This window comes from Moschus berezovskii, chromosome 3, assembly GCF_049115385.1.
Source record: "Moschus berezovskii isolate FMDL1 chromosome 3, NW_MosBer_1.0, whole genome shotgun sequence".
In the NCBI taxonomy this organism is placed as follows: Eukaryota; Metazoa; Chordata; class Mammalia; order Artiodactyla; family Moschidae; genus Moschus; species Moschus berezovskii.
Genome location: NC_142462.1, coordinates 129,475,385 through 129,547,473, shown reverse-complemented (window position 1 = coordinate 129,547,473; position 72,089 = coordinate 129,475,385). Strand labels below are relative to the sequence as shown.

The 72,089-nt window shown below is 44.1% G+C and overlaps 1 long non-coding RNA gene across 1 annotated transcript; it reads right to left on the bottom strand.

The window, feature by feature from the left end:
* Positions 1-32,583: 32,583 nt before the first annotated feature.
* Positions 32,584-38,726, bottom strand: LOC148778434 (uncharacterized). The gene is made up of 3 exons (XR_016036587.1): positions 38,606-38,726; positions 38,199-38,255; positions 32,584-32,704 (listed from the first exon to the last, which is right to left on the bottom strand). It is a non-coding gene; the product is annotated as an uncharacterized LOC148778434 (long non-coding RNA).
* Positions 38,727-72,089: the final 33,363 nt, after the last annotated feature.

Genomic DNA, 72,089 nt, shown 5'->3' with positions numbered 1-72,089 from the left:
TGATTTAGGTCATATCTGAATGGTCTAGTGGTTTTCCTTACTTTCTTCTATTTAAGTCTGATTTTGGCAATAAGGAGTTCATGATCTGAGCCACAGTCAGCTCCTGGTCTTGTTTTTGCTAACTGTATAGAGCTTCTCCATTTTTGACTGCAAAGAATATAATCAACCTGATTTCGGTGTTGATCATCTGGTGATGTCCATGTGCAGAGTCTTCTCTTGTGTTGTTGAAAGAGGGTGTTTGCTATGACCAGTGCGTTCTCTTGGCAAAACTCTATTAGCCTTTGCCCTGCAAGGCCAAATTTGCCTGTTACTCCAGGTGTTTCTTGACTTCCTACTTTTGCATTCCAGTCCCTTATAATGAAAAGGACATCTTTATTGGGTGTTAGTTCTTAAAACGTCTTGGAGGTCTTCATAGAACCGTTCAACTTCGGCTTCTTCAGCATTACTGGTTGCAGCATCAGTTCAGTTCAGTTCAGTTGCTCAGTCATGTCCGACTCTCCACGACCCCATGAATCACAGCACGCCAGGCCTCCCTGTCCATCACCAACTCCCGGAGTACACTCAAACTCATGTCCACATGTCCACAGAGTCGGTGATGCCATCCAGCCATCTCATTCTCCATCGTCCCCTTCTCCTCCCGCCCCCAACCTTTTCCAGCATCAGAGTCTTTTCCAGTGAGTCAACTCGTCGCATGAGGTGGCCAAAGTATTGCAGTTTCAGCTTTAGCATCAGTCCCTCCAATGAACATCCAGGATTGATCTCCGTTAGAATGGACTGGTTGGATCTCCTTGCAGTATAAGGGACTCTCAAGAGTCTTCTCCAACACCACAGTTCAAAAGCATCGATTATTGTAATATTGAATGGTTTGCCTTGGAAACGAACAGAAATCATTCTGTCGTTTTTAAGATTGCATCCAAGTACTGCATTTCGGATTCTTTTGTTGACCATGATGGCTATTCCATTTCTTCTAAGGTATTCCTGCCCACAGTAGTAGTTATAATGGTCATCTGAGTTAAATTCACCCATTCCAGTCCATTTTAATTCACTGATTCCTAGAATGTCGACGTTCACTCTGGTCATCTCCTGTTTGACCACTTCCAATTTGCCTTGATTCATGGACCTAACATTCCAGGTTCCTATGCAATATTGCTCTTTACAGCGTCGGACCTTGCTTCCATCACCAGTCACATCCACAACTGGGTATTTGTTTCACTTTGGCTCCATCCCTTCATTCTTTCTGGAGTTATTTCTCCACTGAGCTCCAGTAGCATACTGGGCACCTATCGACCTGGGGAATTCCTCATTCAGTACCCTATCATTTTGCCTTTTGATACTGTTCATGGGGTTCTAAGTATACTGAAGTGGTTTGCCATTCGCTTCTCCAGTGGACCACATTCTGTCAGACCTCTCCACTAAGACACGTCCATCTTGGGTGGCCCCACACGGCATGGCTTAGTTTCATTGAGTTAGACAGGGCTGTGGTCCATATGATCAGATCAACTAGTTTTATGGGATTATGATTTCAGTGCGTCTGCCCTCAAATGCCCCCTCGCAATACCTACCATCTTATTTGGGTTTCTTTTACCTTGGTGGAGTATCACTTCATAGCTGCTCTAGGAAAGCGCAGCCACTGTACCTTACCTTGGAAGAGGGGTATCTCCTCAAGGCCACCCCTCCTGTCCTTGAACGTGGAGTAGCTCCTCTGGGCCCTCCTGTGCCCAAGCAGCCACCGCCTCTTGGACGTGGGGTAGCGCCTCTCGGCCACGCTTCCACGCGTGGTCGGTTGCACCGGCCTCTCGCGTCTGCGCCACTGGAGCCGGCATCTCTCGCGTCTGACTATTGGTCTTGTGCTGGTATTTAGCCTTAGATGGAGTTTACCACCCGCATTGGGCTGCATTCCCAAGCAACCTGACTCTGGGAAGAGCCAGGCCCGGCTTGCCGGGGGCTGCTACCGGACTCACAACATCCATGGCCTGGGCCTCGATCAGGACTTGGGCCCCCCAGGAGCAGTGCCAGGGATGGGTCTTTCATACGCCACATGTCCCGCGCCCCACCGTGGGGTGGGGATTCGGGCCTGGGCTCTTCACTGTTCACTAGCCATTACTGAGGGAATCCTGGTTAATTTCTTTCCTCTGCTGACTAATATGCTTAAATTCAGCAGGTCTCCACGTCTGATCAGAAGTTTCATCTTGAAGGGCGCGCGCACATGCACGCGGGGTGAGGGCGCCCGCTAGGAGGGGTCCAGAGGACAGAGAGACCCGTGGCCGACCTCCCCGAGCCCCCTTCCCCACGCACACACAGCAACCCTACTGCCAACCCCGCCACCTACCCGTCGTCCCTTCAAGGGTTCGGCAGCGGCGGCGGCGGCAACAGCAGCGTAGGGTGGGTGGAGAGCCGCAGAGCGAGACGCTGAGTCGAGGCAGGAGAGGAGCAGGAGCCGGCTGCAGACAGAGCGGGGGGTGGGGAGGTTGGGGCACGCATGGGCGCCCTGACCCTGACCCTAACACCATGAACAGTACGAAAAGGCAAAATGATCGGGAACTGAATGAGGAACTCCCCAGGTTGGTGTGTTCCCAATATGCTACTGGAGTTCAGTGGAGAAATAAATCCATAAAGAATGATGGGATGGAGCCAAAGCAAAGATAATGCCCAGTTGAGGATGTGACTGGGGATAGAAGCAAGGTCCAATGCTGTAAAGAGCAATATTGCATAGGAACCTGGAATGTTTTTTTTTTTTTTAATCCAATTTTATTTATTTTTTTTTTCAAGTTGAACAGACTAAATTTCTTTAAACAAACTTACTTATACTCCAGAGTCCTTTAAAAACTTAATAGCATTTATACATTGAAGGTATTTGATTTTCTTGTAACTAGCACTTCAAATGCAACAAGCATTTGAAGCAACAAGCATTTGACCCAACAAGTAAAACTTTCTACAGTTCATAACTTTTATAAATAAAATAAATTAAATGTACAGTGAATAAGTTCTCTGAAATATTTCAATATTTCTGCAGGTTTAGTAACATCGTAAAATACATTTCAACTAAAATTCAGAAATCTAAAAACCTGTTAGGCATTTTTAGGCGTTTTAAGTTGGAAATGAAGACCAATGTTACATCGTAATATGCCAATTACACATAGTACTTCAAATAGCAAATACTACAGTTTGTCCCAAACTTTAAAAACTATTCATGAACTCAACACTGAACTATTGATGGCTATGAGAATTGTTTCCTAGCCTTTTTGAAAATTTCAACCCATTTACGTTTAAGGTAATTATTGATAAGTACGATCCCATAGCCATTGTCTTTATTGCTTTGGGTTCAAGTTTATATACTCTTTCTGTGTTTCCTGTCTATAGAAGATCCTTTAGCATTTGTTGGAGAGCTGGTTTGGTGATGCTGAATTCCCTCAGCTTTTGCTTGTCTGTAAAGCTTTTGATTTCTCCTTCATATTTGAATGAGATCCTTGCTGGGTATAGTAATCTGGGCTGTAGGGTATTTTCTTTCATCACTTTAAGTATGTCTTGCCACTCCCTTCTGGCCTGAAGAGTTTCTGTTGAAAAATCAGCTGTTATCCTTATGGGAATCCCCTTATGTGTTATTTGCTGCTTTTCCCTTGCTGCTTTTAATATTTGTTCTTTGTGTTTGATCTTTGTTAATTTGATTAATATGTGTCGTGGAGTATTTCGCCTTGGGTTTATCCTGTTGGGGACTCTCTGGGTTTCTTGGACATGGGTGATTATTTCTTTCCCCATTTTAGGGAAGTTTTCAACTATTATCTCCTCAAGTATTCTCTCATGGTCTTTCTTTTTGTCCTCTTCTTCTGGGACTCCTATGATTCGAATGTTGGAGCGTTTAACATTGTCCCAGAGGTCTCTAATATTGTCCTCATTTCTTTTAATTCATTTTTCTTTTTTCCTCTCTGTTTCATTTATTTCTACAATTCTATCTTCTAGTTTGCTTATCCTGTCTTCTGCCTCTGTTATTCTACTGTTTGTTCCCTCCAGAGTGTTTCTGATCTCATCTATTGCATTATTCATTGTATATTGACTCTTTTTTATTTCTTCTAAGTCCTTATTAAATCTTTCTTCCATCTTCTCAATCCTTTTCTCCAGGTTATTTATCTGTAACTCCATTTTGCTTTCAAGATTTTGAATCATTTTCACCATCAAAATTTGAAATTCTTTATCAGGTAAATTCCCTATATCTTCTTCTTTTGTTTGTGTTGGTGGGCAATTATCTTGTTCCTTTACTTGCTGGGTATTTCTCTGCCTCTTCATCTTGCTTATATTGCTTTGCTTGGGGTGGCCTTTCCCTCTTCTTGCAGTTTGTGGAGTTCTCTTTATTATGTAGTTTCTTCGCTGTGTGTGGGGTTGGACGGGTGACTTGTCCGGGTTCCCTGGTTAGGGAAGCATGTATCGGTGTTCTGGTGGGTGGAGCTGGATTTCTTCTCTCTCCTTTAGAAGACAATGGGCTGCTTTTCTGGGAGCCTGATGTCCTCTGCCAGTACTCAGAAGTTGTTTTGTGGACTTTACTCCGCATTCAAATGTTCTTTTGATGAATTTGTGGGGGAGAAAGTGGTCTTGCCATCTTATCCCTCCGCCATCTTGTTCCTTCCTCCCCAGAACACTGGATTCTTATATTCCACTTGGTCGTGGAGTATCTCTTCCCAGCCGCTCCAGCAAGGCACAGCTGCTGTACCTTACCTTGGATGAGGGGTATCTCCTCAAGGCCGCCCCTCCTGCTTTGAATGTGGATCAGCTTCTCTCGGCCCTCCGGTGCCCAAGCAGCCACCGCCTCCTGAACATGGTACAGCTCCTCTCGGCCACCGCCCTAACCCTGGGCGTGGGGTAGCTCATCTCAGCCACGATTCTGCATAGGAACCTGGAATGTTATGTCCATGAATCAAGGCAAATTGGAAGTGGTCAAACAGGAGATGGCAAGAGTGAACATAGACATTCTAGGAATCCGTGAACTAAAATGGACTGGAATGGGTGAATTTAACTCAGATGACCATTATATCTACTACTGTGGGCAGGAATCCCTTAGAAGAAATGGAGTAGCCATCATGGTCAACAAAAGAATCCGAAATGCAGTACTTGTATGCAATCTCAAAAACGACAGAATGATCTCTGTTCATTTCCAAGGCAAACCATTCACTATTACAGTAATCCAAGCCTATGCCACAACCAGTAATACTGAAGAAGCCAAAGTTGAATGGTTCTATGAAGACCTATAAGACCTTTTAGAACTAACACCCAAAAAAGATGTCCTTTTCATTATAGGGGACTGGAATGCAAAAGTATGAAATCAAGAAACACCTGGAGTAATGGGCAAATTTGACTTTGGTGCACGGAATGAAGTAGGGCAAAGGCTAATAAGTTTTGCCAAGAGAACGCACTGGTCATAGCAAACACCCTCTTCCAACAACACAAGAGAAGACTCTACACATGGACATCACCAGATGATCAACACCAAAATCAGATTGATTATATTCTTTGCAGCCAAAGATGGAGAAGCTCTATACAGTCAGCAAAAACAAGGCGAGAAGCTGACTGTGGCTCAGATCATGAACTCCTTATTGCCAAATTCAGACTTAAATTGAAGAAAATAGGGAAAACCACTAGACCATTCAGATATGACCTAAATCAATTCCTTTATGATTATACAGTGGAAATGAGAAATAGATTGAAGGGATTAGATCTGATAGATAGAGTGCCTGATGAACTCTGGACGGAGGTTCGTGACATTGTACAGGAGACAGGGATCAAGACCATCCCCATGGAAAGGAAATGCAAAAAAGCAAAATGGCTGTCTGGGGAGGCCTTACAAATAGCTGTGAAAAGAAGAGAAGTGAAAAGCAAAGGAGAAAAGGAAAGATATAAGCATCTGAATGCAGAGTTCCAAAGAATAGCAAGGAGAGATAAGAAAGCCTTCCTCAGCGATCAAAGCAAAGAAATAGAGGAAAAAAATAGAATGGGAAAGACAAGAGATCTCTTCAAGAAAATTAGAGATACCAAGGGAACATTTCATGCAAAGATGGGCTCGATAAAGGACAGAAAATCTATGGACCTAACGGAAGCAGAAGATATTAAGAAGAGGTGGCAAGAATACACAGAGAACTGTACAATAAAGATCTTCAGGATAATCACCTGAGAAAACCAAGAAAATTACGATGGTGTGATCACTCACCTAGAGCCAGACATCCTGGAATGTGAAGTCAAGTGGGCCTTAGAAAGCATCACTACCAACAAAGCTAGTGGAAGTGATGGAATTCCAGTTGAGCTATTTCAAATCCTGAAAGATGATGCTGTGAAAGTGCTGCACACAATATGGCAGCAAATTTGGAAAACTCAGCAGTGGCCACAGGACTGGAAAATGTCAGCTTTCATTCCAATCCCAAAGAATGGCAATGCCAAGGAATGCTCAAACTACTGCACAATTGCACTCATCTCACACGCTAGTAAAGTCATGCTCAAAATTCTCCAAGCCAGGCTTCAGCAATACATAAACCGTAACTTCCAGATGTTCAGGCTGGTTTTAGAAAAGGCAGGGGAACCAGAGATCAAATTACCAACATCCGCTGGATTATCGAAAAAGCAATACAGTTCCAGAAAAACCTCTATTTCTGCTTTATTGACTATGCCAAAGCCTTTGACTGTGTGGATCACAAGAAATTCTGGAAAATTCTGAAAGAGATGGGAATCCCAGACCACCTGACCTCCCTCTTGAGAAACCTGTATGCAGGTCAAAAGCAACAGTTAGAACTGGACATGGAACAACAGACTGGTTCCAAATAGGAAAATGAGTATATCAAGGCTGTATATTTTCACCCTGCTTATTTACCTCATATGCAGAGTACATCATGAGGAACACTGGGCTGGAAGAAGCATAAGCTGAAATCAAGGTTGCTGGGAGAAATATCAATAACCTCAGATATGCAGATGACACCACCCTTATGGCAGAAAGTGAAGAGGAACTCAAAAGCCTCTTGATGAAAGTGAAAGAGGAGAATGAAAAGTTGGCTTAAAGCTCAACATTCAGAAAACTAAGATCATGTCATCTGGTCCCATCACTTCATGGGAAATTGATGGAGAAACAGTGGAAACAGTGTCAGACTTTATTTTTGGGTTCCAAAATCACTGCGGATGCTGATCGCAGCCATGAAATTAAAAGACGCTTACTCCTTGGAAGAAAAGTTATGACCCATCTAGATAGCATATTAAAAAGCAGAGACATTACTTTGCCAACAAATGTCCGTCTAGTCAAGGCTATGGTTTTTCTAGTGGTCATGTATGGATGTAAGATTTGGACTGTGAATAAAACTGAGAACTGAAGAATTGATGCTTTTGAATTGTGGTGCTGGAGAAGACTCTTGAGAGTCCCTTGGACTGCAAGGAGATCCCACCAGTCCATTCTAAAGGAGATCAGTCCTTGGTGTTCATTGGAAGGACTGATGCTTAAGCTGAAACTCCAATACTTTGGCCACCTCATGCGACTAGTTGACTCACTGGAAAAGACTCTGATGCTCGGAGGGATTGGGGGCAGGAGGAAAAGGGGACGACAGAGAATGAGATGGCTGGATGGCATCACCGACTCGATGGACATGAGTTTGAGTGAACTCTGGGAGTTGGTGATGGACAGGGAGGCCTGGCATGCTGTGATTCATTGGGTTGCAAAGAGTCAGACATGACTGAGCGACTGAACTGAACTGATCTGAGCTCGCAGCCAGTGTTTAGCTCCTCAGACGCCAGACCTCCAGGCCTGGCCCCAGGGCCTCAATTCAGGAGTCAGGGCTAGGAGTCGGCCTGCACTCTGTGAGCCTTCCAAACACATTCCTAGGTGAACGAGGACCTGACCACTGGTGAGGAGGCTGCGGGAGTGCGTCTGAGGGAGCCCGATGCTGTGCCGGGGTCACCTGGCCGAGGGCACCTAGCACCTCCCATGGAACCCCGGTGAGGGGTGGTGGACCAGCACCTGGCATGCCCAATGCCAGAGTGGGGAGCAAAGCTAGCTCTGGCAGAAGGACGCAAGCAGCCACCGGAAGCCTTTGCAAGCAGTTGCTGGGCCACCCCGCGTTAGGGCTCCTGGGAGGAAAATCCCGCAGGAGCCAAGCACCGTGCAGACAGGCCTAGGCTCGCGAGCGCTCTCCTGCAGAGCAAACATAATGCAACAGCCGTGCAGAGGTTGCCTTGACGTTCCCTGGGAGTGTGGGAGCTCTGCCTGAGCACGGGACCCTAGGGGCCACTGAAACTGCAAAATAACCTCCCAGCCAGCACTCCCAGCCTGGGGTGACGCTCAGCACCCAGGTGGCTGGGGCCGCTTTCGTCCTAGTATGTGGCTCGTCAGGTACCAGACCGGCGAGGCCTGCTCCAAGGAACTGATTACCCGAGTCAGGGCGGGGTGTCAGCCTGAACTCTGCGAGACTTGCAAACAAATTCCTAGGTCAGCGCAGTCCTGACCATTGGTGAGGAGGCTGCAGGATTGCGTCTGAGGGGGGCAGGTGCCATGTCGGGAACCCTAACTCATCTAACCCTATCTGTAATCCTAACCCCTAATCCTAACCCTAAAATCCTAACCGTAACACGGTTCCCTTCCTCTCTAGGACCTGACGCCGCCTCTCACTGCTCCCTGTGATCTTTCCTCTCTAGGTCTGACGCTGCCTGTGGCTGGTCCTGACTTCTTTCCTCGCTCTGTGCCCTGAGAGGGCCCCCTTCAGGTCCTTTCCACAGACCCCGTGCGCTGCCACTCGTCCACTTATGACTCCCCACCCCAGGTCCGCTTCACCGCTCCCCTCAGGGTCCTCTCCGTGGACCGCCACCCCGCTGCCAGGTTCTCTCCGTGGTTCCCCCCCAGGTCCTGTCATCGGCCAGATCGGGTCCCCGGGTCCCCTCATCGGCCCGCCGCTGCTCCTCACGACATCCTGACCCGGGTTCACTACTCCCTGACGTCGGTCCTCACTATGGCACATCTCTGGACCTCACTACCGCCTGACTCTGGTCCTCGCCACGCCCTTACTCTGGACCTGACCACACTTTGATCCTGGTTCTATGTCCTGACACTTTTCCATGCAGTTCCTGACACTGCTTCTCACTTTGTGCTGACACTGGTCTCACTATATCCTGACATAGTTTACATCCAGATTTGGGCCCCACTGCGGCCCTGACTCGGCCTCACTTCGACGTGACTCTGATCCTCAGTCAACCCTGTCTCTGGTCCTCACTTGGGCCTGACTCTAAACAACTGTTAAAACATTCCATACAATACCTACACAAACAGAGTGAAGTTATTTCAAACACAAATACAGATCAGGTCAAAGCAATTCAGAAGCACACTCCAGATGAGATTTCCTGGAATGAACAACCACCAAAATGGGAACCAAGATTACCCTAAGTCTACAGAACCACAGAGTGCATGCCAGCGAGTTATCACACACTGTCTGAGTTCTTGCAACACCCCACGTGCTACTTTCCTGGTTTCCCAGATTAATTCCTTGGAGTAGGACATTTGGAACAGTCCAGGCAGGATGAAGAGAGGATCTTCCTCAAGGCAGAGTTGGCCTTGGCAGAGGCTAGGGCAATCCCTCTTCGCTGTCTGCTCCTGCCCTGGAGTTCCAGTTGCCAGATGGGATATGACTAGGTCTCGGCCTTTCCAGGCAAGAATGCCAGGTGATCTGCCCTCTCATGGCATTCTCCAACCCTCCACTCTCTTGAAAGAGGCTGGCATGGAGAAAATCTTGGAGCATCTGATCAAGTCAGAGGACCCACAGGGGCCATCCCCAAGTCAGCCCCACACTGAGCACAAAATCTGATCCCAAAACACCACCTCTGTACACCTGTGCTAACTTGAATCTCAGAGGTAGTTTTTCAGGTGAAGTAGAAAAGCATAGCTTTACTGCTTTGCTAGCAAAGATGGACACAGAAAACTCGTGCCCTCAAAAACTGCCCCAAAGCAGGAGGATTTGTTTAGGAGTTTTATACTATGGCCTTCCCTGGTAGCTCAGCTGGTAAATAATCTGCATGTAACGCAGGAGACCCTGGTTCAATTCTTGGGTTGGGAAGACTCCCTGGAGAAGGGATAGGCTACCCACTTTAGTATTCTTGGGCTTCCCTGGTGGCTCAGCTGGCACAGAATCCACCTGCACTGCGGGAGACCTGGGTTTGATCTCTGGGTTAGGAAGATCCCTGGAAAATGGAATGGCTACCCACTCCAGTATTCTGGTCTGGAGAATTCCATGGACTGTATAATCCATGGGATCAAAAAGAGTCAGACTGAGCGACTTTCACTTTATAGCAGTGGTTAAAGGGCAGAGTTGTTGTAAGGAATAGGGTGTGTACAGGGACTGAACTCCCTTCATCGGACCTCAGGTGGTCTCTTGGTGAGCTTCTCTGGAATGAAAAATGCTACAATTTTCCATTTTGCTGGAAAGGATGTTTATTTGGGTAAAAAATTTAGAGATATTTTTATGTGTATCCCTTTGGACAGAAACAGGACACTGACCCAAGAAAAAATACTCTTTCTTGAGTGTTCTTTCCTTCTCTCTGCATCCCCTCCCTTCCCTGATTACCACCTCTTCCAATCTGCCCTTTGGAGCTCAGGGTAGGTCATGGAGTCGGGAGTCTATTCCCAACAAAGAAACAGGGGACATGGGAAAGGCTTCTGGGCTCAGGAGCCTCACAGGGTTCTGCTCGATTTCAGTACCAGGCCCTGACCCTACACTAATTATGGCCCTGATCTGTCCATGATGGCCTGAGCTTTCCTAATCTGTCCTCTTAACTCTCTCCCTAACTAAGGCCCTGATGCTGGTTGCAATGAACACCCTGACGATATCCCTGGGACATCATGCGAAATGCCATTCTGGATGAAGCACAAGCTGGAATCAAGATTGCTGGGATAAATAACAATAACCTCAGATACACAACGACACCAGCCTTATGGCATAAAGCGAAGAAGAGCTAAAGAGCCTCTTGAAGAATGTGAAAGAGGAGAGTGAAAAAGTTGGCTTAAAACTCAACATTCAGAAAAATAAGATCATGGCATCCGGTACCATTACTTCATGGCAAATAGATGGGGAAACAATGGAAACAATGAGAGACTTTATTTTGGGGAGTTCCAAAATTACTGCACATGGTGACTGCAGCCATGAAATTCAAAGATGCTTGCTCCTTGGAAGAAAAGTTATGACCAAACTAGACAGCATATTAAAAAGAAGACACGTTACTTTGCTAGTGTCTTCTAGCAAAGGTCCATCTAGTCAAACCTATGGTTTTTCCAGTAGTCATGTATGGATGTGAGAGTTGGACTATAAATAAAACTGAGCGCTGAAAAATTGAGGCTTTTGAACTGTGGTGTTGGAGAAGACTCTTAAGAGTCCCTTGGACTGTAAGGAGATCCAACCAGTCCATCCTAAAGGAAATCAGTCCTGAATGGTCATTGGAAGGACAGATGCTGAAGCTCCAAACTTTGGCCACCTGTTGCAAAAAACTGACTCATTTGAAAAGACCCTGATGCTGGGAAAGATTGAAGGCAGGAGGAGAAGGGGATGATAGAGGATGAGATGGCTGGATGGCATCATTGACTCAATGGACATGAGTTTGAGCAAGCTCAGGGAGTTGGTGACAGACAGGGAAGCCTGGCCTGCTGCCGTCCATTGGGTCACAAAATGGTAAACATAACTGAACGACTGAACTGATCCGAAGCTCTTCCTAACTAAGGTCTTAATGATGATTCTACCTAAGGCCCAGACACTGTCATTAATAACCTAATTCTTGCCCTATATAACACCCTAATTGTGACCCTAACTCATAACCTGAGAATGGTCCTATTTCTCTGATCCTATTCCTTCGTAAGGTCAATAACCTCCTCCTCACAAAGGCCCTGACACTGTCAATAAAAATGACCTGACTTTTCCCCTAAGTAACACCCTGATTTTGTCACTAACTAATGCCCTGACACTAGTTCTACCTACAGCCCTGACAGGGGTTCTAACTATAGCCCTGACACTGGTTCTAACTACAGCCCTGACAATGGTCCTATTGAAAGCCCTGAGATATCCCTAAGGAACAACCTTACCTGAAGCCTTGACACTGTCCCTAGCTTAGGTCTTGGTCCCTTATAGTCTATGCTGTCATCAAATATCCCTCTGATTCTGTCCATAACCACAGCCCTGAATATGTCCCTAATAAAGTCTCTGAAGTGTCCTTACTGAACAGCCTTAACTGACTCTTGCTAAGGCCATCAAGTTATCTCTGAGATGCTGACACTGTCTCTAAGGCCCTGATGCTGGCTCTAACTAGTGGCCTGACGCGGACCCTTACTAAGTCCTTGCCCAGGAGTTGTCCCAGGCTGCTGGACAGCTTTTTGTTTTCCTCATCTCTTGCCAGCTGCCTGCCATTGGTCAATCTAAGATTATGTGATGCAGTGGTCCCACATAGGATGTGCCTGAGGAGGCTTACCTACTGGAGGATGGTCATGGCCATTCCACCTTCCAAGGGACAGTGGCTCAGGGTGGGAATCTCTCAGCCAGTGTCTGACGTCAGGTTCTGTGTCCCTATTTGTTGTAAAACCCTTGGAGTTACTTCAATAACATTTTTTAATGGATCTCCCCCTTGGCATATTTATAAGATAAATTTTACTGAATTAAAATTCAGGAACAACATTATTAGAATGAGCAGGATGACAAAGGATTCCCCCAGTGATCTATCACTTGGAGGGTTTTACAGTTCTCATGAGAAAACACTCACTCTCGTCACCCTTGAGGCATCAGCACGAGGTAGGAATCTTCTGCATTCTCTATTTATCCCTATGAATCTTTCAGAACCTGACCTTCAGGAGAAATCTCTGGGCTCTTCAGGAACTGTGAGTGGTGATGTCAGGTAACTCTGAGACTGAAAAGAGGAAAAAAGAAGGTGAGAGATGAGACTTCTTGATGGATAAGCAGGGGCGTCCACGTTCAAAGTCAACCTGCGAGTCTGAGTTAGTATCCAGTGAAAGCAAGGACCACCAGGACCTGGCCCCACGGCCTTGTCACCTGGTGTGGGGACTGGAGACACTTGACCTGCCCTGGCCACTTCCAGAGAGAGGAAGAAGGTGGGAGAACACCACGGGGGCCACAATGGAAAAGGTCACTGCTATGAAGTAAGATGCACTTTTCAAGAAAGTGAAGGATGATCCCTTGGTTCTCAAAGACTTGCAAAGACTCTGTGTTCTTCTGGAGACATGTTGAAGCCTCCAGTCTTTGAGGGCAGTGATGAGAAGGAGTGGGGCTCAAAACCATCCAGCACTCACTCCTTGAGGGTGCTGAGGATGACCAGTGTCCAGCCCAAGGGTGCTGTGGGGCCTGAAACGCCCTTATCACCTGGGATGGGAGGGGCCCCACGGGCACCCCACTGGGCCAGTGGGGTCTCGGCTTGTAGGCTACAGACTTATCAGGTACGTGATCTGCAAACATCTTGTGCCATTTTGGTGGTGGATCTTTTCCCTGACTGCTTTTGTGTACAACAACTTTTGTTTTGAAGAAGTCTGATTCATCTCTTTTGTCGTCTGTTGTTTGTGGTTTTGGTAGCAGATCTAAGAAATCATGGCCAAATCCAAAGTCCTGCGGTTTTTCTCGTATGTTTTCTTCCATGGGGTTTGTAATTTTGGTTCTTACATCTAGGCCTTTGATCCATTTTGAGTTGATTTTGTACAGTGAGGGAAGTAGGGGTCCAACTTTGTTCTTTTGCATGTGGGATCTGGTTGTCCCAGCACCTGTACTAATTGTTGGGGGAAAATATTTGCAAATGATGCCACCAAAAATGTCTGATTTCCAAAATACACAAACAGCACATGCATCTCAAAAAAAAAAAAAATAAAGAAAACATTTTTAAATGGGCAAGTCTAAATAGGCATTTCTCCAAAGAAGACATATAGATGATCACAGGCACATAAAAAGACACTTCACACTGCTAATCATTAAAGCAATGCAAATCAAAACCACAATGAGGTCATCAGAATGGCATTGATAAAATGTCTACAAATAATAAACGCTGGTGACGGGGTGGAGAAAACGAAATCTCCCACACTGTGCATGGGAACTGATGCAGCCACTGTGGAAAACAGTATGGAGGATCCTCAATAAACTAAAAAGTTGCCATATGAATTAGCAGTCCCACTCCTGGGCATATATCCAGACAAAGCTATAATTCGAAAAGATACATTCACCACTATGTTCACAGCAGCACTATTCACAACAGCAAAGATGTGAACCTACCTGTCCAACAACTGATGAATGGATAAAGACGTGTGTGTGTGGCTGTGGTGTGTGTGTGTGTGTGTATACACACACGCAGTCCATGGGGTCGCAAAGAGTCGGACACGACTGAGCGACTTCACTTCATTTCATATATATATATATAAGTATCTCCCATGCACACACAAGGTACACACATTATTCAACTTGTTTGTGCAACTACGTGAAAGTAATTAATATCACAAAACTGCAAACTTAAAATGAATTAAATGGCTAATGCCATGTTTTGTATCTTTAAGGACAATGAGAAAAAAAGTACAGTGGTCATAATTGTTACAACATAAATGAATATTAAAAACATCCTTAGTGATAAAAACGATACCATAAAAGGCCACCCAGATCCCACACTCATCTTGTCTGTTTAAATCCATCAAGGCTGTCCAAATAAGGGAGAAACTCAGTACTGGTTCCAGGAAAAGAAAACTGGATCAGGATGGAAAAAGGTATCTTCACACAATTGGGGCAGCAGGTGAAAATGGAAGTGGGCCTGTGTATTAAACTATGACACAAAGTCATGATTTCCTCGTCAGGGGCTAGATGTTGGTTCCTCAGGAGAGTGTCACTGTTTTGGGTAAAACACACTGAACATTTTGTGTGAATTTGCAAATATGAGTACTTTTTGCCATTATTAAAAGCTTTCTGTACATTTTAAAATTAGTGGAAAGTGAGTTACTTTTCAAAACAACCATGACAATACCATTCAAGAAATCAGGTAGACAGGCATCAGGCTTTGTTATAGAGGCCAAGACTTACTAGACCAAGTTCAACCAAAGTTGTGACACTTATTTCCCTTGTAGGAGTTCATATGGTATTAGTATTAAGAGGAATCATGGGAAGAGGGTGTTACTAAGTCGTGGATCCTGTGGATGATCTGGATTGCAAGAGAAACAATGAGATTTTAGCTTCACAATCTTTTACATTTTAAAAAATACGTTAAAAGATAAATTCAGCACACACACAAAAAATGGAATACACACAAATCAATTTTGTTTCTATACATGAATAACAAACTATCAAAAAGAGTAAGAAAACAATCTCATTCACAATTCAAGAAAAAAAGTAGGAATAAATTTAACTAAAGACATAAATGACCTATAATCAGAAAACTATAGGGCATTGTTAAAGAAATTGAAAACAGAACAGAAAAATATCCTATGCTCATGCATCAGGAAAAATATTTTTAAAATACTTTCTACTGTGCCCAAGAGCCTAGAAGCCCTTGCGCCACTTCCAAGGGAAGCCCACGCACTGTAACTAGGAGTAGCCCCACAACCACAACTAGAAAAAGCCCATGCACAACAAAGACCCAGTGCAGCTAAAAAATAAAAGTAAAACAAAAAATAACTTTAAAAAAAAAGCCTATCAACAAAAGAAAAAATAATGTAGACTTTATAAAAAATAAAAATTTCTACTCTATGGAAGACCTTATTCAGAAAACGAAAAGACAAAGCACACACTGTATGTATGCTCAGTTACTTCACTCACGTCTGACTCTTTGTGACCCTATGAACTGTAACCTGCCAGGCTCCTCTGTCTGTGGGATTCTCCAGGTAAGAATACTGGAGTGGGTTGTCACACCCTCCTCCAGGGGATCCTCCCAGCCAAGGGGTCAGACCCGCATCTCTTAGGTCTCCTGTATGTGCAAGTGGGTTCTTTACCACTAGTGCCATTTCCAAAACACATATCTGAAAAAGGATCTGACTCAAATTATACCAAACGACCTCTTTAAAATTTCGTAAAGATTGAAATACACACCTGGCCAAAGAACATAGAGAGTAAATAAGCATACAAGAGTACACTCAGATGCTGGTGGAATGCGTGTACAGTCAACTATGGAAGACAGTTTTGAAGACATTTTTCTCTAATCTAAACAGTCTCACCTCAGGATCCAAGAAGTGTATCTCTTGTATTTAGACAAGTGCTTTGTAAAACTGTGAAATAAAAACTAGCGTCAAGTAATGTACAAGAGCTCTATTCATGATAGCTACACACTTAAAGATATCAAGATGGACTGTCAAGATGCATTCATAAGTAACTCAGGACACAGACATGTCAAAGTACAGCACACCCAAAACATGCACCTCTGACAAAAGGGTAATTCTGGACGGATTAGTTTTCAGAAACAGCAGCACCAGGAGAATCCTGGAAAACCAAGGAGAAACGCCATTTTATGAAACAGATTTACATTTATTAAGGATATCTCCATCTGTAAGGTTAAGTCCCTCTCTGGGACAGGAACTGGATGATGATATCTCCAGATAGTCAATACTGAAATCAGATCAATTATATTCTTTGCAGCCAACGATGGAGAAGCTCTGTACAGTCAGCAAAAACAAGAATGGAAGCTGACTGGAGCCCAGATCATGAACACCTACCTGCAAAATTCAGACTTAAATTGAAGAACGTAGGGGAAATCACTAGACCATTCAGGTATGACCTACATCAAATCCCTTATGACTATCCAGTGGAAGTGACAAATAGATTTAAGGCATTAGATCTGATAGACAGAGTGCCTGAAGAACTATGAATGGAGGTTCGTGACATTGTACAGGAGGCAGTGATCAAGACCACCCCCAAGAAGAAGTGGAAAAAGGCAAAATGGTTGTCTGAGGAGGTCTAACAAATAGCTGAGGAAAGCAGAGAAGCTAAAGGCAAAGGAGAAAGGAAAGATATACCCACTGGAATGCAGAGTTCCAAAGAATAGAAAGGAAAGATAAGAAAGTCTTCCTCAGTGATCAGTGCAAAGAAATAGAGGAAAACAATAGAATGGGAAAGACTAGAGGCCTCTTCAAGAAAATAAGAGATACCAAGGGAACATTTCCTGCAAAGATGGGCACGATAAAGGACAGAAATGGTATGGACCTAACAGAAGCAGAAGATATTAAGAATACACAGAACTATACAAAAAATGATCTTCATGACCGAGATAACTACAATGGTGTGATCACTCACCTAGAGCCAGACATCCTGGAATACGAAGTCAAGGAGGCCTTAGGAAGCATAAGTACAAACAAAGCTACTGGAGGTGATGCAATTCCGATTGAGCTATTTCAAATCCTAAAAGATGATGCTGTGAAAGTGCTGCACACTATTCCAGCAAATTTGGAAAACTCAGCAATGGCCACGGGACTAGAAAATGTCAGTTTTCATTCCAATCCCAAAGAAGGGCAATGCCAAAAAATGTTCAAACTACCGTACAGTTGCACTCATCTCACACACTAGCAAAGTAATGCTCAAAATTTCTACTCCAGGCTTAAACAGTACGTGAATCATGAACATCCAGATGTTCAAGCTGGATTTAGATAAGAAGAGGAACCAGAGATCTAATTGCCAACATCTGCTGGATCATAGAAAAAACAACAGAATTCCAGAAAAAATCTACTTCTGCTTTATTGATTATGCCAAAGTCTTTGACTGTGTAGATCACAACAAACTGTGGAAAATTCTGAAACAGATGTAAATACCAGACCAACTGACCTGCCTCCTGTATGTATGGAGGTCAAGAAGCAACATTTAGAATCAGACAAGGAACAAGGGACTGGTTCCAAATTGGGAAAGGAGTATATCAAGACTGTATATTGCTACCCTGTTTATTTAACTTATATGCAGAGTACATTATGTGAAATGCTTGGCTGAATGAAAGACAAGCCGGAATCAAGATTGCTGGGAGAAATATCAATAACCTCAGATACACAGATGACACAACCTTTATGGCAGAAAGTGAAGAGGAACTGAAGAGCCTCTTGATGAAAGTGAAAGAGGAGAGTGAAAAAGTAGGCTTAAAACTCAGCATTCAGAAAACTAAGATCATGTTATCTGGTCCCATCACTTCATGGCAAATAGATGGGGAAACAATGGAAACAGTGAGAGACTTTATTTTCTTGGGCTTCAAAATTACTGCACATGGTGACTGCAGCCATGAAATTCAAAGAGTCTTGCTCCTTGGTAGAAAAGTTATGACCAACCTAGACAGCGTATTAAAAAGCAGAGACATTATTTTGCCAACAAAGGTCTGTCTAGTCAAAGCTATGGTTTTTCCAGTAGTTGCATTATATGGATGTGAGAGTTGGACTATAAAGAAAACTGAGCACTGAAGAACGGTAGCTTTGGAACTGTGGCATTGGAGAAGACTCTTGACAGTCCCTTGGACTGTAAGGAGATCCAACCAGTCCATCCTAAAGGAAATCAGTCCTGAGTATTCATTGGAAGGACTGATGCTGAACCTGAAACTCCAACACATTGGTCACCTGATGCAAAGAACTGGCTCATCTGAAAAAACCCTGATGCTGGGAAAGACTGAAGGCAGGAGAAGGGGACAACAGAGTATCAGATGGTTGGATGGCATCACTGACTCGATGGACATTAGTTTGAGCCAGCGCTGGAAGTTGGTGATGGACACGGAAGCCTGGTGTGCTGCAGTCCATGGGGTTGTAAACAGTTGGTCTCCACTGAGTGATTGAACTGAACTGAACTTGCACCATTTCAGGAAGTGACTCAGTTTTCCCTGGTATCTTTCAAGTATACACGAATGCATGGCATATATTAAACCTTCGATTGTTTTTCTCCAGTTCATCTCCCTTTCATTATGAGGATCTCAATGGAGAATATCGAAGGGTAGAGAGAAAACTATCTTTCCTCTCATATAACGAACACAATAGTCTTCAGAGATACAAAGGAATGAACCACCAACCCATTTATTAAAAAAGCATGAATCTAACACATTACTAAGTGAAGGAATCCAGTCTCAAGTGCTACACACTGTACAAACTTATAAGACATTCTAGAAAAGGCTAAACAGACATGATAAACAGTTTATGGAACATGTGATTGAAATATTTCATATGGTATTGTAATGATGAATACCTGCCACTATGCATTTGTCTAAACACATATATTTTTGTTTTTAGAACCCAACAAGTAAATTATTACCTATTCACATTTATTTATTTATGGTATGGGAGTGTCAAAGAGCGGAAGGCAGAATTTAACAAAGAATCTAACTGATTGAGAAATATATGAAAAACTTCAGGACTTCCCTGGTGGTCCAGTGATTAAGACTCCACATTGCTAATGCAGGAAAGGTGGGTTCAATTCATGGTCAGGGACCTAAAATCCCACATGCCATATAGCACAGCCAAGAGATTTTTTTTAAAAAGAAGAAAAAGAAAATAACCTACTCTTAGTGGTAGGACAAAATGAGCTGACCTAAGTTCACTGTGGCAAGGAATGGAATCGGCAGGCCAAAGGCAAAATGTACCATGCAAAAACAATGGACTCCATAAGTTCTTTCCTATGGGAGGTTATAGCTAACAGGACTGAAACTACTGTATCAGTCATCGAATGGAACAAGCACTGAATTTGATAAATGTCAAGTAGCGGAAGCCAGGTTTCTTACCACAGGAGTGGGAAGTTACAGGCAGACAAAAGGAGGTTACAATACCTGTGTCATAAGAGATCAGGTTGGAGACATAATTATAAACTATCTTTAGCCTATACAAAAACACATAGCTCCCTGTGAAAATCTTCATAACTGTGTGTATGCATAGTCTGGCATACATGCATATGTATTTTCATGCATTGTCTACTGAGAATAGTAAGTTCCCACATGCAAGTTTTTATTACCATTCTTGAATAAAAAGGAACAAGGACTCTTTAAATACGTGGCTGATACTAGGACTGAGACAGTAAATATGGAAAGCAAGATAATATTAAAATATGAGAAAGAAGTACCAAAAACCACCACAAAACCTGAATTACGTAAAATAAAAACAGGAGAGCATGGAAAAAGCTCTTAATAGCCAAAGCAAGAATAAACTAAGCAGTCTAATAACATAGTGCTGGATTATAACCCAAAGTTTAAAATAATTTTCACGTGTCCAAACTGGTTAAAAAAAAAGTCACATATGTTTTATGAGTAGTGTTGAATATAAATCTCCATGCAGAAAGAGTCTAAACAATTGATACAGACACTCGGCTGTCCATCAAGTATGTGAAGCTAACTTCCCTCTCCTCAAGTGTGGGTCCTGCATTGTGACTTCCTCCTTAATAAGGCACACAGGATGGACATGGGAAAAATCAACAATAAAGACAAATAACAAATGTTGGCAAAAATGTACAGAAATTGGAACTCAAACTTTACTTGTGGAGATGTAAAATGGTGCAATCAATGTGTGTAAAACTTCAGCATTTTCTCAAAACTATAGAAATGTAATTATCATATGTTTTGGAAGCTCCACTCCTAGACATACATACAAAGAATTTAAAACAGGTGTTCAAATATAAAATTATACAAATATTCATAGCAGCACAGTTCTCAACAGTCCAAGGTAAAAATACGAAAATGTCCACCAACAGGTGAATGAATAAGCAAAATAAAGTAGATCCATCCACAAGATGCATTACTCTGCCATATAAAGGCATATAGTAATATACGCCATATAGTAAAATAGAGCCACAGCGGCAGAAAACAGTAGGGGGCTTCTCAAAAACAAACACAGAGTTAACAGAGACTCCATCAATTTCAATCTAGGGAATACACTCAAAATATTTAAAACCAAGAACTGGAACAGATATTCGTATCCCATATTCACAGCAGCATTATTCACAGTAGCCAAAAGGTGGAAACAACACAAGCATTCAACAGATGAATGGATAAGCACAGTGTAGTATATACACAATGGAATATGATTCAACCTTTAAAAACAAGATAACTCTCACACATGCTCTAATGTGAATGAACCTTCAAGTCATAATGTGAAATGAAACAAGGCCGACACAAAAGGAAAAATGTCCCATGATTCCACTAGTACGAGATATCCATAGAAGACAAATTCCAAGTAGAATAAGGTAGCCAGGGATTCAGGGTGGTGAGTGTTTAATGGTTACAGTATCACTTCAGGAAAAGGAAAAGATTTTGGAGATAAATGGTGAGGATATTTTTACAATGTGAGTACAGTTAATGCTATAGAAGTTCATACTTAAAATGAATCAAATGATAAATATTATATGTTTGTAATCACAATTTAAAAATGATACAGGTTACAACATGGAAAAGCACTGAAAACATCCTCAGTGAAAGAAGCCACACAGAAAAAGCCATGCAGATCATAGTCATCTTGTCACTTTAAATCCATAAAAGTTTTTGACACTAGGGAAAGCCCCAGTGGTGGTCCCAGAAAAAGAAAAGTGCATTAGAATGGAGAAAGACATTTGCACAAAGTTTGGGCAGCTGATGCAAGTTGAAGTGGTCCTATGGATAGGATTGTGATGTGGACACCATGACTATCCCCTATTTGGGAGTTATGGGCTGGTTCCCTGGGAAAGTGACCCTGTTTTAGGTAAAATACATTGCATTTTTCAGTGTGAATATAGAAAACTTTGTACCACTATTTAAACTTGAAACTTTTGAAATTTTACTGAAAAGTAAATTACTTTTCAGTACAACCATATAAGTCACATGCCAAAAACTCAGAGATGGCATCAAACATTTCAATAGAGTCCAAGACTTAACCAGACCAAATTCAACTAAAGTAGTGATGCTAATTGCCTTGTAGTAGTCCACATGGTATTAAAAGTCACCATAGGAAGAGTAGCCACCATTCCTTGAGTGCTGTGGGTGGCCCTGATAGAACTGAAACTATGAGATGTCTGAATTCTAGTTTTCCATGTAACACTACACCAAAGCAACTGTTAGAACTATAAAGTGAATTCAGGGACTTCCCTGGCAGTCCAGTGGTGAAGATTCTGCACATCCACTGCAGGGGGTCCAGGTTTGATCCTTGGTCAGGGAACTAAGATCCAACATGCTGAGTTGCATGGCCAAAAAATAAATCAGTAAAACTGCAAGATCACGTGTGATTTTCCACAGTAATAATGAACTATCAGAAAGAGAAATTAAGAAAATAATTCCCTGTACAATTGCATCCCCCCAAAACTAGAAATTTAACCAAGGACTTGAAAGAGCTGCAAGCTAAAAACTGCAAGACACAGTGCTCAATTATACTGAACAGATATGAAAAGATATTCCATGCTCATGGGTGACAATACCATTAAGATCTCTAATCTAACCAAAGTAACACACATTCATGCAATCACTACCAACATCTCATTGACATTTTTCACAGAAACAAAAACAATGTTAAAATCCATGTGGAACCACAAAGGACCCAGAAGAGCCAAAGTGACCCTGAGAAAGGAGAACAGGCGGGCAGCATCTTCATCCCTGACTTCAATCTACATTACGCAACTAAACGCACCACAAGACGTGTGGGAACTGTATCAGAAACAGGCACAGATACCAGAGAGCCCAGAAATAAATCTGCAGGTTCATGGTAAACAATTTACAGGAAAGGAGCTAAGAACACACACCCAGGAAAGGACAGTCCCCTCAATAAGCCATGCTGGGGAAAATGGACACCACACACCAAGGAACAACACTGGACACCATTCTATACCACAGACAAAAACTGACTAAAAACCCACCAACTTTCCACATCAAGCCCTAACTGTCCTGGGTCCTCTGAAGACAGACACTCAGCAACAGCCACACACAGAAAATTTCTTCTCAATTTTCCTCCCCTCTTCCTTCAGTGGCACCACCTCCCTGCAGGTCCTGAGGAAACCAGACTCCTGTCAGACTCAACTGAACCCCACAAGTACCAAAGATGAAGCTCCAGCAGGTCCTGAGGAAACTAGGCTCCAGTCAACCTGAACTGAACCCCACATTGTCCCAAAGCCAAAGCACTAATGGGTCCTGAGGGCCAGACTCCCATCACCCTGGATTGAACCCCAAAATCTATCAAAGCTGAAAACCCAGAGGGTCCCAATGAGACCAGGCCCCCGTCAGCTTAAGCTGAACCCCACAACATCCCAAAGCCGAAGCCCCAGTGGGTCCTCAGTGGCCAGACTCCTGTCTCCCTGAACTGAACCCCATAATGTCCCAAAGCTGAAATCCCAGTGGGTTCTGAAAAGACCAGACTTCTGTCAGCCTGAACTGAACCCCACAAAGTCCCAAAGCTGAAACCCCAGTGGGTCCTGAGGAAACCAGACTCCCATCAGCCTGAACTAACCCCACAATGTCCCAAAGCCAAAGCCCTAATGGGTCCTGAGGGCCAGACTCCAATCACCCTGGATTGAAGCCCTAAATGTATCAAAGTTGAAACCTCAATGGGTCCTGAGGAGACCAGACTCCCGTCAGCTTGAACTGAACCTCACAAAGTCCTAAAGCTGAAACCCCAGTGGGTCCTGAGGAAACCAGACTCCCATTCAGCCTGAACTAACCCCACAAAGTCCCAAAGCCGAAACACCAGTGGGTCCTGAGGAGAACTACCTCCTGTCAGTTTGAAGTGAACCCCATAAATGCCCCAAAGCCAAAACCTGAGCAGGTCCTGAGGAGACCAGACTCCCGTCTTCCTGAACTGAATCCCACAAGGTCCCGAAGCTGAAGCCCCTATGGGTCCTGAGGAGACCAGACTCCCTTCAGCCTGAACTGAACCCCACAACGTCCCGCAGCTGAAGCCCCAAGGGTCCTGAGGTGACCAGACTCCCATCGGCAGCCACACGCAGCCAGGCGCTAGGTCAGAGCGGGAACTCCTCTTGGGGTGGGGGCGGGGCGGGGAGGCGGGCTCCGCGCTCCTGCCAGCCAATGAGAAACGCAGACCTAGCCTCCCTCACTCGCTCAGGCGCAGCCAAGCGGAGACTCCGCCCCTCAGGGCAGTTCCGCTAGGTCCATTAAACTATGGAAATGCAAACTGAAACATTGCCAATATCTAAAACTTCTCCAAAATAGTTAAGGAATAATTAACTTGAAACTGTATAGAATGAAATGTAGTCACCAAATTCACTCAAATTTATTCAGTTCAGTTCAGTTCAGTCGCTCAGTCGTGTCCGACTCTCCGCAACCCCATGAATCACAGCACGCCAGGCCTCCCCGTCCATCACCAACTTCCGGAGTTCATTCAAACTCATGTCCACAGAGTCGGTGATGCCATCCAGCCATCTCATTCTCCATCGTCCCCTTCTCCTCCCGCCCCCAACCTTTCCCAGCATCAGAGTATTTTCCAGTGAGTCAACTCCTCGCATGAGGTGGCCAAAGTATTGCAGTTTCAGCTTTAGCATCAGTCCCTCCAATGAACATCCAGGATTGATCTCCTTTAGAATGGACTGATTGGATCTCCTTGCAGTATAAGGGACTCTCAAGAGTCTTCTCCAGCACCACAGTTCAAAAGCATCGATTCTTCGGCGATCAGCCTTCTTCACAGTCCAACTCTCACATCCATACATGACCACGGGAAAAACCATTGCCTTGACTAGATGGACCTTGGTTGGCAAAGTAATGTCTCTGCTTTTTAATATACTATCTAGGTTGGTCATAACTTTCCTTCCAAGGAGTAAGCGTCTTTTAATTTCATGGCTGCAATCAGCATCTGCAGTGATTTTGGAGCCCAAAAAAACAAAGTCTGACACTGTTTCCACTGTTTTTCCATCTATCTCCCATGAAGTGATGGGGCCAGATGCCATGATCTTTGTTTTCTGAATGTTGAGCTTCAAACCAACCTTTTCACTCTCCTCTTTCACTTTCATCAAGAGGCTTTTGAGTTCCTCTTCACTTTCTGCCATAAGGGTAGTGTCATCTGCATATCTGAGGTTATTGATATTTCTCCCAGCAATCTTGATTCCAGCTTGTGCTTCTTCCACCAGCGTTCCTCATGATGTACTCTGCATAGAAGTTAAATAAGCAAGGTGACAATATACAACCTTGACGTACACCTTTTCCTATTTGGAACCAGTCTGTTGTTCCATGTCCAGTTCTGACTGTTGCTTTTGACCTGCATACAGGTTTCTCAAGAGGCAGGTCAGGTGGTCTGGGATTCCCATCTCTTTCAGAATGTTCCACAGTTTCTTATGATCCACACAGTCAAAGGCTTTGGCATAGTCGATGAAGCAGAAATAGATGTTTTTCTGGAACTCTCTTGCTTTCTCCATGATCCAGCGGATGTTGGCAATTTGATCTCTGGTGCCTCTGCCTTTTCTAAAACCTGCTTGAACATCTGGGAGTTCACGGTTTACATACTGCTGGAGCCTGGCTTGGAGAATTTTGAGCATGACTTTACTAGCGTGTGAGATGAGTGCAATTGTGCGGTCGTTTGAGCATTCTTTGGCATTGCCTTTCTTTGGGATTGGAATGAAGACTGACCTCTTCCAGTCCTGTGGCCACTGCTGAGTTTTCCAAATCTGCTGGCATATTGAGTGCAGCACTTTCACAGCATCATCTTTCAGGATTTGAAATAGCTCAACTGGAATTCCATCACTTCCACTAGCTTTGTTCGTAGTGATGCTTTCTAAGGCCCACTTGACTTCACATTCCAAGATGTCTGGCTCTAGGTCAGTGATCACGTTATCATGACTATCTTGGTCGTGAAGATCTTTTTTGTACAGTTCTTCGGTGTATTCCTGCCACCTCTTCTTAATATCTTCTGCTTCTGTTAGGTCCATACCATTTCTGTCCTTTATCGAGCCCATCTTTGCATGAAATGTTCCCTTGGAATCTCTAATTTTCTTGAAGAGGTCTCTTGTTTTTCCTATTCTGTTGTTTTCCTCTATTTCTTTGCATTGATCACTGAGGAAGGCTTTCTTATCTCTCCTTGCTATTCTTTGGAACTCTGCATTCAGATGCTTATATCTTTCCTTTTCTCCTTTGCTTTTCGCCTCTCTTCTTTTCACAGCTATTTGTAAGGCCTCCTCAGACTGCCATTTTGCTCTTTTGCATTTCTTTTCCATGGGGATGGTCTTGTCCCTGTCTCCTGTACAATGTCACGAACCTCCGTCCAGAGTTCATCAGGCACTCTATCTATCAGATCTAGTCCCTTAAATCTATTTCTCACTTCCACTGTATAATCATAAGGGATTTGATTGAGGTCATATCTGAATGGTCTAGTGGTTTTCCCTACTTTCTTCAATTTAAGTCTGAATTTCGCAATAAGGAGTTCATTATCTGAGCCACAGTCAGCTCCTGGTCTTGTTTTCGCTAACTGTATACAGCTTCTCCATCTTTTAACAGACATTTAAAATTTGAAATTATCAAAATTGTGGACATAAACAGAAAATCTCATGACTCTGGGTTTGGCCTGTATATCATGAGCTTTGAATTTTAACACAGAAGCTGTCAGTCCACAAAAGAAAAATATTGTGGACTTTATAGAAATAAAGATGTCCATTCTGAAAGACCTCATTCAGAAAATCAAAATGCAAGCAACAAACTGGGAGAAAAATATTTGCAAAATTCATATCTGATACAGGATTTGGACACAAAACAAAGACCTCTTGAACAACCCTATAAACAATAAGATCTGAACAAACACCCAGCCAAAAAAAGTTGTACAGAGAGTACAAGACACAAACACGTTCAACACCATACACCATTAGGGAATTACAAATTAAAGTCACGAGCTATCACACTACACACATTGGGCTGCTAAACTCTAAATATATGACAATACCAATTTCTGGAGGCTGAGGAATAGCAGGAACGCTCCCTCACTGCTGGTGGGATGCATGCACAGCCACCTTGTAACACAGTTGGGCAGTTTTCTCCAAAGCAAAACAAACCTCACCTTGGGATCCAACAATAGTACTTTCAGTATTTAGGAAACTGCTTTGAAAAATCCATGCCCAAATGCAAAAATGAACTTAGGCACAGCAGCACTATCCATAATAGCTAAAAGCTTGAAGCAATCAGGGTATCCTTCAATAGATGAATGCATAATCAAGTTGGGATATATCCATGTCAAAGCAAGTAGAACATGCCACCCCAAAATATGCCTCTCTGCTGTGAGGATTCGGAGAAGGCAATGGCAAGCTACTCCAATACTTTTGCCTAGAAATCCCATGGATGGAGGAGCCTGGTAGGCTGCAGTCCATGGGGTCGCTAAGGGTCGGACACAACTGAGCGACTTCACTTTCACTTTACACTTTCACACATTGGAGAAGGAAATGGCAACCCACTCCAGTGTTCTTGCCTGGAGAATCCCAGGGACCGGGAAGCCTGGTGGGCTGCCGTCAGTGGGGTCGCACAGAATCGGACACGACTGAAGTGACTTAGCAGCTGCAGCTGTGAGGATTGCTTAAGTCCACTTCCATGAAAAAAAAAAAAAAAAGAGGACTCTCAGTAAACTAAGTAGCAATTGCCGTTTTGTGATGGACATTTACAACAGAGAAATCTCTGCATTTAAGGGTTGTCCCTGCTTGCACCAGAAATAAAAGGACAATTAAAACTCAACTAACTTATCAATGGAGAGGTCCCGATTTAAATCTATAAACAATCATACCCTTCTTTACTGTGTTTGTGTAATTACCTTCCATAATGGGCTTCTCCCATTCTTCAGGGTCTTGTTTTTAGCTGAAGATGGCATTTAAGGTGACGACTTTGGACGTTTCAAGGAGTGACTCAGGTTTCTTTGGTAGCTCCCCTGTATACAGAAGCTAGTTGTTGTTTTAGTCACTAAGTCATGTTCACCTCTTTGTGTCCCCACGGACTGTAGCCCAACAGGCTCCTATGTCCATGGGATTCCCCAGGCAAGAATACTGGAGTGGGTTGCCATTTCCTTCTCCAGATCTTCCCAACCCAGGGATTGAGCCCAGGTCTCCTGTATTACAGGCAGATTCTTTACCACAAAGCCACCAAGGAAGCATATAGGAGGTATGCTTCTGTTTCTTCTCCTGGTAATTTGTCTTTTATTATGGAAGGGCAGAGTGAAAATTGCTTTTCCTCCCATATACATGCAATGGAGTATTACTCACCAGTAGTAAGGAATGAACCACCAAACCTTGAAAAGCAGGGTTAACTCTCACATGCACGTCTCTCACTGAAAGGATGCAGTCTGGAGAGACAGCGCACAGTGTGACCTCATTTATGACCTTCTAGGAAAAGCAGAGCCACACAGTGTGACCTCATTTATGACCTTCTAGGAAAAGCAGAGCTACACAGATGATAAGCAGATCATCTGCTGAAGGGGCTTCTAGTATTCCCTGTGATTCTTTAGGATGGACACCTGTCACTATGCATTTGTCTACGTTCATCGATTTGTATAGCCCAAGGGATCAAACAATCTATTCAAGTATAGTTATTTAGAGTGTAAGAGAGTCGCAGGATAGAATACACAATGTAACAAAACCTAACCACACTAGAAATGCACGAAAAAGATATCTCACTGTAGGAGATGGGGAAAAATGTGTTGACTTTGGAAATGAATGAACTGATACACAAAAGGCAAAATGGCCTGCACCTAAACACTGGGCTTCATTTTATAGAGATTTTTCCAGAGTGCAGTAGCTAACAATTCTGAGACCACTATACATGTAATCTGACGAGGAGAAAGAGCTGACAAACGCAAGTGGTGGGGGCCAGGCTCCTCACTGCAGGAGTGGGAAGTTACAGATAAGCAAAGAACAAGAGGATGAAGCTGAGCCCCTGACCACCACTCCTTATGGCTCTAAGTTGTGTCCAACAGGACCACCATCACCTGCACGTAGGTGCTATAACCCTCCTGCCCCCTCCTGGCCTTTCCCTTTCCTCCCTGCGATGCGTCCAGTGACATTTCCAGCCTGCACCCATCTCCCAGGTGAGGTGCATCTGTCCATCCACGGCCTCCCATCTCATCCTGGGGACTAACAGGCCCCTCAAGGACTGCGATCCTGCTGCTCCCCACGCCCAGGAGGCAGCCCCACTTCTCCAGCTGCTGAGCCCAGACATCTGGTGTAACCGAGCAGGAGTCTATGGGGCCCTCCCAGGACAGACCCTGTCCCGTATCCTCTGCTGTAGCTCCTCTCTGAAGTATGGAGATAACAGTATCTCAGGCACACTCAGGGAGTTGTTTCACAGCTGCTAAAAGCCCCACTGAGTGGCAGAAGTTAACTACTTGATGAGCATGAACACATCACCCCCAGAGTGTCCAGTGCCTGAGGATTTGTGAGGTTAGCCGCCTGTTACCTCACCAACCAGAGAACCGTGCACCAGCGAATCACATACTCTGTGACCCCCTCCCTCATGTGGCCTGAAAAACTGCTTTCCTGAAACCCTGAGGGATTTCAGGGTTTAGAGCACGAGTTACCTGTCTCCACGTATTGGTGCCTTACAAGTAACGTTGCACTTTCCTTTACTGCAACTGGCGTCAGGCTTTACTGCACTCAGGTGTGTGGACTCAAGTTTGGTTCAGTAACACGGAGGCCTCCCAGGTTCCCAGTTCCTTGTGCCCCAGGGACTGTCAGCTCCTTCTCCAGGGCATATGGCCAACACCCACACTAATTCCCCTCTACACCCACGGCCCTGGCCCAAGTCTAATCCCTCCATCAGGCCCTACAAAGCTCCCTGCCCTCACAGTGCATCTCACATCCCACCCAACATGGTCTTTCTGAAGCCTGAACAGGACCATGCCCCGCTCCTCCCTGTGATTCCCCTTGTCTGATGAAGTCAGGCCTTGATCTGTTCCAGGTGACTCCAGGATCCTCATTCTCTCCAGACTCCACGTGTGTGGCCTCTGTCTGTGCCCGTCTATATGGGCCTGTGGTGATCTCCTAAAATAAGGGTTATTTTATACACAGATAATGGGGTGAATGGTGGCCCCAAAAGATGTGTCCGCCCAGTACATGGGAACAGGGCCGTATTTGGGAAAAACGTCTTTCTAGATGGTAGTTAAGGATATCAAGGTGAGGTCATCTAGGGTTAGGGCGACCTTCAATCCATGACAGAGTCCTTATAAGAGATGAAAGAGGACACAGACGAGAAGCCTCGTGAAGATGGAGGCAGAGGTGGGAGGGAGGGGGCCACAAGCCCCGGGACCCCTGGAGCCCCAAAGCTGGAGAAGGCAGGAAGGACCCTATCCTGGAGCCTCTGGAGGGACCTCAGCCCTGCACCATCTTGATCTCAGGTGTCTGGTCTCCAGGACTGGGGAAGGATGAACTCCTGTTGCTTTAAATCACCCAACATGTGGTCGTTTGTTAGAGAAGTCACAGAGAACTCACACAGGGCCTGCTCTGTAGGATCCTAGAAGTGTGGGTCTCGCTAAAGGAAGATGGAGGCTGGATTACAGAACCCTTAGAGTCAGCACTGGGCCCTCAGAAATGCTAAAGCAGTGGCTGGACCCCAAACTGTTGAGGGGTCAAGTCTGAACGCTGTCCCTAGGGGTACTGGCTGCACATGCCTACCCAGTTCTTACACCTGTTTGTGGCGTAGTAAGTATCTAGTCCTGACTGAGGACATTCAATGTCACTGTTCACATTGCTCATTAAGAACCCACCAGTTACACAGGTGAAAACCCAATTAGGATTCTTGCTACACCAATGAAAAATTCTGAAGATGGTCAGGGGAGGGGACTTACATGCAGACAGCAGCCCATCCACACCCTGACCCTGAACCTGACCTCTGATCCATACCCACCCTGACCCTAACCCTAACCGCTAACCCCTAACCCTACCCTAACGCTAACCCTAACCCCTAACCCTAAACCCTAACCCATCTAACCCTAACCCTCACGCTCACGCTCACCCTTACCCTAACCCTACTGTAATCAGTCGGCTTTGTATGTTTTCTTTTAAACTAACTTTCATATTTGGTCTACTCTAACCTCTTCTGTGTTCACTTTATGCTATACTTATTGCTAACAGAATAATTACCATAGGAGCTCTAATTAATTTTTTTTTCACTTACAATGCTAGTGAAAGGACCAAAGGCTGATATCTACATCAAACAGAAGAAACGTAATGGAAACTAAAAATTTTACGTAATAACATTGCCGTGCTCCTATACAGTTAAATGGACATTGAAAAAGACATGATTTTTCTGAATATTTATTTCAGACCGTTAGAATTGGATGGCTGCAAACAATGAAGCTAATAATATATTAATACATAATGTTAATAATATACAGTTGGTCATCCTTTTTCCTATTCTACCACAGGTAAATGACTGGACGTCAGTTTTAGTAACCACTACTAACATAAGACCCTCACCAATAAGTGAAGATATATAGGAAAATCCATAATACATCTAAAAGCCATCAAAGATAAAATGATGATAAAAAAGAATACAGTGACAGCTGGTATAAGACACAGGATGATTATGAAAGCAAAGCCCACGATCATGTACAAGCCATGGAAGCCTGTGGCTGTCACGACCGTTGACTTTTATCCTTCATCTGAGGTTGTAAAAGGCGCTTTGTAAAATCCTGAGGTTTGCAGCAGTTGTAACCTCCTGAAGAGACTGCAATAAAAAGGGTTTCCAGAATATCCTGACGATTTCCATCTACTAGGCTGTGGTGAGCTCAAGCAATACATATTCCAGAGGACAGAAGACAGACAGGTTGGGAAGACTTCTACTGCACTTAGGGAGACAGGGCATGTTGCTACACAGCTTAGTACAAGTGGAAAAGCAACACCTCAGTGATTAAACCTTTAAAGACTCGATAAATATGAGAACAACTGGTATGAATAAACCTTCAGTAGTGCCTTCTCAGACCTCCCGTCATAAGCACAAGCATAATAAAAACACTGAGTTTTCATGGTCTCACACAAACTTAGACTCACTTATGATTTTGCTTTGAGAGGAGTTGAACTACTCATTGTTAAAGAGAAATGATCCTTTCTTCTCTGAAGATTTGTTAATCATTCAGTTGGGTGAGGTGAATAAAATACTTAAGGATCTAATACATAAAAATGCAATAGGCAAAGCACATAGATATTTTGCTCCCTTTCTCAAAGGATGGAATATTTTGTATTTGCACTGATTTTATATCTTGACTTCATGTACAATTATATATTGATATTTTTAGTTGAAATACAATAGGACTAAAAATATTGATATAATACATCATGTTGGTATGTGTGGTTGTCACATAGGATTCACAGAAGATTTAAATTCACAGTCGTCAACGTAAAGGATTAATGCTATTTAGCTTCTTCATGAATCGATACCATGAATGAAGAGCTTTTTTCAACATATTTCACTGAGGGAACTACAAGGGTGATACGTATAGTTAAGTTCAGTTCATTTGCTCAGTCGTGTCCGACTCTTTGCGACCCCATGAATCACAGCACGCCAGGCCTCCCTGTCCATCACCAACTCCCGGAGTTCACTCAAACTCATGTCCATCGAGTCGGTGATGCCATCTAGCCATCTCATTCTCTGTCATCCCCTTCTCCTCCTGTCTCCAATCCTTCCCAGCATCAGAGTCTTTTCCAGTGAGTCAACTCTTTGCATGAGGTGGCCAAAGTATCGGAGTTTCAGCTTTAGCATCAGTTCTTCCAATGCTGATAGACATAGTACTATGTTTCAACTCATGGATTTCTAAGCATTGCTCACAATACAGATTTGGTTTTCATCATTAGGGTTCTTTCTGTGTCCTTGACCAGCATTTGTTTTTCTGTATACAGAAGAAAAAAACTCATGAGTATCAAACTTGTTCTCATAAAACGAGTGTATGAATTGTTATCTTCCCGAGCCAGGGATAAATCCCACATCACTTCCATCTCCTGCACTGGCAGGCAGATTATTCACCAACTGTGCCACCTAGGAATCAATATACATTTCAAGAACCACTGCCATCAGCTTCTACTGTTCATGACCAAAGTAGGAGAAAGAACATTGGAAGAAGTACTCATAAGTGTACTCATAAGAAGTACTCATGAGTCAAGGAACTGTTATACTGGGTACACCAGTTATTACTAGGACAAGTCAGTTCCTCCAATGATGACGGGTATAACTGAAAAATTATTACAAATGCATGGGATGCAATGTCTACATGATAAATGTGTTGCTCTTATGCTACTGCTTCAGGTATGCCTACTTCAGCATGAAGGACTGCACTTCAAGGGATGCCTGCTATTCCAGCTCAACCAACAGATAGTGAAGTGCAGATCATTGTCCTTTGTTGAAAATGATCAGCAGTTTGTCAACATATGTAACATGCCAGAGCAACCCTTGGGATGGAACTCTAAAAACAGGTTAGGCCCTCTTTTTGCCAAGCCCTGTGATAAAATACAAATCAAAAAAAGAAAAATAGCATCGATTCTGTCAGGACTGCCTCACCTTTTCTTTCTGCATGGCAGGAAGCAGACACTGAGACCAGATGACTGCAGGATTTAATTGTGAGCTAACAGGCTCGATAAAGGACAGAAATGGTATGGACCTAACAGAAGCAGAAGATATTAAGAAGAGGTGGCAAGAATACACAGAAGAACTGTACAAAAAAGATCTTCACGACGAAGATAATCACGATGGCGTGATCACTCACCTGGAGCCAGACATCTTGGAATGTGAAGTCAAGTGGGCCTTAGAGAGCATCATGACGAACAAAGCTAGTGGAGGTGATGGAATTCCAGTTGAGCTATTTCAAATCCTGAAAGATGATGCTCTGAAAGTGCTGCACTCAATATGCCAGCAGATTTGGAAAACTCAGCAGTGGCCACAGGACTGGAAAAGGTCAGTCTTCATTCCAATCCCAAAGAAAGGCAATGCCAAAGAATGCTCAAACGACCGCACAATTGCACTCATCTCACACGCTAGTAAAGTCATGCTCAAAATTCTCCAAGCCAGGCTTCAGCAATATGTAAACCGTGAACTCGCAGATGTTCAAGCAGGTTTTAGAAAAGGGAGAGGCACCAGAGATCAAATTGCCAACATCCGCTGGATCATGGAGAAAGCAAGAGAGTTCCAGAAAAACATCTATTTCTGCTTCATTGACTATGCCAAAGCCTTTGACTGTGTGGATCATAAGAAACTGTGGAACATTCTGAAAGAGATGGGAATCCCAGACCACCTGACCTGCCTCTTGAGAAACCTGTATGCAGGTCAGGAAGCAACAGTTAGAACTGGACATGAAACAACAGACTGGTTCCAAATAGGAAAAGGAGTACGTCAAGGTTGTATATTGTCACCCTGCTTATTTAACTTATATGCAGAGTACATCATGAGGAACGCTGGGCTGGAAGAAGCACAAGCTGGAATCAAGATTGCTGGGAGAAATATCAATAACCTCAGATATGCAGATGACACCACCTTTATGGCAGAAAGTGAAGAGGAACTCAAAGACCTCTTGATGAAAGTGAAAGAGGAGAGTGAAAAGGTTGGCTTGAAGCTCAGCATTCAGAAAACGAAGATCATGGCATCTGGTCCCATCACTTTATCGGAAATAGATGGAGAAACAGTGGAAACAGCGTCAGACTTTATTTTTTTGGGCTCCAAAATCAATGCAGATGCTGATTGCAGCCATGAAATTAAAAGACACTTACTCCTTGGAAGGAAAGTTATGACCAACCTGGATGACATATTGAAAAGCAGAGACATTACTTTGCCAACAAAGGTCCGTCTAGTCAAGGCTATGGTTTTTCCCGTGGTCATGTATGGATGTGAGAGTTGGACTGTGAAGAAAGCTGATCGCCGAAGAATTGATGCTTTTGAACTGTGGTGCTGGAGAAGACTCCTGAGAGTCCCTTGGACAGCAAGGAGATCCAACCAGTCCATTCTAAAGGAGATCAATCCTGGGTGTTCATTGGAAGGACTGATGCTAAAGCTGAAACTCCAATACTTTGGCCACCTCATGCGAAGTGTTGACTCAATGGAAAAGAGTCTGATGCTGGGAGGGACTGAGGGTGGGAGGAGACGGGGACGACAGAGAATGAGATGGCTGGATGGCATCACCGACTCGATGGACATGAGTTTGAGTGAACTCCGGGAGTTGGTGATGGACAGGGAGGCCTGGCGTGCTGTGGTTCATGGGGTCGCAAAGAGTCGGACATGACTGAGCGACTGAACTGAACTGAACTGAACACTGGGTGGGGTGGAAGTTCATCACTCTAGTAAGAATGTGGCTCAATTAAACCGTTTGACTTTCATTCACTTCATGTACATAAAGTTCTATAATCCCTCGTTAAGGAATTAAATAAGTTATACTTCCTTACACACTCATAATCTCTTGGCTTACACTAATGTAAATTCCTAGTCCAGCACTTATACAATAAGTGTTACAGGTAGTGATAGTGCATGAATGATGATGAGCAATGACAGGAAGTTTATTTATTCTCTGTTTGAATTCTTGATATTTTATAATTTTTTATAATATACTTACAGATGTGAATATTTTAGTGGCATGTATAAATACATGTTGAGTAGTGCTATGATAACTCATAGTGTTGGCACAATAATTATCATGGCTATTACCTTTTTCATATATTCCTTTTGAGATTCTGTTCCATTATACATTATCATAAGATATTCAATACAGTTTCCTAAACTGTACAGTAGGTCCTTGTGGTTTCTTTCATATATTGTACTGTGTATTTGTTAATAATTCAAACTAAAACTGGTACACAAATATTCATAGTGACATTATTCACAATCGCCCAAAGACAGAACCCATTCAAGTGTCCATCGGTGGGTGAAAGAACATGCAACACAGGGTATATTCAACGGCTTGAACAGTATTCTACCATACAAAAAAATAAACTAAAATGGTGCTGCCACTGTGCAAGACATTACAGAAATTACTCCAAAACTAACACATGGAATAAATATATATTTCAATTCTAATTCATGCTATGTACCCAAGAGGTTTGGGTAAAGGGGCTGAAAAAATGCAGATTTCTGCAGTCATACTCACAATAGCATGATTCACACTGGCAAACAAACAGAAGCAATCTAAGTGTCCGTGGCAGCCATTTCTATAAACAAACTGTGGTATACACACAATGGACTATGATTTGGCCCTTCAAAGTCGGTAATTCTGACAATGCTACAAAATGTGGACGAACCTTATGGTCATTATATCAAGTGAAATCAGTTCAGTTCAGTTCAGTCGCTTAGTCGTGTCCGACTCTTTGCGACCCCATGAACCACAGCACGCCAGGCCTCCCTGACCATCATCAACTCCCGGAGTTCACTCAAACTCATGTCCATCGAGTCGGTGATGCCATCCAGCCATCTCATTCTCTGTCGTCCCCGTCTCCTCCCATCCCCAATCCCTCCCAGCATCAGACTCTTTTCCAGTGAGTCAACACTTCTCATGAGGTGGCCAAAGTATTGGAGTTTCAGTACACCAGACCAAAAAAGGACAAACGTTCTGTGATTCCACTAATATGAGATATCCAAACAAGTCAAACTCAAAGCCAGAAAAAGCAGAAAGTGATTCCCAGGGATCGAAGAGAGTTCATGTTTCACGGACCCCAGTTCTCCTTGGGGAAATTGACTTCCCATGATATCTCCAAAACCAATGATACAAATAATTGGAAGCCATATCCAATCAAATGAATGTAGACATAATTTTACAATTACACCAACCTCACTCAAACTTCTCAACAGACAAAAGGCAAAACTGTATCTATGTTACCTCAGCTTTGCTTAAAACTGTATCTACAGTACCTCTGTTTTGCTTATGAAATTTAACAAAAAAAAAGAAAGAAAGAATCACTAAAGTATATCCAAAAAAGGATATAAAACATATATAACATGAACTTTAAAAAATCAGAAATTTAAACTGTGAAAAACCTGATCCGCAAAACTTAAACACAAACCACAGAAAAATAGAAAATATATTTACAAAATACATATCTGATAAAGGATTGTACTCCAACTATACCCAAAAATCTGGAACAAACAACCTCATTAAAAATGTATAAATCTGAACACCTGGCCAAAGAAAATATACAGATAGTAAATAAGCATATTAAAAACAATCAAAATCATGTATCATTAGGAAATTACAAACGAAAACAATAGTGAGGTAGCACTGCACACCTATTAGATCCAGGAAACTCAAAAGGGGGGTGGGGCAGGGCTTCTCTGGTGGCTCAGTGGCAAAGAATCTGCCTGACCTTGCAAGGCACCCATGTTCGATCCCTTACCCAGGAAGATTCCCACATGCCAGAGAAACTTAGCTGGATTTTTCCACAGCTAAACAAGGCTCACCTGTGACCTGAACACTACATGTCTAGTACTTAGTAAACAGCTTTGAAAAAGTGTCCAGACAAAAAGTATCACACAATTATACACAGCAGCTCTACTTGGGACAGCTAAAAACTTTCAAATAGCAGGATGTCTTCGGTCGATAACTGTGTAAACACATTGGGATACATCCAAAATGAAGGGGAGCAAATGCTACCACAAAATATACCTCTTCAGCGTGAGAATTAGTTGGACCTAATTAACTTTTTTATTTTAAGAGGACACATGATCCTCTCTGAAACCCAAGTTCAAGACGGTTCTTCTGTGAGTCACATTTACCAGAGAAATCTCATTTCAAAGGAATCCTCTGTATATACCAGATAGAAGGATGACAGTCTTGTGAAACTCTTTTTTTTATCAATAGAGAAAGCTAAGACGTAAATCTGTACAACAACCATACCCTTCCTTTGGTTTAATTTTTTTTAGTATTTATTTGTTTTTTTAATTTGGCTGCGCCCTTCATTGAGGCAAGCCAGATATTTAGCTACAGCATGCAAACTCTTCGTCGTGGCATGGGAGATCTAGTTCTCTGATCAGGGATTAAACCTGGGTCTCCTTCTTTGGGAGTGTCCAGTCTTAGCCACTGGACCACCAGGAAGCCCCCGTTTTGTTTTCAGATGAAGATGGTATCTAAGGTGATATCCTGGGCCATTTCAGTCACTGACGCAGTTTCCTGAGTTTCTCCAAAGCACGCACAAGGTACACATTATTAAACTGGTTTGCAAAACAAGTAAAGGTTGTTTGCTACAACATTGTATGCTTACAAATATCTAAATCGTAAATGGCATGTTATTTATTTTTAATTACTATGGGGGAAAAAAGAATGCAGGATTCATACATGTTACAACACGAATAAACATTAAAACCATCTTTAGGGGAAAATATCCATATAGAAAAGGCCACCCAGATCCCATAGTCACCATGTCTGCTTTAAATCCATCAAGTTTGCCCAAATAACTGAAAATCTCAGTAACACCCTAAAAAAAGAAAAAAGGATGAGGTAAAGGATGGGAAGAAAAGATATATTCATACAATTGAACAATTGCTGAAGGTGGAAGTGGGGCTGTGGATTACATTATAATGTAGAAACCATATGATTTACTGATTTTGGAGGTTATGTGCTGGTTCTGCAGGAGAAACCACCCGTTTTGGATAAAACACATAGAGTATTTTAGATGATGTGGCAAATCATTTCCCGTTGCTAGGAGTTTTCTGTACATTTTAAATTGCTGGAAAGTAAATTATGTTTCAAAACAACCATGTCAATACCACAAAAGAAATTCAGATTAGACAGGCATGAAACTTTCTTATACAGGCCAAGACTTACCCAGACGAAGTTCAAGGGAAGCTGTGATGCTCACTGCCGTTGTAGGAGTCCACATAGAATGAAGAAGTACTGTGGGGAGTCTATTAGGAACCACCAGGTCTTGGGTCCTCTGGATGACCTATTGCAGGAGGAACAGATTTTACAAATAAAATTTTCCACATAACTTCACAAAAAGTTGTTAGACTACATTCAGTAAAGCTGAATCATTTCGGATCAATTTGCAATCATATAAAATACTACAATTTACCATCCCAATCAGTATACAAAAATCAGTTGTGTTTCTACACACTAATAACAATCAGAAACAAAAATTAAGAAAATCTCACTTACAATTGCATCAAAAAGAATAAAACATCTAACAACAAACTTAATCAAGGACATAAAAGACCAGGAGTCAGAAAACTAGAAAGCACTGATAAAGAAACCAAAGAAAATGTAAATAAACAGAAAACTATTCCACGCTCATGTACTGGAACAATGAGGAAATAAAATGTTCATTCCAACCAAAGCCGTCAACAAATACACTGACTGCAGTTACAAAATAATATTCAAAGGCATTTTTCACCGAAATAGAAATAGTCCTAATATTAGGCTGCTAATATCGAACAGGACCCTAAACAGCCAAAAGGACTCGGAGAAAGAAGAACACAGCTGGAGGCATCTTCCTCTCCGACTTCAAACTTCATCACGGAGCTGGAGTAACCCCAGCAGTGAGGAACTGGCACGAACACGGACACAAGGACTCGAGGAAAGAACAGAGAGCCCAGGAATGAACCCACAGGAACGTGGTCAGTTCATGAGAATCAAACCAGGAACGAGCGAAGAGGAAAGGACAGGCCTCTCAGGAAACAGTGGCGGGAAAACTGGCCACCTACACTGAAGAACATCACTCAAGGTCATCCTCTAGATCATCCAACGGAAATCTAACTGAAAACCCGCCACTTTACACAGGGAGCTCTTTCCCCCCGAGTCCTCTGAGATGGACCTCCGGGCAGCACTCAGCTGGACACAGGAAACGCCGACTTCGTCCTCATTTCTCCCTCTTGCAGCGCCTCCCTGCTGGCGGGCACTGAGGCAAGCCTGCTCCTCTCAGCCTGGACGCAGCCCCGTTTTCCAGAATCCGGAGCCCTGACGCCCTGAGGAGACAAAGCTCCCCCAGCTGATCCAGGTGCCCAGTGTGAAGCAAAACGTCCTGCGCCCGCGGGTCAGAGTGGGGTTTGGCGCCCCCTGCTGGCCAAGGCAATGGCAAGCCACTCCAGTACTCTTGCCTAGAAAATCCCAGATGGAGGAGCCTGGTGGGCTGCAGTCCGTGGGGTCGCTATGGGTCGGACACAACTGAGCGACTTCACTTTCACTTTTCACTTTCACACATTGGAGAAGGAAATGGCAACCCACTCCAGTGTTCTTGCCTGGAGAATCCCAGAGACCGGGGAGCCTGGTGGGCTGCCGTCTATGGGGTCACACAAAGTCAGACACGACTGAAGTGACTTGGCAGCAGCCGGCCGACAGAGAAGAGCGGGAAGCCAAGTGCTCACAGAGCCCAGAGGGCTCACCCAGAAGCAGCTCTGCTGGGAGCACTCAGACTGCGAGCCCACAATGAAATGGAGCAGAATAGCTCCACGACCCTCCTCAAAACATGGCTAAGGAACAATCAGAGCCTGTATGGAATGCAGTCATAGAAAGAAACACATTTGAGTCAGTTCTAATGAACTGGGTGAACCTAGAGCGTATTAAACAGGGAAGTCAGTCAGCAAGAGAAAAACGTGGAATCTAGAAGGATGGTGTAAGGTCGGACCCTGGTGGCCTTCTTGGCTTCCCCTTCCCGGTGGCTATCTTGTCTCCTTCTTCCCCTCTTCATCCCCCGCCGGAGGGGAAAAAGTCCCGCCAAACCACTGAGGAATCTCTGATGTAATAACTCTCTGCCAACATCTACCCTCCTTCCTGACCTCCAGAGTGACCAACCCGGTCTCGCCACCTCGACTAGCTGACCATTCGCAATCTCGCGTTCCCGAGCTTTACCTTATTTTAGGCCTGTCCAGGTTATATGATGCCACTTCCTGCCCTGAAGGCATAAAAACCGCACCCTGCCTTTGTTCGGGGCAGAACTCCTCGTGGCCAATCTTGCGGTCAGTGGGTTCTGCCCGGGAGAGCACTGCCAATAAAGCCTGTTACTTTCCCTTGGTGTCTGGGTTATTTCCTTACAGCTTGAGACGCCCATTTTCCGACCTGTGAATCTGTTCACACAACAGCGATGGAGATGCAGATGTAGAGAAGAGACTTATGGACAAGGGTGGGGAACAAGAGGGAGCGGGGGAGATGACTGGAGAGGGCAGCCTGGACGCATGCGCACCAACATCTGTAAAGAGACAACCAGTGGGGATCTGCTGTGTGACTCAGGGACTCAAACCGGGGCTCTGTAATAACCTAGAGAGGTGGGATGGGTGGGACATGAGAGGGAGATTCGAGAGTGAGGGAACACACGTACACCTATGGCTAATTCATGCTGATGTATGACAAATCTCAAACCAATATTGTAAAGCGATGATCAATCAGCTAAAAATAAACGTTAAAAATAACATATGGAATGAAATGAACATAAACACAAACTTTGCAACACCTTAATTCCATTTAAAAAACTATAAAAATTTTAGAAAACAACAAAAGATCTACATGACCTTTGGTCTGGTGATGAGTTCTAACACACAACCAAAAAGCCAACTTACCGAATTATTAATATAAATTATTTAAAACATTGACTTTTATAATTTCATACATTTACTCTGTGGAGGACCTTACTCGAGAGAACCAAAAGCAAACTGTTAAATGAACCACTGACCACCCACCCTTGCCAGGCAACAGAGAAGAGAAAACACTTGCAGGAGTCATCTTACAACAGGAGGTCCTGGTAAGGAACAAGGAACTCACAAGCTACCACCAACCAGGATTCTGGAGAGGTCAAAAGGAGATGGGAGACTCCAGTCCAGAGGTCCTACCAACCTCCCAGGATACTCCTCACTGGAATCCATCTTGGCTGAGTGATGGGTGTACCCCCAGGAAGGACCCCAATTCAGAATGACTGGCAAGAGACAAACCAGAAACTAACCCAATGACCATAAAACCTGAGACTGTGAGCAACGTGGCAGAGCAGTTCTCTCCGTTTCCCTCACCCTCCTGCCCTCCGCCCCAGCAGCCCTTCCCAATAAAGCCTCTCGCTGGACAGCACTCCTCTTCTCGGACAACTCATTTCCGAGTGTCAGACAAGAACCCACTCTCAAGCCCTGGAAGGGATCCCCCTTCCTCCATCAAAACCAATATCCAGGAGAAAATATCTTCAAAATGCTATCTTGTAGAGAAGGAAATCGGAGAAGGCAATGGCAACTCACTCCAGTACTATTGCCTGGAGAATCCCATGGACAGAGGAGCCTGGTAGGCTGCAGTCCCTGGGGTCGCTAAGAGTCGGACGTGACTTCACTTTCATGCATTGGAGAAGGACATGGCAACCCACTCCAGTGTTCTTGCCTGGAGAATCCCAGGGACAGAGGAGCCTGGTAGGCCACCGCCTATGGGGTCGCACAGAGTCGGACACAACTGAAGTGACTTAGCGGCAGCAGCAGAGAAGGAAATGGCACCCCCTCCGGTATTCTGGCCTCAGAAATCCCAGTGACAGAGGAGCTTGGTGGGCTACAATCCAACAGCAGGGCATTTCTGAGGGGAGGAAACAGTCCCAGGAAAGTTGAGGTGCTCGCCAAAAGCCCCAGAGCTTTTGATAGCACAGCCAGAACTGTGGCTGAGGATTCCCAGCTGCCAGGTCTCTTGATCCTGGCCTTTTTCACCAGATACATGTGTGGAAAACTAGAATCAAAAATATGCCCTGGTGGCTCCGTGGTAAAGAATCCACCTGCCAGTGCTGGAGATGCAGGTGTGATCCCTGGTATGGGAAGATCCCACATGCTGTGGAGCAACTAAGCCCGTGTGCCACAACTGCTGACCCTGTGCTCTAGATCCTGGAGGCCACAATGCCGAGCTCACATACTGCGACTACGGAAGCCCGTGAGCCTGTGCCCCACAACAAGAAGACCCACTGCAGTGAGAAGCCCGCACACCACTAGTTATAGCCCATGCTCACCAAAACTAGAGAAAAGTCCCCACACGAAGACCCAACACAGTCAAAAATAAATAAAATCGTTTTCCTAAAAAATGCATATCTGACAAAGAATCTGTACTCAAATTGTCCAAGAACACTAGAGCAAACAAGCCCATTCATAACTGGTAACGATTAAGCCTGGTGGGCTGCCGTCTACGGGGTCGCACAGAGTTGGACACGACTGAAGGGACTCAGCAGCAGCAGCAACGACTGAAATAGACACCTGGCCACTGAGGGTATACTGATAGTAAACTATCACACAGAAACATCCTCAAGATGCTGGTAGAATGCATGCACAGCCCCCTTTGGAAGACAGTCTGACAGTTTTTTCAGTAACCACATGGGACAAGCACTGAATTATATACATGATAAGTGGTGGAAGCCAGGTATCTTACCATTGGAACGGGAAGTTACAGATAAACAAAAGGAAAGGTTACAATATCCATGTCATGGTGGATCGGGTTGGAGACATCATCACAAATTACCTTTAACTGAATATGTTCAAAGTTAAGCTGGAATACATGTATATATTTCCATGTATTGTCAGCTGAGCATATTTAGCTCCTACATGTATGTTTTAAATATGATTCTCTAATAAAAGGGAACAGGAAACATCCCTGATGGCCCGGTGGTAAAGAATCTGCCTACCAACGCAGGGAACAGGGGTTCAATCCCTGGTCCTAGAAGATTCCACATGCCCAGGGACAACTAAGCCCCCGAACAACTATCGAAGCTTGCATGCTCCAGAGCCCAAGTTCTGCAACCAGAGAAAGCGCTGCAATGAGAAGCCACGGCACAGCAACTAGAGGGTAGCCTCTGCTCACTACAACTGGACATCTAGCAACAAAGACCCAGGATAGTCAAAAATAATTTAATGTTAAAAAAAAAAAAAGGACAGAAGTTCTTTGAAGAAATGACTGAGACTAGGGGTGAGACAGTACATATATGAGCTGGGGTGACCTTAGAGTGTGAGAGAGTAGAGACGACTGTCAATATATGAGCCGGGGTGACCTTAGAGTGTGAGAGAGTAGAGACGACTGTCAAGCTGTCCAAGCTGATAGAAATGATGATTACACAGTTTTATCTGCATACACTAGCAAATAACAACCTGAAAAGGAATTAAAAAAAACAATTCCCTTTCAATAATGTCAGCATTACTAAAATACTATGCCATGGATGTAATGAGGGTGACAAGACTGGCACACTGGAAATTATACACGATTGCTGAAAAATATCCTAAATACATGTACAGATATTCCATAGAGATGGAAAGTCTTAAGATGGCAATACCATGAAATGCATCTTCAATCTGAAATGAAGATTCGATATGAATTACAAAAGGCTGAAAGGTTGTTGCTAAACCACAAAAGATGCCAGGATACTTGGCCTCCAGAGGAGAATTCAATCCAGGGCCAATGACGAAAATCGCTCAGAGGTTTTGTGTCATAAAGTTTTATAAAAGTATAAAAGAGATAGAGAAAGCGGCTAACATAGATATCAGAAGGGGGCAGAAAGAGTACGCCCTGCTAGTCTTTAGCCAGATGTTATACAGCCACTAGCAGTCTGCTAATGAAAGAAAGGCAATGTCTCAGAGAATGGCACCAGGCCCCTCACCCACAACATGCATTGAGATAACATTGGCAGCAGCTGACTCAGCCCGGGTCATAAAGTGATTGACATGAATCCTGAAGAAAGGCAGATTTCCAAGCAAATGTGTAGTTTCGTTAACATAGATTAAGAGAACAAGGTATGAGGAAAACATACTGGTTTGTCAAGTCGGTTCTGAGCCTTAAGGGGGAATCGACCTGAACACAGAGTCTGGGGTAAATACATAGTACATTAACATAGCTTGAGACAAACATTTCCATAAGAAAAATGCATTGCTTAGCTCAAGGTTTGAGAAAAGTTAAATTCAGGTGGAGCCAGGAGTCGTCATGGCAACACAGAATTTTAAGAGAAACCTCCTTTTAAATTTGTATGGAGAAGGGAAAAAAATGTAACACTAGTTTGTTTCCTCCTGCCTCTTAAGAGAGAGATAAAAAACAAAAAGTCTGACACTTGCAGCCTATTTTCTCTGTCCGGAGACCCCTGGCACTCCTGCCTGTTACCCTCTCCAGACCTTTAGGAAGCAATACACAAGGTGACCCTAACATACACGTGGAATGACAACGGACTCCAAGGAGCCAAAACAATCCCATGAGTCTGCACTTCAAAGGTCCTCTGGTATGCTGTGCTAAGTCGCTTCAGTCACGTCTGACTGTCAGGGCCCGCCAGGCTCCTCTGTTCATGGGAATTTTCCTGGCCGTGCCCTCCTCCAGGGGATCTCCCCAATCCAGGGATCGAATTCCTGCATTGGCAGGTAGGTTCTTTACCACTAGCACCACCTGGGGCAAAAGTGCCTCAATGGAGATCAGGGAAACCCACTTAGGAGAAGGGACTCAGAGGAAAGGACGTGAGGGAAGGAGACTCTTAGCCACACTCAGAGAAGCCCGGCAGGTAGTTCTGCAGGTGGAAGAGGAGGAGGAAGCAGGCTGGAGCTGTGTAGAAAAAGAAGATGAAAGAGGGAACTAAAGCAGGGGCCCCCAACCTCTAGGATCGAGTGCCTGATGATCTGAGGTGGAGCTGATGAAATAAGAATGGAAATAAGTGTTCAGTCACTCAGCTGTGTCCAACCCTTTGTGACCCTGTGGACTGTAGCCCACAAGACTCCTCAGTCCATTGAATTCTTCAGGCAAGAATACTGGAGTGGGCTGCCATTTCCTTCTCCAGGAGATCTTCCCAACCCAGGGATTGAACCCGGGTCTCCCGCATTGCAGGCAGACTCTTTACCAACTGAGCCGCCAGGAACAGAAATAGAAAGAGTGCACAATAAACGGACTGCACTTGAAACATCGCCAAACCTTCCCCCACCCCTGTCTGTCAAAAAATTGTCTTCCAAAAAAACTCCCGAGGTCAAGGAAGGAACTTCAAGTGTACTCAGTTGTCCCAGGTTGCTGGGTTAGGGAGATGCTGAAGCAGGGGTGTCCCAAGAGGTAGACCCTCCCTTGCGTGGGGTCCTCAACAGAACTCCAATAGCCTTGGTGATGATCAGAGAGATTTGTTTCATTTTTAAAAAGATATCCTTGTGGGGTAAACTTAAAACTTGGCAATTCTGTTACAGTCTTCCTAAGAAAAAGTTTTCTTTCTTTAATGATGCGTGAAGTACCAACTGTGATGATCACTGTTCTAATATACCTCATAGTGTTGCTGACACTATGGATATAATTGTGTGAAATTGAACTTATTCAATAAAAATGATGAAGCATCTGCCCTGTGCCCAGCACTTTCCAAGGCTTGGGGAGTACAATGAAAATACTCCATAAGACGCACAGCTGGTAGGCACATTATTTTAAAAAGCCTTTTACACTTACACCAATCGTTTATTCTCAACGTCAACACTTGCCAATGAATGACCATGCTGGGTAGGAAGCTCATTAAAAACCCAGGAGCCAGGGTTCCTGGAACGATATCCCATTCTCCCTTGGACAGTCCTCCACCCTCTCTGGCTCTCAGTTTCCTCATCTGTAAAATCATGGACAACTGACTACAATTCATCCCTGGAACCCAAGCCTATTGAGGGGGAGGGGAAATATTACTCCAAGGTCTGGATGAGAGACCAAATTGAAAGAAAAATATGTCATTGCTGCTTTTTAGTCAAACAGACAAATACAATGAAGGAAGGAGTCCCGGGCCCTAAGGGATTTGCCTAGGGGTCTAGTCTGGGAAGTTCTTACACATCAGGAGATGGCTCCCAGCTGGATTTCCACAAACAAGAACATCCATGCAAAGGACAAGCCTGCAGAGCTCTGTGCCCACCAGCCACAGAAAAAGACTGCCTCCCAGAGCCAGCATCATTTACACGTGACCTCCTCAGGCCTTCGCCAAACTACAGGGGCACCTCTGGGTTTTCTGTTGCCCTCACTTTTCTGACTCTTTTCTTAAAAAAAAAAACCGCACATTTCTTCATAGAATGTCACAGTGGAAGGAAAATAGGCCTTCAATTTTTAGAACTCAATTTGCAAAAAAACTTGGAGCTTTTTTTTTTTTTTGTAATTAAAGCACCACATAGTTTAAATTTTTTACACGTTCTAATTATTCAGTTCCCAAACACCACACTTACCGCACAGGGTCCCCATGGAAAGGCCCGCTCTCAGCAGGACGGCCACAGAGTTTACCACGAAAGGGCAGCAAGGCGCCCTCCTCCCTCTTTTCTGCCTGGGTGGCGGCCAGGTTTTTAAATCCATGCACCCTACTAGGTTTCTAGGGAGCAATTCGTGGACAGAGTAAGGACTGTGGAGTCCCAGCAGGCGAAATCACCAGGCAGGATAAATCCCCTGGACTTGCGGCAGGCACTAGGCTGCTTGGGAAAACCGCGCGGCTCTGAGCTTTATGCGAAGGGGTAAAGCGGTAAAGGCCTTGACCCCAAAGGCGAGGCCTTTCTGCGACCGCCAGGTGAGGGGGCTCCAAGAGACTGTACCAACAGAGAGGGCGGAATACGTGGTCCCCTGCTCCACCCTGAGCCACCGAGCCCCAGTTCCCTTACCTGTGGTCCGCACCCCTCCGCTCCGCTCGCTCCCTGGATGCCGATTGGCGGGGACCCAGGAGCCCACGAAATGAGCGTTCCCAACAGTAATGGAGACCCCTGAGGCCTGGGACCCACTGCCTAGGAGCTCGGAGGAGGCACGCTCCACCCATACGCCCACTTCCAGGACAGACCCGCGGGCCTCGCTACTGCCGCAGGTGAAACCCATCCAGGAGCAAATCCACCCCACCGAGACAACCCAAGCTTTTTATCAGCTGTGAAGTCGCTCAGTCGTGTCCGACCCTTTGCGACCCCATGGACTGTAGCCTACCAAGCTCCTCGGTCAATGGGATTTTCAGGAAGAGTACTGGAGTGGGGTGCCATTTCCTTCTCCAGGGGAACCTTCCCAACCCATGAATCGAACCCGGGTCTCCCGCACTGCAGGCAGACAGACGCTTTACCATCTCAGCCACCAGGGAAGCCCCATGCGCTAGGACGCTGGAAAGGGGGAGGCGGGTGAGGGGCCCGGCGGTGGCACCGCCGGAAGTGGACCACCACCGGACCGCCCGGGGGCGCCGCCTTCCAGACGTCTTTCCCGCCCTCCCTTCCTTCCCATCCCGCCGCCAAGGGTGGAGGACCCGCTCAGGAGTCGGGCGGGGCGAAGCGAGGCCACCGCTTCGCTCTCAGAACCGACCACGTTAATGATCCTTCCCCAGGTTCACCTACGGAAATCTTGTCAGCTGATCTGTCTATAATTCAGGGATAAAACTATGACAACAGAAAGGAAAGATGACCTGACCTAGGATGGCCATGATATTCTATAAAACCAGAGAAAATTGGTTAAAATAAAAAAATGTTTTCTTGGAAACTGTAAAGCTGGTTCTTTTGCATATGCAATTAAAAACAATTAGCTTGTTAAAAAGGTCTGCCTAGGGCAAAGCTTGGGAGAAGGCAATGGCACCCCACTCCAGTACTCTTGCCTGGAAAATCCCGTGGACGGAGGAACCTGGTGGGCTGCAGTCCATGGGGTCGCTAAGAGTCGGACACGACTGAACGACTTCACTCTCACTTTTCACTTTCCTGCACTGAAGAAGGAGATGGCAACCCACTCCAGTGTTCTTGCCTGGAGAGTCCCAGGGACGGGGGAGCCTGGTGGGCTGCCGTCTGTGGGGTCACACAGAGTCGGACACGACTGAAGTGACTTAGCAGCAGCAGCAGCAGGGCAAAGCTTGAAGTTAACCCTTTCCTTGAAAAACACTGCCCACGTTGCCTGAGACCTCAGCTTTGGGCAAATGAGAACTTCAAAACCCTCCCAAAGAAAGGAGGTCAAAGAGATATTTTAAATCTTAGGCTGTGTGGATTTATGTATGTCTCAGTGTGAGTCTTCTGTTTTTTGATAATATTGCTGAAGTTGTGAGTTCTTATTTAAATAATCTAAAGAAAAGGAAGCCCTTACAAATCAAACAGTTCTAAATACAAGTAAAAAATGACCTAAGTGAATTTTGGATCCATGTGAACTGGGAAATATTTAATAGTCAATATTAAATATCTAGTTTTTTTTCACTACTCTAATATAGACATGTCTAAGAGTCATTGACATTAAGCATAAAATTTTCATAGTGCTTAGGTTTATTATAAGTTAAATATTGCTATATTATTATATCTGTCACAAGCTTGTCAACAAAGAAAGTACCTCTAAAAACAAACAAACAAAATCTCCTAAAAATGTAAATGTGATATAGCTTTTAGATAAACTATTAAAAATAATTATACTTTAAAATATCTGTCTATAATAGTCTCAATTGAAGGCAGAGGAGAAGGGGACAACAGAGGATAAGATGGTTAGATGGCATCACTGACTCGATGGACATGAGTTTGAGCAAGCCCCGGGAGTTGGTGATGGACAGGGAAGCCTGGCATCCTGCAGTCCATGGGGTCACAGAGTCAGACACGACTGAGCAACTGAACTGAACTGAACTTACAATAGTTTCTCCAAATTTTGGTACCTGAATTTCTATCGTGCTAAACTAAGTGATGACAGTGTATTGAATAGCTAGGTTATTTCCAAATAAATTAAGGTTCTGAAACATTCACTACTTGACAGAATCTTCCTCTTATACAGAAACTAAAGAAATTTTTGACTATCCATGAATAGTGTCTGGTGCCATCCTAAGATGTTCACTATAAGAAAGCAAATTTTTTTTAGATAATGTCACTGATATGTATGTTCACCAATCTATGCTGCTGCTAAATCACTCAGTCGTGTCTGACTCTGTGTGACCCCATATACGGAAGCCCACCAGGCTCCCCCATCCCTGGGATTCTCCAGGCAAGAACACTGGAGTGGGTTGCCATTTCCTTCTCCAGTGTGTGAAAGTGAAAAGTGAAAGTGAAGTCGCTCAGTCATGTCTGACTCGTAGCGACCCCATGGACTGCAGCCTACCAGGCTCCTCCGTCCATGGGATTCTCCAGGCAAGAGTACTGGAGTGGCTTGCCATTGCCTTCTCCATCACCAATCTATAGAATGCCAATATAAAAGTCAGTTCTTGGTTGCTTAAGGGAAATGTATGTCTTGTTATTAAAGAAGGTATGAGGAATGAAATCGCATTTTATGAAGGAAAAAGAAGTGGTTCTGACTTACAGGTGGCAGTTTCAGGATGGGAGAAGCAAAGGAATGGGTACAGAAAGGGATAAGGAGGTTTTATGGAAAGTGGACCCCTCAGAAAAGAGTTTTGTGCCTAGTACAAGCTTTCTTGAGATATTGAACTGCCTTTGCTAATGGATTTTAAGTTTCTTTACCTCTTAAGTGATCTGTTCTAGGTTTACCTTTGAAATCTTTTGTTAACTTTGGCTAAGTGGATAAGTATTGTTTCACAGTAACTTATGTGATCCTACCTGACTGTTACAAACCCTTTTGATATTTATGAACAAACCTTCCTAAATAACTGACTTCTAGCTAACTTTGGGATGCTTCAGAGGGCCCCTGAGACCTCCCAAAGAGAGATACTAAACAACCTGAGTTCATTTGGCATGTTAAACTACATGGGCAGTGTTGTCAGAAGGAGTGATGAATCTTCTCAAGTTATATTGTATGGTTGATGATACTAATATAGATATCCTAGAAATTATGTGACATTCACGAAAATCTGATATGTTCTGATAAAATGCTGTCAGTTATAATTCTAGTTATCATATTAAAGTGTTTCAAGTCACAGCAATGACCAGGTTACTTTGTCAATTTCAATTTAATCAGGTTTTAAACATGCCTTCTATGGTTTCACACTGATGCCTTTGCAAAAATACTGATGCTTCGAGATATATGGAAAAGACTTCTCTGCCACTCATGTAGAAAAAAGGCACAACTCAGTGTGAAGACTTGTATGTTCCTCATTGTGTAGGTGATGGGTATAAATTAGCACTAATTACTTATTTCTTTTTTATCATTCCAGATGGTTAAAGGTTAAAAAGTTTTTCCAAGGATTAGTGTTGCATTGAAATTGTTAAAAAATAGATTATCCCTGCCAGGCTGTACATACGTGATGATTTCTTTTTTCTTTTAGAATTTACATATCAGACTAAAGATGCTGCAACAGGAGCTGCTTCTATCATTGTCGATAATGAAGGTATATGTTTTGCACATTGGAGTATCATTTCCAGAACTAGAGCAGAAACATCCAAATAGGAAAAGGTGTACGTCAAGGTTGTATATTGTCACCTTGCTTATTTAACTTATATGCAGAGTACATCATGAGGAACGCTGGGCTGGAAGAAGCACAAGCTGGAATCAAGATTGCCGGAAGAAATATCAATAACCTCAGATATGCAGATGACACCACCCTTATGGCAGAAAGTGAAGAGGAACTCAAAGGCCTCTTGATGAAAGTGAAAGAGGAGAGTGAAAAGGTTGGCTTGAAGCTCAACATTCAGAAAACAAAGATCATGGCATCTGGTCCCATCACTTCATGGGAAATAGATGGAAAAACAGTGGAAACAGTGTCAGACTTTATTTTTTTGGGCTCCAAAATCAATGCAGATGCTGATTGCAGCCAGGAAATTAAAAGACGCTTGCTCCTTGGAAGGAAAGTTATGACCAACCTTGATAGTATATTAAAAAGCAGAGACATTACTTTGCCAACCAAGGTCCGTCTAGTCAAGGCTATGGTTTTTCCCGTGGTCATGTATGGATGTGAGAGTTGGACTGTGAAGAAAGCTGATCGCTGAAGAATCGATGCTTTTGAACTGTGGTGTTGGAGAAGACTCTTGAGAGTCCCTTATACTGAAAGGAGATCCAACCAGTCCATTCTAAAGGAGATCAATCCTGGGTGTTCATTGGAGGGACTGATGCTAAAGCTGAAACTCCAATACTTTGGCCACCTCATGCGACGAGTTGACTCACTGGAAAAGACTCTGATGCTGGGAAAGGTTGGGGGCGGGAGGAGAAGGGGACGACGGAGAATGAGATGGCTGGATGGCATCACCGACTCTGTGGACATGAGTTTGAGTGTACTCCGGGAGTTGGTGATGGACAGGGAGGCCTGGCGTGCTGTGATTCATGGGGTCGCGGAGAGTCGGACACGACTGAGCGACTGAACTGAACTGAACTGAACTGAAGCTTACCTGGTGGCTCAGTGGGTAAAGCGTCTGCCTACAATGTGGGAGACCTGGGTTTGATCCCTGGGTCAGGAAGATCCCCTGGAGAAGGCAATGGCACCCCACTCCAGTACTCTTGCCTGGAGAATCCCATGGGTGGAGGAGCCTGGTAGGCTGCAGTCCACGGGTTCGAAAAGAGTCGGACACGACTGAGCGACTTCACTTTCACTTTTCACTTTCATGCATTGGAGAAGGAAATGGCAACCCACTCCAGTGTTCTTGCATGGAGAATCTCAGGGATGGGGGAGCCTGGTCGCTGCCGTCTATGCGGTCGCACAGTTGGAGACGACTGAAGCGACTCAGCAACAACAACAACTAGGTTAAGAGAACACAGTTTTTTTAGAATGCAGCTTTCGATCACAGATTATCAATTTCTTTACCTTTCAGTGATTTATATTTGTTTTTATAATCTTTTATTTTTTTACTTCGGTAAAGTAAATAAGCATTATTTAAGATTATGGTACACGTAGGCTGGACCAAGCTTGCCCCACTCCTGCAAATTCCCTTAACCCCTCAGATTCATTTCAACATGAATTTTAGAATTAGCAGTCAACATCTACAAAAGGGCCTGCTGAGATTTTAACTGGGATTGCATTAAATCTATATACAAGTTGGAGAGAATTGATATTCTATCCATGTTTATCCATAAACATGGCATCTATCTCCATGTAGGAGTTCTTCCTCTCATTATATTTTGTAGTTAGTAGAGCACAGGTCTTCCACATCTTTTCCTATATATTTATCTCTTAAGTAGTTCATGTTTTATGTGATTATAAGTGGATATAATCTCAATTTCCAGTTGTTTGTTGCTAGTATATTGATCTTACATTTTCCAACCTTGCTAAACTACTTATTAGTTCTAATAAATACACAGATAAATAGATTTCATGTGATTTTCTATAGATGATCATGTTCAGTTCAGTTCAGTTCAGTCGCTCAGTCGTGTCCGACTCTCCGCGACCCCATGAATCACAGCACGCCAGACCTCCCTGTCCATCATCAACTCCCGGACTTCACTCAAACTCATGCCCACAGAGTCGGTGATGCCATCCAGCCATCTCATTCTCTGTCGTCCCCTTCTCCTCCCGCCCCCAACCTTTCCCAGCATCAGAGTCTTTTCCAGTGAGTCAACTCGTCGCATGAGGTGGCCAAAGTATTGCAGTTTCAGCTTTAGCATCAGTCCTTCCAATGAACACCCAGGATTGATGACTGGTTGGATCTCCTTGCAGTACAAGGGACTCTCAAGAGTTATCTGTGATTAAAGACAATGTTGCTTCTTCATCTCCAATCAGGATATCCTTTATTTCTCTTTCGTGCCTGGCAGGCTGGTGAAAACCTTCAGTATAATATTACATAGACGTGATGAGAGTAGACAGCTTTGCCTGTTTCCTCATCTTGGTGGGAAGAATTTCATTGGAACATTATGGTGTTAGCAGCACAGTTTTCATAGACACCTTTTATCAAGTTGAGGTTATTTCTTCTATTCCTAGTTTGTGGAGTGTTTTTATTAGGATCAATGTTGGGGATTTTTCAAACTCCTCTTCATTTCTTGAGACAATGATATTGTTTTCCTTTTTTAGTCTTTTAATAGGGTAATTATCACTGATTGGCTTTTCAAATGCTAACCTAACTGTGCCCCTTAGATAAACCCTTCTTGGTCATGATGTGTTTTATCCTTTTAATGTGGTGTTAGATTTGATTCAGTGATTCAATACTTTCAATAGATAACTAGTTCCTGACTAATCTTCCTAAATCACTGCTTTTATGAGGTTAATATTTTCCCACAAACTAATGATCCACAATGTGATTTATTAAAGCATTATGGAAATCTGTCTCAAATCAGAAAGAGCCAAGATGTCCAACAACAGAGAATTATTAAGTACAATTTGATGTATCAATAAAGTATTATACAGTCATAAAGAATATATTATAGAAAAATTGATCTGAAGAAAATACTTGCACATTATTAAATATAAAGAAAAGCATGAAACAAAACACCTGGAAGTAAGTACAAATTCTATAAAAAGAAGTAAATATTCATTGACTCAGAATTTTTGCTTCTTGGAATTCATCTAAGAAAATACTAAAGAATGAGTGCAAAGATTCCAAGTTCATTTCACATAAGAACTTTTTAATTTTAATATTTTCCTGTATATTCCTATATAGAAAAACACACATTAAAAATGAAGAAAGATCTGTAGTTAATAACATCAACTTTTACCTTAAGAAATAAGAAAAACATCAAATTCCTTAAAAGATACACACTACATACCAAGCTTACTGAAGAAGTAGATAACCCTAGGAAGTTGATATTTATTGAAGACACTGACTTTGGAGTTTTAAAACTTCATGTAAAAAAAAATCCATACTCAGATTTGGCTGCAAAGGACTGGAAGTAGGGCAATACATTCCATACCATTAAGATTTTAGCATAATACTATATACGTGAGGTTGCGGTGGTGACAGAGGAGTGAGGACGTCAGGATGGGTGGAAGAAATATTAAAAGATACTGCTGGGCTGGTGCAAAAGCAATTGTTTTGCACTGTTGCACTTTGCCATTACATACTGGAATACATTCTTAAATAAATGTGGTTATGTTATACATCATTTTAATGCACATTTCTTAATTCATTTTTTTTGATAATGATTTATGACTTGCTGTTTACTGTAGATTTATTTTAGACTATAGAAATGATGTTAGACCAAAAGCAAATTCAAGCAATTTTTATTTTTTTATTTTTTTTGTAATTAATTTATTTTTTATTGGAGGCAAATTATTTTACAATATTATATTGGTTGGTTTTGCCATACATTGACATGAATTCGCCCCGGGTTTACATAAGTTCCCCCTCCTGAACCCCCCTCCCACCTCCCTCCTCCCTTTATCCTCCCTCTGGGTCATCCCCGTATGCCAGCCGTGAGCATCCTATAACATGCATTGACCCTGAACTAGTGATTCATTTCACATATGACAACATACGTGTTTCAATGCCATTAATTCACGTTCAAAATGGGTCATAAAACAGTGGAGACAACACACAACACCAACAACTCATTTGGCCCTGGAACTGCTAAGGAAAGTACAGTGCAACAGTGGCTCAAAGTTTTGCAAAGCCTTGACGATGAGGAGCACAGTGGCTGGCTATCGGAAGGTGACAACGGCCAATGGAGAGCCATAGTTGAAGCTGATCCTCTTACAACTACATGAGAAGCTGCCGAAGAACTCAGCATTGATCACCCTATGGCCACTCAGCACTTGAACCAAATTGGAAAAGTAAGAAAGCTAGATAAGTGGATGCCGCGTGAGCTGACCAAAAATCAAAAAAGTGGACTTTGGAAGTGTAGTCTTCTCTTACTCTATGCAACAGCAATGAACCTTTTCTGGATCAGATTGTGACGTGCGATGAAAAGTGGATTTTATACAACAAATGGCAGTGACCAGCTCAGTGGCTGGACCGGACTGAGAAGAAGCACCAAAGCACTTCCCAAAGTCAAATATGCAACAAAAAAAGGTCATGGTCACTGTTTGGTGGTCTGCTGCTCATTTGATCCACTATAGCTTTCTGAATCCGGTGAAACCTTTACATGTGAGAAGTATGCTCAGCAAATTGAGGGGATGCACAGAAAACTGAAGCCAACATTGGCCAACAGAATGGGCCCAATTTTCCACAACAACACCTGACCACATGTCTCACAACCAATGCTTCAAAAGTTGAATGAATTGAACCATGAAGTTTTGCCTCATCCGCCATATTCACCTGATCTCTCGCCAACCAACTGCCACTTCTTCAAGCATCTCGACAACTTTTTGCAGGGAAAACAACTCCAGAACCAGCAGGAGGCAGAAAATGCTTTCCAAGAGTTCGTTGAATCCTGAAGCACAGATTTTTATGCTACAGGAATAAACCAACTTACTTCTCATTGGCAAAAATGTATAGATTGTAATGGTTCCTATTTGACTAATAAAGATGTGTTTGAGCCCAGTTATAATGATTTAAAATTCACGGTTCAAAACTGAAATTATTTTTTTTGCACTAACCTAATACTATAAACCTAGATAGCATATTAAAAAGCAGAGACATTACTTTGCCAACCAAGGTCCGTCTAGTCAAGGCTATGGTTTTTCCCGTGGTCATGTATGGATGTGAGAGTTGGACTGTGAAGAAAGCTGATCGCCGAAGAATTGATGCTTTTGAACTGTGGTGCTGGAGAAGACTCCTGAGAGTCCCTTGGACTGCAAAGAGATCCAACCAGTCCATTCTAAAGGAGATCAATCCTGGGTGTTCATTGGAAGGACTGATGCTAAAGCTGAAACTCCAATACTTTGGCCACCTCTTACGACGAGTTGACTCACTGGAAAAGAGTCTGATGCTAGGAGGGATTGGGGGTGGGAGGAGACGGGGACGACAGAGAATGAGGTGGTTGGATGGCATCACCGACTCGATGGACATGAGTTTGAGTGAACTCCGGGAGTTGGTGATGGACAGGGAGGCCTGGCGTGCTGTGATTCATGGGGTCGCAAAGAGTCGGACACGACTGAGCGACTGAACTGAACTGAACTGAATACTATAAACAAGAGGTTGGGGAGGTGACAAACTCCTCAGTGAAGACGTCAGGATGAGTGGAAGAAATATTAAAACAAAAGATACTATCACACCTAGTGACTGATGTTGTAGGAATTAAAATTAGTCTCTATCTTTAAAGCAGTGGCATTTTAGGTAAAATTGTGTCTTCGCATTTCTCTTTAAAATATCTATTTTCTTAGCATTTATTCTCACTTGTCAAGCAGTGATATTTTTTAGCTACTTAATAAAGGTTTCTTCATAGAAGGAAACCAGGTCAAATGTTTCTACTGGATTCACATAACCCACATTACTTTGTAAGAAATTCTCTTGATCTCAAAATAGTTTGCCCTTTTGATTTGTATTCTTTCTACATAAAGAAATAGCATATTTGAGAACTCTCTCTAATCTCACTATACTTTATTTGTTATCCTGCATTGTGTAGAAGCAAATCCTGTCTGGTCACTTGACCAGAGAAGAACTCCCCGTGTCTCCCTGAGGGCAGATCCTAGAGGCTCCCGCCGGCCCGGCCCGGCGCGCCGGGAGCCCGCAGGGGATGCACTTGCTCGGCGCGAGGAGAGAGAAGGCCCGTGTCTGAGCCTCCACTCTATCTTTCTGGCCCACCTCCTCTCCTTTGTACTTCTCGTTCCCTCCACTTTCACCTGATACTTTTTTTAATTTATTTTTTGCTGAAGTATAGTTGAATTACAATGTTGTCTTAATTACTGCTGTATAGCAAAGTGAGAAATTTTGTTTTATATTTATATATACACATCAGTTACACACACACACATTCTTTTTTCATATTCTCTTCTACTATGGTTTATCACAGGATATTGAATATAGTTCCTTGTGCCATACAGTTCAGTTCAGTTCAGTCGCTCAGTCGTGTCTGACTCTTTGTGACCCGATGGACTGCAGCACGCCAGGCTTCCCTGTCCATCACCAACTCCCGGAGTCCACCCAAACTCATGTCCATCGAGTCGGCGATGCCATCCAGCCATCTCTGTTGTCCCCTTCTCCTCCTGCCCCCAATCTCTCCCAGCATCAGGGTCTTTTCCAAGTGCCAAAGAGTAGGGTCTTATAATTTTTGAATGCTAAGATCTAAGAAATGTTGCATAATTTATCTCTTAGTTTAGCAGGCTATTTAGCTCTTTGCTCAAAAATTTAAAAAGAAGGTCTGTCATCTCATTGTAAGGTTTATTCTGAGCGCTTACCTAAATAGCCTTTGCCTCTGCTGGGCTGTCACAATAACAACAAAAGGAAAAAAATAGATGCCTGGGGTCATTTTTACCAGGAGGCTTGATCAGTGACCTGGTCCAGTTCATTAGACAAAGCAACAGATTTCTTCATAACCACCCCCCCTCCCACCCCAGAAAAACAGGAAGTACACGATCAGTTTCACTATTGTTCATTTAACATCAAAGAGCAATACTACGAAAACATAAACATGCTTGAAGGAAACCCAGTTTCAATTTACTTTGTGGTCTTCAGGAATTCTCTAGTAGGTCTGTGGCATAACTACCCCAACCACAAACTCAGTTTCACAGCAGTCAAGAAGCACCAACTTTAAATTTTTCAATTTATGAATTATTTCCCTCATTCCTTAAGTCCCACTTGCAACTTTGATGGTCTTAAGCTATTTAAATCCCCTTTATGACACAAGCATGTAATACTATCAGTAAAGACCACTCACCCCAATCCTGCCTAAACAAACTACTGTCTCAGCATTCGTTAAGGAAATCTCTGAACACACTGGAAGCATTTATACCATGTGATGTACATTTCTGTTAGTGTTACACTGGCAGCCCAGAACTCTCCTGATAAACTGCAATGGTTTTTAAGACAGAATAAATATTACTGTATGTTCAATCTTTTTATTAAATACTTACTGACTTGGTTGGAGAAGGCAATGGCAAGCCACTCCAGTACTCTTGCCTAGAAAATCCCATGGATGGAGGATCCTGGCAGGCTGCAGTCCATGGGGTCGCTACAAGTCAGACATGACTGAGCGACTTCACTTTCACTTTTCACTTTCACATATTGGAGAAGGAAATGGCAACCCACTCCAGTGTTCTTACCTGGAGAATCCCAGGGATGGGGGAGCCTGGTGGGCTTCCGTCTATGTGGTCACACAGAGTCGGACACGACTGAAGTGACTTAGCAGCAGCAGCAACTGACTTGGTATGTTGGGGAAGTTACTTAAATTCTATAAGCATGGTCTGTTAGAACAGGAGCCAGCTTGCAAGAGCCAACTGTTAAACTTTTAGGAATTTTGCCTTTGGAGACTTGAAATCAGTCATGGTAGGAGTATTTACCACAGATGGTGTCAAATGCTACAAATGTGGGCACTTTTTCCCCATAGAGAACTGGTTTACCAGCTCATTACTGTCTAAGCCTTAGTTTCTTTATCCATAAAATGAAAAAATAACTCCAATCTGTATTGGACACATTCAATTGCTGTGAATAGACACTCTGCTAGCCCCTGCCCCCGGTTTTTTTTTTTTTTCTTTAATTTAGCTGTGCCAGGTAACGTTGAATCTTAGTTCCCTGACGAGAGCTTGAACCCCGCACCTTTGGCAGTGAAAGTGCAGAGTCCTAACCACTGCTGCTGCTGCTAAGTCACTTCAGTCGTGTCCGACTCTGTGTGACCCCATAGACAGAAGCCCACCAGGCTCCCCTGTCCCTGGGATTCTCCAGGCAAGAACACTGGAGTGGGTTGCCATTTCCTTCTCCAATGTGTGAAAGTGAAAGGGAAGTCGCTCAGTCGTGTCCGACCCTTAGCGACCCCACGGACTGAAGCCTACCAGGCTCCTCCATCCATGGGATTTTCCAGGCAAGAGTACTGGAGTGGCTTGCCATTGCCTTCTCCAGTCCTAACCACTAGATGCCCAGAAAATTCCCTCTGCTAGTTTAAACAGAAAAGGAATTTTCCAGAGTCTTAAAGATCCTAAAGAACTGTAGGGGAAGACATAAAATCAGTTATAGTTTGAGGTCCCCAAAATAAATCTCAGTCATACCATATCACTGGGACACCAAGGGACCTATTGCGTCTTCTATGTTTGGGAAGCTGCTCCTATGGTTACCAATTTTAAAACTACTTTGTCTCTACAATGCCCAGGAAAGCCTCTCTGGTCAAGAAGTCACTTCAGGCAAACCAGAGACCTCCTCATCACCTCTCCTGGATCTTGCCTTCTGAACGTTTCCAGATAGCAGCTGATTGACAGAAACTAATTCATAACCACAGCTGTAGCTGTATGGAAAGCTCAGAAATATAGCAGTCTTTACTTGGAGTGATCGTGTGTCCAGATAAAATATTGGGGGTTCTATTGCCATAGATTAAAAGAAAGGGGAAGAATAGCTATTGGAGGACATCTAGCAGTCTGCTATAGACCACAGTTTCCATCCTTGAGATTTGTGAGCACCCTTTTTCCCAGAAAGAAAACTCATACCTTACCTAAGAGAGATGACTTCACAGTTCAATTCAGAGACTAAACCCAGCTCTGGTTTAGGTCAGGATGTCTGAGTGACACAAAGTTCTCTTTGTGTCTCCATTAGGAGAACACAAAGTTCTCTCCATTAGATCCAGATGTGGCTACCTATGGACAGGTAATCCAGGAAGTGACTAGTAAGTTATTCCACCATGCCTAACACACACACACACACACACACACAATTCTATAGTGAAATAGGGACAGGATAACTATAATAAAAAGTTCTCTTCAGAAAAAAAATATTGTAATGGGCAGGAATTTCAGAGGTGTCTGCCCTGGCAATAGACTATTATAATTTCCTAGGTTAGCCCATCCAAAAACTTCTGCTTCCTCTGCCATCTCCAAGACCACTGGCTTTGTTTACTTGGTGGTCCCTCTCAGTCCATTAGCCTCCTCTGTCACACTCAATTGGGCATTGGAGTGTCTGCTGTTCTTGGGGCTGCAAACTCTCACGTCCTGCTTCTTGCTAGTGTAGGTTTGGTACTTAAGTTTGCATTGAGACTGACTCAAGACAGTCAGGCTTTGGCAGGCCAGGTTTATGGTTTTTCTGGTAAAGAATTTCCTCTTAAAAGGCATGCAGTCTTTCTTCTGGTCAGTTTCTGTATAAAAAGTAAACCCAAAGAAATCATCTAGAGATTATATGCACGTGCAGATGCACGCATGTATATTTACGTTTATCAACAGAAGTCCACAGACTTGGTTTTCATTCCTATCTGCTACAGTCTGCACAGCCTTTTTCAGGTCTAATGATGATGTCTATGGGTTGAATTGTATCCTCCATCCTAAAAAGATATGCTTGATCTTAACTCCCAGTACCACAGTATGTGACCTTATTTGAAGACAAGATCTTCACAGTGGCAATCAAGTTGAAACGAGATCACTGGGGTTAGCCCTAACCCAATATGACCTGTGTCCTTACAAAAAGAGGGGAAATCTGGACACAGTCACACACACAATGACAATGCCACATGAAGATAAAGGCAGAGATCAGGGTGATGCAGCCACAAGACAAGAAACGCCAGAGGTTGTCAGTGAACGGCCAGCAGCCAGGGAGAGCCACGGGACAGGTTTTCCTGGCCGTTCTCAGAAGAAACCACCCTGCCGACATCTTGATCTCAAAGTCTAGCCTCTAGAACTGTGAGATATAAATGTCTGTGGTTCAAGCCATCCAGTTTGCGGTACCTTTTTTACGGGAGCCTTCGAAATTAACATGGGGGGCTTCCATGATGCCCAGGATTTCGAAAGGTAGGGCTACATCCTTAACCTGATCTGTACTGCTGGGCTGATTCTTCTTGCCAAGCCCAGAAGGCTTTGGACATGTTCTTGTCCAGGAATTAGGGCCACTGTGCCACTTCAGAGCAAATTCTTACCATTGCTTCAGTGTGGAGGTACTGATATAGTGGATTTTTAACACTGTGAAGCACCAAATTATTGGGCTCACAAATATTTTAGATTCTTTGACACAGGTGGAGATTCTCTGCTACAGCTTGAGATTCTCTGACCTTTCCTGAGCGAGATCCTGGTGGCCCTCAGCACCCTCAGGTTCTGCAATTGAATCAGTGCAAGCGGAACCTGTGGTGAAGGAGGGCCAGCTGCTGCTATCCTTACCAACTGCTTCTTGGACGGCCAGGTCAAGAAAGTGTCCATCAATATCCTTCAGGGTATCACCTTACTTTTAAATTCCAAATTTGGACCGGTCAGCATTCACTCGGAAAGAACAGAAGCTGTTTCAACTAATCTAATCAGAAAAAGAATTAGTACAGGTTTTATTACGGCTTAGGGAATCAGTTGGAAGATCAAAGACCTCCTTTCAGAACAGGATGACGGGGGGACACCAATGCAGATGTTCCTACAGCTACTAGGAAACCATCAGGATGACAATCTTCAACTGGGGCAGGGCGATGGGAGACAGAAACTTGCCCAAATGGCAGAAGCAGTGAAAGCACTACTTTGGCATCTCTTCAGATCTCTCACAACTACATCTGACTAGCAGGATCCAAGTCCATTCAGAGCTCTAACCAACAGAGCACCTGGGGAATATCTGTTACTCTGGACACTGCTGTGCCCTGCAAGAAATTAAGGGCTCTAATCCAACAACAGAAAAGCCGGAAGGAGATAAAGCAGTAGTCAGAGTGTGAATGTAAATATTTTAGAATTATCTCCGACACAGAGCAGACCCTTACCAACTGACACATTTATGGAAACAAAATACAAGTTCTTAAGAGAGAACATGTGAAACCAGAAACAAGAGGTGAGGTTTGTAAAAGGCAAACTATGTCACAATCGCTTTGCACTTTAGCTCATCCAAGTGCAAGACAGTGTTCTCCGAGCTGGAGCATTTAACATGCACCCTTTTTAGTGAACAAAGTTCATTCCCTGCAGGAGAAACTGAGCTTATAAGTCAGAGGTCCTGGTCCAGTTGAATTCTCTTAGACTTTGTTCCTTCTCAAGTGGTTTCACCTCCCCATGTGTTTGATACCCATAATCCAAGGAAATATCTCAAGCCTGAGTTTATCTCTTTAAAATTGCTGTTGTTGCTGTTCAGTCGCTGAGTTGTGTCCAACTCTTCGCAGCCCCATGGACTGCAGCATGCCAGGCTTCCCTGTCCTTCAGTATATCCCAATTTGCTCAAATTCATGTCCATTGAGTTGATGATGCTATCCAATCATCTCATCTTCTGCCATCCCCTTCTACTTTTGCCTTCCTTCCCAGCATCAGGGTCTTTTCTAACACGTCAGTTCTTCACATCAGGTGGCCGAAGTATTGGAGCTTCAGCTTCAGCATCAGTCCTTCAAATGACTCTTCAGGGTGTTGATTTCTTTAAGGATGGACTGGTTGGATCTCCTTGCAGTCCAAGGGACTCTCAAGAGTCTTCTCTAGCACCACAGTTCAAGAGCATCAATTCTTCAGCTCTCAGCCTGCTTTATGGTCTAACTCTCACATTCATACATGACCATGGTTTTGACTATACATATCTTTGTCAGCAAACTGATGTTTCTGCTTTTTTAATATGCTGCCTAAGTTTGCCATAGCTTTCTTTCCAAGGAGCAAGTGTCTCAATTTCTGGCTGCAGTCACTGTCTGCAATCATTTTGGAGGCCAAGGAAAGAAAATCTGTCAGTTTCCAATTTCTCCCCTTGTATTTGCCATGAAGTGATGGGAATGGATATCGCAATCTTAGTTGTTTTCTTTAATGTTGAGTTTTAATCCAGCTTTTTCACTCTCCCCTTTCACCCATTTGTGAAATGTTTTAGAACAAAGATAGCAAAGTTTTACTATAAAGGTTCAGAGAGTAATATTTTCAGATTGCCACATAGTGTCTTTTGCCATTTCTCAATCATGACATTGCAGTGTGGGAGCATCATGGTACACAGGTTAATGAGTATGCCTATGTTCCAACAAAAGTTATTTACAAAAAGTGTGGGGTACCTAATTTGGCACATAGGTTGTCATTTGCTGATCATTGTTTGACATACTTGCCTGAAATGAAAGAACAATTCCATCAGAGTTACCTTGCTCATCACGTAAGATGCGGGCTGCAGGTGGTCCTTTCTTTTTTCAGTGTGTGTGGAGTTCTTTCTTTCACACAAACACTCAACCTAACTTCTGGTGACTGCGACTGGCACTTCCTTCTGCTTGCTTTCACCTTACGGTCAAATATCAATGTTCTTCTGACCATTTGTGAACCTGAACACAACAGGAAATTTCCTTAACTTCAAAAGCTGTCTTCACAGTGGAGATAGCAAGTCACTACCAACTGTGCTTAGCCACACATGAAGCACCCAGTGTGGTTTCTGTTGGTTGCAACTGTGGACTGGCTTTGCTGACCGTCTCCTGATCCTCAGATACCAAGAGCAGATGAGAGCCAGCGTGGCCGCCCACACCCAGATGGAAACTCTATTGCTGTCCTTGATGGGGCATTCTGTTTGGTACTGACATCTGACCTCTGTCACTCGTTAGCTGTGTGATTTTAGGTTAATTATCTTAATTTCCTAAACTTCAGTTCCCTAATAAGCAAGATGGAGATCATAATACCTACCTAGAGTTGTGCCTGGACTATATTAAACATTCCATGAAAGTTCTTTACCATGGGAAATTGGCTTCCCTGGTGGCTCAGACAGTGAAGAATCCACCTGCAATGCAGGAGACCTGGGTTCAATTCCTGGGTGGGCAAGACCCCTGGAGAAGGGAATGGCAACCCACTCCAGTATTCTGGCCTGGAGAACTCCATGGACAGAGGATCCTGGTGGACTACAGTCCATGGGATTGCAAAGAGTAGGACACGACTGAGTCACTAATATTTCATTTTTTTCAGTTATATAATTTACGATGATTATATTGTTAGTTGGTCTTCATTTTCGCCTGAATATTTTGATATATGAACAACAAATGTAATTTGAACTTTATTTGCTTTTTTGGCTTATTTGAATTATGGTCTCAGTTCAGTTCAGTCACTCAGTCATGTCTGACTCTTTGCGACCCCATGAACCGCAGCACACCAGGCCTCCCTGTCCATCACCAACTCCCAGAGTCCACATCAAGACCATCCCCAAGAAAAAGAAATGCAAAAAGGTTGTCTGAGGAGGCTTTACAAATAACTGAGAAAAGAAGAGAAGCAAAAGGCAAAGAAGAAAAGGAAATATATACCCATCTGAATGCAGAGTTCCAAAGAATAGCAAGGAGAGATAAGAAAGCCTTCCTCAGCAATCAATGCAAAGAAATAGAGGAAAACAATAGAATGGGAAAGGCTAAAGATATCGTCAAGAAAATTAGAGATACCAAGGGAACATTTCATGCAAAGAAAGGCACAATAAAGGACAGAAACAGTATGGACCTAACAGAAGCAGAAGATATTAAGAAGAGGTGGCAAGAATACACAGAAGAACTATACAAAAAAGATCTTCATGACTCAGATAACCGTGATGGTGTGATCACTCACTAGTGACAGACATCCTGGAATGCAAAGTCAAGTGGGCCTTAGGAGGCATCACAAAGAACAAAGCTACTGGAGGTGATGGAATTGCAGTTGAGCTATTTCAAATCCTAAAAGATGATGCTGTGAAAGTGCTGCACTCAATATGTCAGCAAATTTGGAAAACACAGCAGTGGTCACAGGGCCAGGAAAGTCACTTTTCATTCCAGTCCCAAAGAAAGGCAATGCTTCTCCACCTTTGGCTGCAAAGAATATAATCCATCTGATTTCAGTATTGACCATCTGGTGATGTCCATGTGTAGAGTCTTCTCTTGTTTTGTTGGAAAAGGGTATTTGCTATGACCAGTGCGTTCAAAAAGACTCGAGAGTCCCTTGGACTGCAAGAAAATCAATCCAGTAAATTCTAAAGGAAATCAGTCCTGAATATTCATTGGAAGGACTGATGCTGAAGCTGAAACTCCAATATTTTGGCCACCTGATGTGAAGAACTGACTCATTGGAAAAGACCCTGATGTTGGGAAAGAATGAAGGCAGGAGAAGAAGGGGACGACAGGGGATGAGATTGTTGGATGGCATCACTGACTCAATGGACATGAGTTTAAGTAAACTCCACGAGTTCATGATGGACAGGGAAGCCTGGTGTACTGCAGTCCATGGAGTGGCAAAGAGTCGGACACGACTGAGTGACTGAAGTGAGGCATAAGTGATGTGTAATTTTACGCAACTCCTTTAAAAAAAAAAAAAGCCATGTTGATTTGTAAACAAATTCTACCAGATTCTGTGAGAGAACAGGCAAACTACTGAGCAATGTACCCACAGCTCAATTCTAATAGTAATTTTCTACTTTTTGGAAATGGTTAATGTGGAGTTGTTCCTCCCCACACACCGTTTAACTGTGTAAACTTTCCGGGCATGTACTGGGTCTTTGATTTCTGGTCCCCCATGCTATGCAAAGGTAGATGCCCAATAGAGAGCCTGTGAAACACATTTTGCGTTTCCTGCAGGTTAAGTGCCCCAGTTTTAGCGTTCAGTATGCCTGGACCAAATTCCAGTTCAGCTACTCAGAAATTAAGTAATCTGCCTTAAGGAGCTAGGCCTAGGGCTCACTCACTTGCTAATTATTATTGGTCAATTATTGTGGTTTTTGTTTCTATGTATATAGGATAATGCCTTGAGACACTCCTTTAAAAGTGCTTTGGTTAGAGTTTTACATACTTTATAGTTCATTGAACCCACATAGCCCCCCAAGGTAGGTGTGTTTTACAGATGAATTACATGTAAGACATTCAGTTCAGTCGCTCAGTCTTGTCCGACTCTTTGCAACCCCATGAATCACAGCACGCCAGGCCTCCCTGTCCATCACCAACTCCCGGAGTTCACTCAAACTCATGTCCACAGAGTCGGTGATGACATCCAGCCATCTCATTCTCTGTCGTCCCCTTCTCCTCCCACCCCCAATCCCTCCCAGCATCAGACTCTTTTCCATTGAGTCAACTCGTCGCATGAGGTGGCCAAAGTATTGGAGTTTCAGCTTTAGCATCAGTCCTTCCAATGAACACCCAGGATTGATCTCCTTTAGAATGGACTGGTTGGATCTCCTTGCAGTCCAAGGGACTCTCAAGAGTCTTCTCCAGCATCACAGTTCAAAAGCATCAATTCTTCAGCGATCAGCTTTCTTCACAGTCCAACTCTCACATCCATACATGACCACGGGAAAAACCATAGCCTTGACTAGACGGACCTTGGTTGGCAAAGTAATGTCTAGGTTGGTCATAACTTTCCTTCCAAGGAGTAAGCGTTAATGGACAAGTAATTCCTTTTATGTATGATCAGGTAGATTTTAAAAATCTACCCATAATAACCATCAGGTGGTGCTAGGTGAACTTTTTCAGGTCTCTAAATAAAAATTTTATGAAATACTGTTTTTCTGGTTTGAGTCTAAAACAACTAATAGCGTAGCACCGCATTCCTTCCTTCTCTTGGTTCTCAAACCACATACCCCAGTAAATATATCTGCAAACGCCACATGGCCTCCGAACACAGGAAAACCTGTGCGCTTTGTGAGGCCGCCGCAGCCGCCCGCTCGCCCGCAGCCCCTATCTCCGGGCTGCCCCCGAAGCCCGCGCTGAGGACCCGCTCGCACGGCGGCGCTGACGCGTCCCGGGGTCAAGCGTCCCCGCGCTTCCCGCCCGCGCACACTCCATCCGTCTCTGACTCGGCCCGAGCGGCCCTCAGCGCCCTCTCAGGCCTCTGCGCTCTCCGGCCCCGCCGGACTCGCGGCCACGCGCAACCCGCCCTCAGGCGCTCGGCGGGCGCCGGCTCACACTCTGCGCAGAGACGGCCCAACCGGGGCCACCAACCCGCAGGCCGCGCGCCCCCGCCCGCCAACGCCAGCTGACGCGCTCGGCCTGCCGGCTTCTGCCCCGGAAGCGGCGCGGCGAGCGGGGCGGGGCGGAACTGGGCTGGACTGGGCTAGGCCCGCCCCCCGGGAGACGTACGGCCTTCCAATAGGTGGCTGCCGGCCGCGCCGGGCGCCCATTGGCCGCGGGGCCTTCGGCGGGCGGGGCCGCAGGGAGCAGTGCGCGTCGGCCCGGGGCGCCTGTTCGCGCCTTGGTCCTCGGAGCGCCTCGAGGGGCAGTGAGTGGCGGCGGCGGGGCGGGGGCTGAGGGGCGGTGGGGCGTCCTCCCGGGGCTGCCCCGGCATGGGCCTCGGGAAGGCGGGCTGCGTCCGGGGGGCCGCCCTGGAGGGACCCGGGTCTGCGCCCGCTCCGCCCGCTCCCCGGCGCTCGGGCCCGGCAGGCACCTCGTGTGTTGGAGGCGGCAGCGGCGGCGAGCGCCCCAGGGCCGGGGGAGGCCCTCTGAGGGCGCCCCTGCGGCGGACAGCGCCCCGCGCCCCCGGAGGTGCGCGGACGACGAAAGGTGAGCGCCTTCACGCCAGGTGTCGGCGGAGACACTAAGAAGCAGTTTTCCGAGTGCTCTCTGTGTTCCAAATTCGGTACTAAAAATATTAATTCGGAATTCCTCAATAAATTAATGGTGCTGCTGTCTCAAAATTGCAATTAGGAAAGATTACCTGACATTTTTTAGGCTCACGAGCCTAGACAAAATACAGTAAATTCAACATGATTTCACATTTTTAATGCAGAGACTCTTCCAGCTTGTGATCAGCTTCCAGTGTTTTACAGGTGAGTAAAGTGAAGTCGCTCAGTCGTGTCCCACTCTGCCACCCCGTGGACTGTAGCCTACCAGTCTCCTCCGTCCATGGGATTCTCCAGGCAAGAATACTGGAGTGGGTTGTCATTTCCTTCTCCAGGGGATCTTCCCAACCCAGGGATTGAACCTGGGTCTCCTGCATTGCAAGCAAACGCTTTAACCTCTGATCTATCAGGGTTTTACAAATTACCCCTTTAATCTCTGAAAGCAGAGGTCGTGGGTTCGAATTTTGACTCCATCACTTATTGGCTGTGTGATCTTGGACAAGAAACAATCTCCGTATTGATACTTTCACTTTCTGTAAAATAAAGATAATAGTAGGATAGGCTCTTAAGGTTATTTATGAGGACTAAATGAAAGAATACAGTTTAAAGTGGCCAGAAAGACTGATCATGTAGTAAATGATCAATAAGTGTTAACCATTATTTTTTTTAAATAAAGGATTAAAGTATTACGAGCTTGAATATTACTTGGACTCAAAGCTGTGACATTGTTAGAATTTAATATTGATTTTTCTACAAGTCTCATTGGTATTGTAAACTGTGTCCTAAAATAAGCCAAGTGAAAGTCAATCAGTCGTGTCCCCGACTCTTTGCAACCGCATGGACTATAAAGTCCACAGAAGTCTCCAGATCAGAATACTGAAGTGAGAAGCCTTTCCCTTCTCCAGAGAATCTTCCAAACCTAGGATCAAACCAGGTCTCCTGCATTGCCAACAGATTCTTTACTGTCTGAGACACCAGGGAAGCTTATATTTGTAAACAAACTCTCTTAGTGTTACCCATCTACCTGAAAGCCATCTGTGCTAATGTGGTAAGTGCAATTCTGTCGGCCATTTCCCTAAGAAACCTGTCTGTACTTTCTGGCTCAAAGCAGGTATCAGCTCTTCTGAGTTTTTTATCACTAACCCTAAACCTAACCCTAACCCCTAACCCCTTAACCCTAACCCTAACCCTTACCCTCTGTTCAGTTCAGTCGCTCAATCGTGTCCAATTCTTTGCGACCCCATGAATCACAGCACGCCAGGCCTCCCTGTCCATCACTAACTCCCGGAGTTCACTCAAACTCATGTCAATCGAGTTGGTGATGCCATCCAGCCATCTCATTCTCTGTCGTCCCCTTCTCCTCCCACCCCCAATCCCTCACAGCATGACTCTTTTCCAGTGAGTCAACTCGTCACATGAGGTGGCCAAAGTATTGGAGTTTCAGCTTTAGCATCAGTCCTTCCAATGAACACCCAGGGTTGATCTCCTTTAGAATGGACTGGTTGGATCTCCTTGCAGTCCAAGGGACTCTCAAGAGTCTTCTCCAGCACCGCAGTTCAAAAGCATCAATTCTTCGGCGATCAGCTTTCTTCACAGTCCAACTCTCACATCCATACATGACCACGGGAAAAACCATAGCCTTGACTAAACGGACCTTTGTTGGCAAAGTAATGTCTCTGCTCTTTAATATACTATCTAGGTTGGTCATAACTTTCCTTCCAAGGAATAAGCGTCTTTTAATTTCATGGCTGCAATTAGCATCCACAGTGATTTTGGAGCCCAAAAAAATAAAGTCTGACACTGTTTCCACTGTTTTCCCATTTCCCATGAAGTGATGGGACCAGATGCCATGATCTTTGTTTTCTGAATGTTGAGCTTCAAGCCAACCTTTTCACTCTCCTCTTTCACTTTCATCAAGAGGCCTTTGAGTTCCTCTTCACTTTCTGCCATAAGGGTGGTGTTATCTGCATATCTGAGGTTATTGATATTTCTTCCAGGAATCTTGATTTCAGCTTGTGCTTCTTCCAGCCCAGCGTTCCTCATGATGTACTCTGCATATAAGTTAAATAAGCAGGGTGGCTATATACAACCTTGATGTACTCCTTTTCCAATTTGGAAGCAGTCTGTTGTTCCATGTCCAGTTCTAACTGTTGCTTTCTGACCTGCATACAGGTTTCTCAAGAGGCAGGTCAGGTGGTCTGGGATTCCCATCTCTTTCAGAATTTTCCACAGTCTATTGTGATCCACACAGTCAAAGGCTTTGGCATAGTCAATGAAGCAGAAATAGATGTTTTTCTGGAACTCTTTTGCTTTCTCCATGATCCAGCGGATGTTGGCAATTTGATCTCTGGTGCCTCTGCCTTTTCTAAAACCTGCTTGAACATCTGGGAGTTCACGGTTCACATATTGCTGAAGCCTGGCTTGGAGAATTTTAGCATGACTTTACTAGTATGTGAGATGAGTGCAATTGTGCGGTCGTTTGAGCATTCTTTGACATTGCCTTTCTTTGGGATCGGAATGAAGACTGACCTTTTCCAGTCCTGTGGCCACTGCTGAGTTTTCCAAATTTGCTGGCATACTGTGTCCAGCACTTTCACAGCATCATCTTTCAGGATTTGAAATAGCTCAACTGGAATTCCATCACCTCCACTAGCTTTGTTGGGAGTGATGCTTTCCAAGGCCCACTTGACTTCACATTCCAAGATGTCTGGCTCTAGGTGAGTGATCACACCACCCTGATTGATCTCTGTTTGTTTCCAAGGCAAACCATTCAATATTACAGTAATCCAAGCCCATGCCCCAACCAGTAACGCTGAAGAAGCCGAAGTTGAACGGTTATATGAAGACCTACAAGACCAGGGTGCTATTGATGGTTGGGTGATGCCAGATCTTGTATTACAGTGGTTTCCTTTGTGTGAGTTCTCACTATTTGATACCCATAGGGTTAGTTCTCTGGTAGTCTAGGGTCTTGGATTCAGTGCTTCCACTCCAAAGGCTCAGGGCTTGATCCTGAGTTTTGCATGGGTCTATTTATTTTCTGCTCGTCAGGTACTCGTGTACACTCTTAGCTGGTGTTCTCCATGCACTTCTCTGTATGACTGTGTATTCCTGATGTCTCCATGGAGATAGGTGCCCACCTACTCCTCCACCATCTTGTTCTCCATGTTTCTATTTTGAAAAAACTCTTCACTGATTTTATCAAGCCCTATTACATATTCATGAGAAAAAATTTCCAGATTTTTCTATGGAACCAGCTCAAGTGTTATGGTACACTTTTGACCACCTATTTGCTGCAAGTGACAACTTGCGAGAGACACTAGCCCTGGCGGCGCAGACTCTAGAGACGCCGGCCCCAGCGATACCGACCACACAAAGAGGCGTGGCTGTGAGGAGCTACCCCAAGCCTGAGGCCAGGGTCGGTGGCCGAAGGAGCTTCCCCACGTCCAATAGGCTGTGGCTGCGCAGGGGCAGGAGGGCCGAGAGGAGCTACTCCACGTTCAAGGTCAGGAGGGGCGGCCTTGAGGAGATACCCCTCATCCAAGGTAAGGTGCAGCGGCTGCGCTTTCTTGGAGCAGCTGTGAAGAGATATCCCACACCCAAGGTAAGAGAAAACCAAATAAGACAGTACGTATTGTGAGGGGGCATCAGAGGGCAGACACACTGAAATCATAATCACAGGAGGCTGGTCGATCTGATCACATGGACCACAGCCGAATGTGGTCCACTGGAGAAGGGAATGGCAAACCACTTCAGTATACTTGCCTTGAGAACCCCATGAACAGTATCAAAGGGCGAAATGATAGGATACTGAATGAGGAATTCCCCAGGTCGGTAGGTGCCCAGTATGCTACTGGAGATCAGTGGAGAAATAACTCTAGAAGGAATAAAGGGATGGAGCAAAAGCAAAACCAATACCCAGTTCTGGATGTGATCAGTGATAGAAGCAAGGTCCGGTGCTGTAAAGAGCAATATTGCATAGGAACCTGGAATGTTAGGTCCATGAATCAAGGCAAATTGGAAATGGACGAACAGGAGATGGCAAGAGTGAACATAGACATTCTAGGAATCAGTGAACTAAAACAGACTGGAATGGGTGAATTTAACTCAGATGACCATTATATCTACTACTGTGGGCAGAAATCCCTTAGGAGAAATGGAGTAGC